This window comes from Primulina tabacum, chromosome 13 (assembly GCF_025594145.1).
Source record: "Primulina tabacum isolate GXHZ01 chromosome 13, ASM2559414v2, whole genome shotgun sequence".
In the NCBI taxonomy this organism is placed as follows: Eukaryota; Viridiplantae; Streptophyta; class Magnoliopsida; order Lamiales; family Gesneriaceae; genus Primulina; species Primulina tabacum.
This window is the reverse complement of record NC_134562.1, coordinates 21,488,962-21,561,050: the sequence shown is the minus strand read 5'-3', so window position 1 is coordinate 21,561,050 and position 72,089 is coordinate 21,488,962. Positions and strand designations below refer to the sequence as shown.

At 35.9% G+C, this 72,089-nt stretch overlaps 3 protein-coding genes across 3 annotated transcripts; all 3 read left to right on the top strand.

The window, feature by feature from the left end:
- Positions 1 to 13,244: 13,244 nt before the first annotated feature.
- On the top strand, positions 13,245 to 13,778 carry LOC142521910 (uncharacterized). The gene has a single exon (XM_075625082.1). The coding sequence runs from the start codon at positions 13,245 to 13,247 to the stop codon at positions 13,776 to 13,778; it is 534 nt and encodes a 177-aa protein (XP_075481197.1).
- A 136-nt stretch (positions 13,779 to 13,914) lies between these two features.
- Positions 13,915 to 16,202, top strand: LOC142521908 (uncharacterized). Its single transcript, XM_075625081.1, has 4 exons — positions 13,915 to 13,991; positions 14,250 to 14,559; positions 14,607 to 14,831; positions 16,161 to 16,202. The coding sequence occupies exons 1-4, from the start codon at positions 13,915 to 13,917 to the stop codon at positions 16,200 to 16,202; spliced, it is 654 nt and encodes a 217-aa protein (XP_075481196.1).
- Positions 16,203 to 42,428: 26,226 nt separating this feature from the next.
- Positions 42,429 to 43,255, top strand: LOC142521907 (uncharacterized). The gene is made up of 2 exons (XM_075625080.1): positions 42,429 to 42,678; positions 42,918 to 43,255. Exons 1-2 carry the CDS (start codon positions 42,429 to 42,431, stop codon positions 43,253 to 43,255), a joined length of 588 nt encoding a protein of 195 aa, XP_075481195.1.
- The last annotated feature ends 28,834 nt before the right edge of the window (positions 43,256 to 72,089 follow it).

The following is a 72,089-nucleotide window of genomic DNA, read 5'->3' as shown; positions in this document are numbered from 1 at the left end:
ACAAAAATACAACCGTATTGGCAATCTGGCTAATAATTTCACAAATTTATTTAAATAAAATTATTTTTATATCTTAATGAAGCACTAATGGGCCTAATTTACCTACTTAGTGGGCTTAAGCCTTATTAGTAACTTAATTAAGTATTTAATGTGTTAAACCCCACCCCAAACCCTCATACCTCACGGCCACGCACCCACAATAAGTTTACAAACTCTTTCAATCAATTTTACACGGCACACACAAGTGAGAATTGAGAGAAAAATTCGAAAAGCCTTGAAGGAAAATCAAGCAAAGTTGTCGTCACCGTTCTTCGAAATCGTCAAAGAATATTCGTGCGTTAAATACGCGAAGGACACACATATTTCTTTCCTTCAACATCTATCACACCATATTAATCATATAAACTTATATTGAAGGAAAAACATGGCACACAAGTTGAATTTTCGAAACTTCATGCATATTTGTTCTAAACTTGGGTTATTTGATTCCAAATTCGTGTTTTATTTGTGTTAAAGGGCTGACATGGCTAGGGTAGTGATCAAGGACGTTTTACACGAAGGTTAGAGTCCTAAGATACAACAAAAAAATGTTGCACATGCAAACAAATACAAGTCAGAATCACTTTTCTGTCTTGTGTGTCTTAGGGGCCCGACCATTGGGTTAGGGGCTTGGCTTGGTCATGGTACTTGAGTCCAGGGGTTATCAGGGTCTGTAAAGGGTCAAGGGAAGAGTCCTAGCCTTGCTAGGACTCGATTCATGGGTTGGGGAAGGAGTCCTAGCTTGCTAGGACGCCCACCCGAGAAACATTTGCAACATGCGCAGGCTGCGCAGACTTCCACGGGTAAGAGGCTCGGCCAAGGGGCTGAAGGCTGGGCTAGGGTGACTCTTTGGGGTCGTAGGTGAGTGCACAACAGGCTGGTTCAAGGGTGGCTCGGTCGGCTAGAGTCCTAGGTGCGAAACAAGAGCCCTTGCCATAGTGGAGTTCTCGGCCAGTTGGTGTGCAATGTTTGGGGATTCGGTTTTGGGTTTGGGTTGGATCCTAAGGGTTTCAAGGGTCCAGTATGGTTTACACAAGGGTTGGCTCAGGTTTGGCTCATGGGGGTTCGAGCTGGGCTCGAGAAAAATTAAAGATGGCTCGTGGGTTCCAAGTATGGGTCAAGCTAGGGCATTTAATGAACAAATTAATCTAACACGGCTCACGAGGGATCGGGTCGTGGTTCACGAGGGCTAAAATAATATAAAAAGTCTAAGTTTTAAATATGAGAATTTTATATTAAAGTTTGGAATTTTTCGGGATTAAAACACCTTCAAAATGACTAATTAAGAATTAATTAAAAAGCCAAGTATCTATGCTAAATAAAATTATGATAATTTTAATTTAGGCTTAAATAATTATTTGGGACATGTAAGAGTCAACAAAATTAAGAAAATGTCAAAAACGTGAAATTTTACGTCTAGGGTTAAAACGGTAATTTTACACCCGAAAATTAGTAAACTTCATGATAGTGTCCTGAATGCTGTTATATATGCTATTATGATTATGTAAAATGTTTATGAATTTTTATATGTTAAATTATGATATTTAAATGTTCATTGAATTTGTATGATTTAATATTAGACATTTAAAAGATATGTTGCATGCTTGATTAAAAGAAAAATGATATTATATGCATGTTTTTATTAAGTAATGAAAATACGAAATGTTGAATGACGTGAAGATATTGTGACTAATACGATGATATGTTGGAGATATCGTGAGGTTATGGTCCCAGTGGGAGACCGACGATCGTATTTCCTTGAATACAGATACGAATACGTTAATATGTTAATACGTGGCTAAGGCCCAGTAGACTGCTGAGAGTGTTGCTGGTGTTCCCGCCGTCCAGTACTGTGGTTTTTATACATGGATCCATCACCCAATACGAATACGACTTCGAGGCACAATCACGATCTGAATTCAACAAACACGAATATGAATATGAATATGTTAATACGAATATGTTAATATGAAAATATTTAGGTTTAAAGTTATGCATTATTATGAAAATGTTATTTTAAGTACAAATATTTTTCACTGTTGTATGTGGTCTGTATACGTATTATGTTGTTATCAAGAATATGATGTGTAGAGTTTTTAGACTCACTAGGTTTGATTGATGCAGATGATTATGATAATAATGTTGAGGGAGGCTTGGATGCCTGATTTGACTGGACTGGAGGTGCACATGACCCGAGGACCAGCGCTTCTATTTTCCGCATTTACGTTTATGATTATGTTAAAGATTTTTTAAAGACTATTTATTTATGCTTTTTGAGATATTTTTGAGAGGTAGGCTACACTTTTCAAATTTATTGCTTTTTAAGTTTAGGTAAAACGTTTGAAGATTTTATGTTTTGACTATTTCCTTGGATTTTCAAATACTAGTTGGTTGTTTTATTTTTAAAAATGGTTACAAAATATTTATATATTTTGTAAGCGTTCGGCCGAAATCAAGAGAGCTTTAAAATAAAAATTTCTAGTACTTTTTAAGCAAAACGAATAGCAGACGTTTCAAAATCTCTTCCTTAATATCACTATTAAGAAAGGCTGTCTTGACATCCATCTGCCATATCTCATAGTCATACCATGCAGCTATGGCTAGCAATATCCTTATTGACTTGAACATTTCAACTGGAGAAAAGGTTTCCTCAAAGTCAACTCCTTGTCTTTGAGTATATCCTTTTGTCACCAATCGCGCCTTGAAGGTGAATACCTTCCCATCCGCCCCAAGTTTCCTCTTGTAAATCCATTTACACCCTATGGAAACAGTTCCTTCAGGTGGATCCACAAGATTCCACACTTGGTTCGAATGCATGGAATTCATCTCAGATTCCATAGTTCAAGACACTTGGATTAATCGGCATCAGATAACGCTTCCTTGAAGGTCAATGGTTCACATCCATGGTTAGGCTCATCATGGCCCTCTTCAAGAATCAGACCATACCTCATAGGAGATCTCGAGACTCTCTCAAATCTTCTAGGAGCTTGTATCTCCTCTATTGGCTCTTCGGGTGTGGGTTCTACAATTGTGGATGTCTCTCGAACCTCTTCGAGTTCTATCAACTCCCCTTTTCTATCCAATAGAAATTCTTTTTCCAAAAAGGTTGCATTCCTAGAAACAAAACAGAATCGTAGTAGTTCTTCTAGTTCCGGCAGTCAGCGTGGAAGTTCAGTTGGGTCACCAGGTGGAGTATTTTGTGATCGTTGTGGTGGTAAGCATTTCAGCACTCAGTGTACGGGAGTTCATGGATCTTGTAATATCTGTGGGCAAGTTGGACATCATGCTATAGTATGTCCGAATGCAGTAAGACAACAATTTCAGCAACCTCAGTTTGGTCAGGGTTTTAGAGGACAAGCAACTAGAATCTTTTGTTGCGACTCAGTCTTTTCAGTAGTCTAGCTATCCTCAGCCTAGAGGTTCTGCACAACTAGCGTTTTCCAGGGCCACAGCAGGCTTGAGTTCATGCTCTAACTCAGGATCAGGTTCAAGACGCACCGGGCGGAGTTATTGCAGGTATCTGCCTTATTTTTAATCATCATGTTCGTATACTGATAGACACAGGAGCATCTCATTCATTTGTATCTGCTATATTTGTTGATGAGCATGAGATTGCTGCTACTCCGTTGATAGATACTGTGTCAGTCTCTACACCTGCCGGTGTGTAACGTCCCCGAAAATTTGAAGGTCGATGCGAACCACATGCATGAAATTATTAAATTCTTTGTGTATATTTGCATAAATTAATTATGTGTGCATATTTGCAAGTTTAAAATATATCTTTCTACATGATTGCATTAAAATATATTTTTAACGGTTCTTTAAGTTGCGATCAAGGAACGGAGATCTAGGGCTGAAAAATAGAAAATGTTTTTATTAAATAATTATTTTTAATTATTTAAAATATAGGTTGATGGTTTTTCATATTTTTAAAAATTAAGGGTTTTGAATTGATTTTATACGTCGGGACGTAAATTTTATCGGTGTTGGTTTTCAACTAAAATATGAGCTTTTTGGCAACCAGGCTAATAAATTCACAAATTTAATTAAAAAAAACCTTGGTAATATTTTATTAAATCCTAATTAAGATTAATAGGCCTAATTTAGTGGCTTAATAGGCCTAAAGCCTTGTTAGTGACTTAATTAGTATAAAATATACAAATCCCACTCCAAAACCCTACCATTGTACACGCCTCCCTCTCATTAAAATATTCAGAAACTCTCCCCACCCTAGACACGGCACACACGAAATTTGGGAGGAGAAATCAAGCAAGGTTTGGAAGAAAAGCATCCTAAGGTCTCCTACGTCAAAGTTCCTAGCATCGTCAACGTTTAATCGTGCGTTTAAAATACAAAGGCACGCCATTCATCTCCTTTTCTCATCCATCATATCATAATATTGTTTAAATGTTATATGCATGAAGAACATGAAGCCACTTTTCTATATTTTCGAAATACTGCACTTGCATGTATTAACTTCATGAGGTTTGATCCAAAAACTTGTTCTAGGCATGTTAAGGGGCTGCCATGATGTCATATTATGTTTAAGCAAAGCTTTCATATGAACTGGAGTACTAACCAATCAACAAATCACGGCAGAAAACAAAAGAAACAAGGAAAACCGTGAGTTCCTGTCATGGGGCTAAGGGTGATCGGGTTCCTTGGTGTGAGGACGAGGAGTCACGGCTTGGGGCCAGGGCTCGGTCAAAGGTTGGTTCAGTTGAGAGGAGGGCCATAGACGGGCTAGGACCTGAGTTAAGGGCTGGGGAAAGAGTCCTAGCCATGCTAGGACTCTACCCGAGAAACGCGCACCAACTGCACGAACAAGTGCAGGCTGCCAGTGAGTGAAGGGCTCGGTCCAGGGCTTAGGGGCTGGGCTAGTTCGAGTCCTTAGGGTCCTAGGTAGGTGTGCTAGAGGGTGGTTCAGGGTCTGGAGCCCCGACTAGGGCCACAACGTCGAAACTTAGAGTCCATGCATCATGAAGCTCTCGGCCAGCTTAGGGGAGTAGGGAGGGGCTCACGTTTTGGGTTTCTAGCTTGGGTTCTTAGTGGTCTAAGGGTCCAGTAGGGAACTTTAGGATGTTGGTCAGGTTCTGGATCAACATGGTTCGGGGGTAACTCGTGAAAATCGAAAGTTAGCTCGAGGTCGAAGTTTAGGTGTCACTTTAGGGTTTTTAACTAATAAAATTTGGAAAACAGCTCACGGGGGTCGAGTCAGTAGTTCATAAGGGCTAAAATAATATAAAAAAACTAAATTTTGAATTTAGGAATTTTATATTAAAGTTTGGGATTTGTCGGGATTAAATCACCGTCAAAACAATTAATTAAAGATAAATGAAAAATTTTAATATTTAAGCTAAATAAAAATGTGAGAAAATTCATGTAGGCTTAAATAATTATTTGAGACATGTTAGAGTCAATGAAATTAAGAAAATGTCAAAAATGGGGAATTTTACGTCCAGGGATAAAACGGTCCTTTTACACCTAAAAATTAGCAAACGTCATGGAGTGCCCTGAATGCTGTTTTATTTGCTAATATGATTACTTTCTATAGTTATGGATGTCTATGGAATTTTTATGTTAAAATGATAATTTAAATGTTTATGGGATTTTATATGTTAAAATGATATTTTAAATGTTTAGGGAATTTTATATATTTATGATTTAATATGTCAAAATGTTAATTTAAATATTTTGAGGTTAAACTGTCATTTTAAATGTTTATGAAATGTTCATGATTAAATTATGATTTTTAAATGTCTATGGGATTTTTATGATTTAAGGAAGACATTTAAAAGACGTGTTGCATGCTTGTTTTCAAAACAAAATTATATGTTATGCATGATTTTTATTAAGAAATGAGAATGAAAACGTTGAAGGAAGTGAAGTAATTGTGACTAATTCGATAATGTTGGAGATATTGTGAGGGTGACGGTCTCAATGGGAGCCCGACGATCGTATTTCCATTATTACGAAAATGAGGTAACGGTATGTGGTAACGGTAAGAATGGAATATCATGAGGGGAAAAGGCCCCAGAGAGAGCCCATTTATGGGAAAAGGCCCCAGAGGGAGCCCAGACGATTGTATTCTATTCGAAAGTGGATAGGCTTGGGCCCAGTTGGCCGATGAGAGTGTTGCTGGTGTCCCCCGCCGCCCAGTACTGCGGTTTCATGTAGATGGATCCATCAACTTTTGAGGTTTAAGGAAAGTCACAATTAACGACCTGAATTCAACAAAGGAAAAGGAAAAATGTTTATGATCATGAAAAAGGTTTTATGTTATGTCATGTTGAGGAAAAAGAAAGGAAAAGGTTAAGGTTTATGTGATGCATGTCATGAAAATGTTTATGCTTAAAGTTGATGCATCATTATGAAAATATTTCTATTTAAAGTTCATGCATCATAAAAAAGTTTAAGAAAATGTTCATGTTTGAAGTTTATGCATCTTCATGAAATTTTAAGTACAAGTATTTTTCACTGTTATATATTGACTGTATTACGTATTACTTGTTACCAAGATTATGGTGTGTTGAGTCTTTAGACTCACTAGGTATGCAGATGAGGTTGATGGTGGGCTTGACTGATGATTTGACTAGACTGAAGGCGCACACAACCCGAGGACCAGCGCTTCTCCTTTTTCCGCATTTACGATTTATGAATCATGATTTATATTAAAGATTTTAAGACTATTTATTTATGCTTTTGAGAGATTTTTGAGAGGTTTAGTATGGGCTATACTTTTCAAACTTATTGATTTTTAGGCTTGGTAAAACAGTTGACGATTTCATTTTTATGATTATTGCACTTGATTTTTAAAAATGTTAGATGGATGATGTTTTTATTAAAAGGATAAAATATTTTATAAAAATATTTTCATGTGGTAAATGTAAATGGTCGAAAATTGAGTGTTTTAAAAAAATAAAATTTCTAGTACTTTTAAAGCAATAAAAAGGACAGAAGTTTCAGTTGGTATCAGAGCAAAGGTCCTGTAAAGGGTTGTGCCTCCATCAGCGCCGGAAGGATCAATCGTCAAGCCTCAGTCTGTAAGCTTACACGCTTTATATGATTTATATGTTGTTACCATGCATGACTACATGAATTATATGTTCACGTCACATGTTTAATAGCTTCATGATACTGTATGTTTTATATGCTTTAGAATTTTTTTACGTGATACGATATGAAATAAGAAATTATTTGATTTCAACGCATGTTGGTTTTGTGGTGGAATTGGACTATGTTGACTTTTTGGGTTTTAGTATGGACTTTTTACTTTTTTGGGCTATAAGTTAATCATGAATATTATGAATGCTTTGGAACACGTAGATTTTCTAAGAAAATATTATGATCCATAGTTACTAGTCGAATTAATTTTTGGGAATTAGACGTGAGGAATAATGATACGAGGATTTGCAACGACTTGGGAGTAAGAAAATGTATAAATTTGGATTTTAAGTTTGGATGAAAGGTAAGATTAATTATGAGAATTGATTTTTGGGTAAATAAGTTTAAAATTATCGATTTATGTTATGGGAAACCTATAGAAGGGAATAAGAATGCCAAAAACTTGTGGGTTAATAGTAGGATTTTCGAAATTAAGGACTAATTAAGATAATTTTTGAGGAAATTAAGAATTTGTTTTGCAATTATTACGGAATTTGGGGACTAGTTTATCAATAAGTGAGGATTGAATGTGTTAATTGATAAGAGTTTTGATGATTTAGACTTTTAAGAATATTTGGAACCTTGAGATATCTTGGTTATAGTGTTATAAGGAATGTTGATCATGGGTTTTTAAGGATCAATCAATAATAAGCTTGAAAAATCTAAGCGTTAGCGGATGCGTTTGGATTTTAAGGTTGAAATATGATAAGTTGATGAATATTTTGGGTATAAAATAAGAAAAATAATATGCGATAGGTATGGTTATCCATCTTTTAATATTGGGAATTGTAAGAAAAATTGAAATTCGAGTTTATAATAGTAATAGCACTAAGTCATTAGGGACTTTTTAAGTTGCGATTTGAAAATAAGGATTTAGAAGGTAAAATTAATTGGGATCAAGGAGACATAAGAACATTCTAGAACTTAAGTTTGATCAGAGTAGCGCAGCGGAAGCGTGGATTTTTGGGATACTAGAACTGAATCTAAACTTTGGGTTATTAAGGATAAGCGAATTTCGAGGACGAAATTCAATTTAAGGTGGGAAGATTGTAACGCCCCGAAAATTTGAAGGTCCACTCGAACCACATGCATGCAATTATTAAATTCTTTGTGTATTTTAATTAAATGTTTTAATTGCATAAATTAATTATGTGTGCATATTTACATGTTTAAATATATCTTTCTACATGATTGCATTAAAATATTTTTTTAACGGTTATTCGAGTTGCGATCGAGGATCGGAGACCGAGGGCTGAAAATAAAAAATGTTTTTATTAAATAAATATTTTTAATTATTTAAAATATGGTTGATGGTTTTTCATATTTTTGAAAATTAGGGGTTTTGAGGTGATTTTATACGTCGGGACGTAAATTTTATCGGTGTTGGTTTTTCAACTAAAACATTAGCTTTTTGGCAACCAGGCTAATAAATTCACAAATATAATTAAACAAAAACCTTGGTAATATTTAATTAAATCCTAATTAAGATTAACGGGCCTAATTTAGTGCCTTAATAGGCCTAAAGCCTTGTTAGTGACTTAATTAGTATAAAATATACAAATCCCACCCCAAAACCCTACCATTGTACACGCCTCCCTCTCATTAAAATATTCAAAAACTCTCCCCACCCTAGACACGGCACACACGAAATTTGGGAGGAGAAATCAAGCAAGGTTTGGAAGAAAAACATCCTAAGGTATCCTACGTCAAAGTTCCTAGCATCGTCAACGTTTAATCGTGCGTTTAAAACACAAAGGCAGGCCATACATCTCTTTTTCTCATCCATCATATCATAATATTGTTTAAATATTGTATGCATGAAGAACATGAAGCAAATTTTCTGTATTTTCAAAATACTGCACTTGCATGTATTAACTTCATGAGGTTTGATCCAAAAACTTGTTCTAGGCATGTTAAGGGGCTGCCATGATGTCATATTATGTTTAAGCAAAGCTTTCATATGAACTGGAGTACTAACCAATCAACAAATCATGGCAGAAAACAAAAGAAACATGAAAACCGTGAGTTGCTGTCATGGGGCTAATGGTGATCGGGTTCCTTGGTGTGAGGGAAGGGGAGTCACGGCTTGGGGCCAGGGCTTGGTCAGGGGTTGGTTCAGTCAGGGGGAGGGTCATATACAGGCAAGGACCCGAGTTAAGGGCTGGGGAAAGAGTCCTAGCCATGCTAGGACTCTACCCGAGAAACGTGCACCAACTGCACGAACAAGTGCAGGCTGCCAGCGAGTGAAGGGCTCGGTCCAGGGCTCAAGGGCAGGGCTAAGTCGAGTCCTTAGGGTCCTAGGTAGGTGTGCTAGAGGGTAGTTCAGGGTCTGGAGCCCCGACTAGGGCCACAACGTCGAAACTTAGAGTCCATGCATCATGAAGCTCTCGGCCAGCTTAGGGGAGTAGTGAGGGGCGCACGTTTTGGGTTTTTGGCTTGGGTTCTTAGTGGTCTAAGGGTCAAGTAGGGAACTTTAGGATGTTGGTCAGGTTATGGATCAACATGGTTCGGGGGTAACTCGTAAAAATCGAAAGTTGGCTCGGGGTCGAAGTTTAGGTGTCACTTTAGGGTTTTTAACTAATAAAATTTGGAAAACAGCTCACGGGGCTCGAGTCGTAGTTCATAAGGGCTAAAATAATAAAAAAAACTAAATTTTGAATTTAGGAATTTTATATTAAAGTTTGGGATTTTTCGGGATTAAATCACCGTTAAAACAATTAATTAAAGATAAATAAAAAATTTTAATATTTAAGCTAAATAAAAATGTGAGAAAATTCATGTAGCCTTAAATAATTATTTGGGACATGTTAGAGTCAATGAAATTAAGAAAATGTCAAAAACGGGGAATTTTACATCCAGGGGTAAAACAGTCTTTTTACACCTAAAAATTAGTAAACGTCATGGAGTGCCCTGAATGCTGTTTTATGTGCTAATATTATTAATTTCTATAGTTATGGATGTTTATGGAATTTTTATGTTAAAATAATAATTTAAATGTTTATGGAATTTTATATGTTAAAATGATATTTTAAATGTTTAGGGAATTTTATATGTTTATGATTTAATATGTCAAAATGTTATTTTAAATGTTTTGAGGTTAAAATTTGATTTTAAATATTTATGAAATGTTCATGATTAAATTATGATTTTTAAATGTCTATGGGATTTTTATGATTTAAGGAAGACATTTAAAAGACATGTTGCATGCCTGGTTTCAAAACAAAATTATATGTTATGCATGATTTTTTATAAAGTAATGAGAATGTAAATGTTGAAGGAAGTGAAGTAATTGTGACTAATTCGATAATGTTGGAGATATCGTGAGGGTGACTGGTCCCAGTGGGAGCCCGACGATCGTATTTCCATTATTACGAATATGAGGTAACGGTATGAGGTAACGATATGTGGTAACGGTAAGAATGGAATATCGTGAGGGAAAAAGGCCCCAGAGGGAGCCCATTTATGGGAAAAGGTCCCAGAGAGAGCCCCGACGATCGTATTCTATTTGAAAGAGGATAGGCCAGGGCCCAGTTGACCGGTGAGAGTGTTACTGGTGTCCCTAGCCATCGAGTACTGCGGTTTTATGTAGATGGATCCATCGACTTTTGAGGTTTAAGGAAAGTCACAATTAACGATCTGAATTCAACAAAGGAAAAAGGAAAAGGAAAAATGTTTATGATCATGAAAAAGGTTTTATGTTATGTCATGTTGAGGAAAAAGAAAGGAAAAGATTAAGGTTTATGTGATGCATATCATGAAAATGTTTATGCTTAAAGTTGATGCATAATTATGAAAATGTTTCTATTTAAAGTTCATGCATCATAAAAATGTTTACGAAAATGTTCATGTTTGAAGTTTATGCATCTTCATGAAAACGATATTTTAAGTACAAGTATTTTTCACTGTTATATGTTGACTGTATTACGTATTACTTGTTATCAAGATTATGGTGTGTTGAGTCTTTAGACTCACTAGGTGTGATGGATGCAGGTGAGGTTGATGGTGGGCTTGACGGATGATTTGACTGGACTGAAGGCGCACACAACCCGAGGACCTAGCGCTTCTACTTTTTCCGCATTTACGATTTATGAATCATAATTTATGCTAAAGATTTTAAGACTATTTATTTATGCTTTTGAGAGATTTTTGAGAGGTTTAGTATGGGCTTATACTTTTCAAACTTATTGATTTTTAGGCTTGGTAAAACAGTTGACGATTTCATTTTTATGATTATTGCACTTGATTTTTAAAAATGCTAGATGGATGATGTTTTTATTAAAACGAGAAAATATTTTATATTTTCATGTGGTAAATGTACATGGCCGAAAATTGAGTGTTTTAAAAAAAATTTCTAGTACTTTTAAAGAATAAAAAGGACAGACGTTTCATGGTGTGTGTTTGATGTCTCATGAGATAATTCTGAATTGTGTGAGTAGATTCGATGATAATATTATGATATCTAATCTCATCAAGCTAGATATGTCTGACTTCGACTGTATTTTGGGAATGGATACTCTATCTAATTATCGATCTACTGTTGATTGTTTCCATGGAGTTGTCAGATTCAGACCGTATTATGGCAGTAAATGGAATTTTTACGGTAGTGATTCGCAATCACGTATTCCATTAGTGTCAGCAATGGAAATGTTTAGAATCTTGTCGACAGGAAATGAATGATTCATGATCTATGCAGTTGATGCGACACAGGGAAAAATATTTAAAGTTTCTGATATTCCTGTTGTCAAGGAATTCCCTGATGTATTTCCCGATGAAATTCCTTGATTTCCACCCCAGAGAGAAATAGATTTTAGCATTGAGTTGGTGTCCGGGACAAATCTTATTTCTAGAGCACCATACTGGTTGGCTTCAGCGGAATTGAAAGAACTCAAAGAGAAATTACAGGACATAATAGAAAAAGGCTATATTAGACCAAGTATGTCACCTTGGGGAGCTCCGGTATTGTTTGTAAAAAAGAAAGACGAAACGATGAGAATATGCATTGATTACAGGCAGTTGAACGAAGATATAGTGAAGAATAAGTATCCTCTGCCGCGTATCGATGACTTGTTTGATCAGTTGCAGGGTACATCAGTGTATTCAAAGATCGATCTCCGTTCTGGCTACCATCAGCTTAGAGTTCGAGAGGAAGATGTTTCGATGACAGCATTTCAAACACGTTATGGACATTATGAATTTCTAGTAATGCATTTTGGATTTACTAATGCTCCGGTAGTTTTTATAGATTTGATGAATCGTGTTTTTCAAGAATTTATTAACAAATTTGTTATTGTCTTCATAGATGATATTCTGATTTATTTAAAAACAAAGAAGGAGCATCGAGAACATTTAAGGTTGGTCTTCCAGACGCTCAGAGCAGCGCAGTTGTATGAAAAATTTTCTAAATGTAAATTCTGGCTGGACCGAGTAGTATTTCTGGGTCATGTTATATCAGGTCAAGGAGTATCAGTGGATCCTAGTAAAGTGGAAGCTGTTATCAATTGGCCAATATCGACGAATATTTCTGATATTCGCATTTTGTTGGGTTTGGCAAGATATTATATGCGTTTTATTGAATGATTTTCTATTATAGCAAGGCCTATGACTCAATTAACACAAAAAGATCGACGTTTTGTGTGGATTGATGAATGTGAGTCGAGTTTTCAGACTTTGAATGAAAATTTGACAACAGCTCCAGTGCTGGCTTTGCCATCAGGCTCAGGTGGATATGTCGTTTGTTCAGATGCATCTCTAAATGGACTTGGTTGTGTTCTAATGCAAAATGGGCAAGTGATTGCATATGATTTCTCGTCAGTTGAAGCCGCATGAGACCCGATATCCAGTCCATGACTCAGAGTTGGCTGCCATTGTGTTTGCATTGAAGTTATGGCGTCATTATCTGTACGGTGAGCAGTTTGTGATTTATTCGGATCACAAGAGCCTTAAATATCTTTTCACACAGCCTGACTTGAAGATGAGACAACGTCGATGGATGGAGTTACTTTAAGACTTTGATTGTGAGATTCAGTATTCAACCAGGTCGAATGAATCTTGTTGCAGATGCTCTCAGCAGGAAAGTTCAGAATGCTATGCTGGCATCTTTGACTATCTCTAAAGTTCACGAGCACTTGGAAACTTCAGGATGGACTTATCAGATTAGTGAAGACTACTTTATAGTGTCATATATTCAAGTCGAGCCACAGATTTTATCCAGCATCAAAGCAGCACAAAAGAACGATCCACACATTCATAGATTAAAGGAATTGTCTCAAACAGGTCAGACAGAAAAGTTTAGTGTTGCTTCAGATGGTAGTCTGCGCTTTAATGGTAGACTTGTGGTTCCTAATTTGATAGATATGAAAGAAGCCATACTAAGGGAAGCACATTGTAGTCGACACAGTATTCATCCAGGAATTCGAAAGATGTATCATACCTTGAGAGCTCATTATTGGTGGGATGGTATGAAGAAAGATATTTCTCATTTTGTGGCTAAATATTTAACATGTCAACAGGTTAAAGCCGAGAAAATGAGAACTGGTGGAATGTTACATAGTCTTGAAGTATCGCAGTGGAACTGAGAGCACATTTCTATGGATTTTGTGACTCATTTGCCTCGTTCTAATCGTGGTTGTGATGCGATTTGGGTGATTGGTTGATAGATTGTCTAAATCAATTCATTTTATTCCGTATGATCGTACTTGTACTTATTTGAAAATGGCAAAATTGTACATTTATCATATAGTAAGATTGCATGGTGTGCCAGTAACCATAGTATCCGATCGTGATCCAAGGTTTGCTTCGAAGTTTTGAGGAAGTTTGCAATCAGCTTTGGGTTCAAAGTTGGCTATGAGCACTGCCTATCACCCACAGACAGATGGTCAGTCAGAAAGAACCATTCAAACGCTTGAAGACGGGTAACGGGCAGTAGTGATGGATTTCAAAGGTGGTTGGCAAGAATCATTGTCTTTGGTTGAATTCTCTTACAATAATAGTTTTCAGGCAAAAATCGGTATGGCACCATTTGAAGCTTTGTATGGATGAAAGTGCAGATCGCTGATATGTTGGGAAGATTTAGGAGAAAGACAGATGTCACAACCAGAATTTATTCAAGAAATGAAAGATAAAGTTGAATTGATCAGGAAAAGGATGAAAGCAGCCCAGAATCGTCAAGCCAGTTATGCTAATAAAAGGCGTAGACCTTTAGAATTCCAAGTGGGAGATTATGTTTTCTTGGAAGTATCACCATTCCGGGGTACTATGAGATTTGGACATAAAGGGAAGTTAGCTCCGTGTTATATTGGTCCGTATATGATTGTTGAGAGGATTGGCACATTGGCTTATCGTTTGATTTGCCGCCGAGTTTGTCTTTGATACATAATGTGTTTCATGTATCTATGTTGCGGAAGTATGAGCCAGATCCGTCTCATATCTTGAATGTAGAGAATGTGGAGTTAGACAGTTCCCATAGCTATGTTAAACATCCAGTGCAAATTTTGGACCGCAAGGAAAAACAACTTAGGAGCAAGACGATTCCATTGGTTTTTGTACAGTGGAGTAGACATGGAAGAGAAGAATCTACATGGGAATTAGAGGCAAAGAAGCGACAAGAATGGCCTCATTTGTTTGAGAATGTAATGAATTACACGATGTATTCTGAATTTCCTATGTATTATCAGTTGTAATGTTGTGGATATCTGTATTGTTTTTGTTAGATTTCGAGGACGAAATATTTTATTATTGGAGGAGAATGTGAGGCCCAATAACATTGGCCCAGCTCATTTCCTTTTAAATAACATACCCAAACCCATTTGATACAAGAAATCAGAATCGCTCATTTCCAGAAAGCTCTTCCCCTAGCCTTGCAACCCGTCGCTTCTCTCCACTTTCTGCTTCAATCGTGCAGCGTCCCAGCGGCCAGAATTTTTGTGCAGTAGGTTATCACTTTTCTTCATCCATTCTATTAGCTTCTTTCTTGCTATGAATTGGAAGGTATCGAGTTCGATCGCTTGATTTTCCAGCAACAGTACGTGTAAGCTTCGATTCGGTTTAGGTAAGGTTTTGGCTTCGATTATTGGTTGTTAGTGGTGGATTAGTTTGTAAAGTAAAGTATTAAGCTTTTTCCCTAATTTCCAGCTAGGTTTCCGGCATGAACAGTGTTTCCGGTGACATTTTCCGGCAAGCCATCTTCGCGAGATTACCATTATGTGTTTAAGCTTCATTTCTTGAGGTATTAAGCTTGGAATTTCAGAATTTGTATGGGTTTAATAGGCTGTCCCGGATATTGAATTTTAACCGCTTCGATTTAAATTATTTTAGTCTGTTGGAATGCATTATATTGAAGTGTATTGCGAATTTATATTGTTGGTTATATCGTTGGACTAGTTCATCAGATATTCTTTAAGATTTTCTGTGGTATTATAAGTTGAATTGAGGTACGCTCAAACCAATATCATTATGATGCTTATATTGGCGTGTAAGAATATTCGGTGAATGTTGTTTGCTATTATGTGCTTTGAATGTTTATTACTGATATATTCATGCATAAATTGTGTTGGCATAACATATTGAGCCTTGACTCCTTTGACGGCGATTTATGTTGATTCTGTTGAGATATTGAGTCATCAGAGGGACGAGTGGGTTAGGATTAGCCACATTCCTAGATGACAGCTAGGGACGAGCGACTTAGCTACTCGCATTCCCGATGGTACGTGCATGGACGAGCGACGATTTGTTGCTGCATTCCTGGCACGGGTGGCCACTGTTACTGTTGATGATGCTATTCGTTTGGACTCCATTTGGTATCTGTTATTCCATTGTTATCATTCATGCATCGCATAGCATTGCATTTACTTGATATTACTACATGTCTTTTATATACGTCGTGATTTTACTGGTTTGTCGTACTGGGGTCCGACCCCTGTTTTCTTTTGATGTTGTGGTTTTTTTTGATGCAATAACAGGTCATTCCAGAGGTTTTGACGCGTCTGATGGAGCATCAGTGAGTGATACCCACTAGTCAGTCTGTTTGTGTCAGAGTTCCCAGATATTTACATATATTATGTTGGTTTGATACATTTGTCAGGGAGATGCCCTGTGTAGCTGTATGGTTATGTTTTAATGTTGTTTGGATTTTATTTGTGGTATGTTGTGTCTAGTCCTGGCCAGTGCGGCTGTAGGATATTTGTTTGGTTGATTGTGAACTTGATGTTATTTTCGAGCGTATATTGTTGTTGTTATGTTTTGAAATTTTTAGGATGTCCTACTTACTGAGAGGTCATGCCGAAATTAATGTAGGCCCTAATGAACGTTTTAAACTCGTTTCCGTTGTTTACACCAATTAATCCTTGTTGTTTGGTAATTAAATATTAATTAAGAGCACGGGCCCTGACACATACCATACCTCGAAAGGTCATCGGTAAAGGTAATGAAGTAGGCATGTTCATGCTTAGTGGTGATGCTAAGCGGACCGCACACATCGGTATGGATCAAATCCAATAACCCTTTGGCTCGCACCACATGGCCCTTAAAGGGAAGTTTGGTCATCTTTCTTTTCAGACAGAATTCACAAGTTGTGATAGAATTAATATCCCTACTCCCACTAGCTTGTTCATCCTTCTTAGGGAAATATGTCCTAATCTAGCATGCCATAATTATGCCGAATTTAGAGTATCTTGTTTTCCGTTTGTTTGTTGTTGTTATTGCTTGGACATTGTTTAGTGGAACATCTTTCAATTTTAAGTTATTGAAATCGTTTTCAAGTTCTCCAGTACAATTAAACATTCATTCTTGTAAATTTTGCAAACACCTTTGCTAAATAAATAAGAATATCCATCTTTATCAAGCATAGAAATGGAAACAATGTTTTTCACCAACTCAGGTACAAACAAAACATCTCTTAAAATAAATTTAAAATCATTGTTCAAAAGCAAGTAAACATCTCCAATGGCCTTGATAGCAACTCTTGCCCCATTTCCCATCCTCAAGAAAGTCTCACATTCCCTAAGTCTTCTACTTCTTCCCATCACCTGTAAATCATTAGAGAGATGTTAGCCACAGCCGGTATCTAATACCTAAGAAGTAGAGTTAATTGAAATGTTTACTTCAATGTAGAACATATCATTTCCAGAACCTTTCAGGGAAAGATATTTTCTCTGCAGTTATGCCTCCAATGTCTAGGCTTCTTGTAGCGATGACATACATCAACAGTCTTGTCAGCCTTCACTGGTATGGATACCACAGCGGGACTCGGAGATTGCCTCTTAAAGGGCACGTTCTTCTTGGGACGTTGGAAAGAATGCTTCTTTCCCTTCCCATGTGGACTAGTCTTCATGCCAGATGAAGGACCCACAAAGAATCGACTTCTCCGTTTTTGATGGAGGACTCAAATGTAACAAGCATATTCACCAACTCCTCAAGGGTAGGCTCCAGCTTGTTCATATTGAAATTGACCACAAAAGGATCAAATGAGCTCGGCAGTGACAAGAGCAACACGTCAGTGGTAAACTTCGATGGCAACATAAGACCCATGCCAACGAGCTTATCCACAAGCCCAATCAACTTTAGGCCATGCTCATGGACCGATGCCCCATCTCGCATGCGTAAATTGATCAGCTCCTTGACAGTAGCATGCCTAAGGGGTCGATTCTGCTCACCAAAGAGCTCCTTGAGATGCAAATGAATGTCAGCAGCACTCTTTGCATCCTCAAAATGCCTCTGTAGCTCATCAATCATAGAAGCCTGCATATAACACTTTGCTCGCAAGTCATGGTCACACCAATCCTTGTAATTTTGCAATTCTTCAGGAGTGCAGCTAGTCAGAGCCTCAACAGGGGGCGACTCAGTAAGTGTATATGCTATCATTTTCGAATGCAAGACGATTTTCAGATTTCTTAGCCAATTGAGGTAATTAGGTCCAGTTAAAACGTGTTTGCCGAGTATAGCAGATAATGGATTGCGAATCGAAGACATTGTCAAAATTTGTACTGAAAAGTAAAACTGATAAATGTTAATGACTGTTTTAAAATATTTAGTAAGATATAAAGTATGGAATTTTACTTCATAAATTTTTGCTCCCACTGTTTTGACATTTTTCATTACCCTCTAGTGAAATGGGAAACTCCTTTCCTCAGTAGGTACGTAAGATGGAATTAGCAAATTATGATCCCGAACAATATCAGCCAATCATAATTTCTAAAAGGTAGTTTCAATTGCATCTTCATGCAACCATCTACGTAAACTTTTGTCTCACGTTTGATTAGGTTCCAATAACATGACGTCATTTATCTTTACGTGTCAAGCCTTACCCATCGATGTTGAACCTTAATGGGCGATCGCCATGACTTCCTCAATAATATGAGCCAAAATCATGGGAGTTCCACGTAGTTCACATCACCATGTCAATGGATGTCACAGTTTTCCGTTGTCCGGGCTCCCCCAATAATATTAGCCAAGCCCCGAGTAAGGGTAGCGTTCATCATGCACCAATTGTCGATGGAAGACAGGAAATTATAAATAACTTTATAATTCTCCTTTTCGGGCTTGATATTAATTTTGAATATTATTCAAAATGAGAGTTTTTTAATTTTGAAAGGTCTCATCATTAATTTTGTTTAAAAACTCGCCATGTTTGATCGTATGTTTTTCCGGATTCATGCAACTTTGTTATTATCATAATAATAACCGTATATACTCATTATTTATAATAAATCATGCATATATCATAAACAGTAAATTTAACAAGGATGATCAATCACCCCAAAAACTAATGACATGTGTGAGCCAAACACGGGCCTAGGTCCAATCCTAGGGAATGCATGAGATGCAAATGCAGAATTACATAAGCCTCCAATATTTACATGTCTTCGATCTTCATAATCATCAAGGCCCACCATCTTCCAATCTTGATCTTCCACTAAACTAATATTTACAAATAAATATCCATGGCAAATAGAGGTACATCTCATGGGGTGGGAATAGGCCATAAACCAAGCCCACTTATAAATTGATAATTATTACAATCATTCAACACAAAATATCCTAGCATACACCTAGCAAATTGGGCTTGAGCTTTTGATCATCCTTCATGCATAATATCACATATCATACACCCTCAATTAATTATCACAATAATCAATTGATCCAATATTGTATATCTTGATCCAATAACTAACCGCCACGATTATAAACTAAATAAACAAAGTAAACAAACTCCTTTGTCTACTTTCTAATTAATTTATTTATAATCGAATTTCTTGTAAATCACCATTTACTGTAAATAATTAAAGTCCAACTTCAATTATTTATTTTTTGAGAAAAAATCTACAAATTTTGTAGATTTAAACTTAAAGGACCCAATAAGACATTTTTCACCAAAAATAATTTGGCCCATTTAAATTTCACAAATTATGTTATCCATCTAATGGCCCAAAAACTCAAGGCCCATGACACTTTGATATTCCAAAACACTTTTGAAACCTTAGTCGTCATCGCCATTACCGGAGCTCCGTTGCGGGATTCCGGCCAACAATTTTTTTTTATTATTTTAAAAAGAGGGGGTTCGGGCAGCCCCAAGGGCTGCCCTTGCTGTCCGAAATGGGGGTCAACAAGCTGCCCGAAATGCCTCCCCAAAATTGCCTCGATTTAGTTGTAACGATTATCTCATGCGATTAGAAATTGACCTCAATGTAATATCATGTATCTGCTACACAAAATAGTAACCTTAGCTCTGATACCACTTGAAAGAGGATCGGTTACGAAGCCCGGATGCGCAACAGAATTTTCAAAAAATCATACTTTTCAAGCAAGAAAAACCGAGCACCCGCTAGTGTGTGTAGCAAATATCAAAAACACAAAAATATCGTACATAGATTGTTTTAGAATTTTACCTATCAATCACAAAGGATTGATGATGGCTCCAACTAAGATGATAAACAACTTAGCTCTTCAATGGGTAGACAATCTACAAGCTTCCCTTGAGCAATCCTTACTCAAAATCAAGCCCACCACCAACAAGCTAGAACCACCTTACACTTGCACTAGAAAATGCAAGGCATTTTTCTTTGAGAAGTTTGCTATCAAATCATCAAAAAAAAAAGAAGCAATTTTTGAAAAAATTAGGAGAAAATTTGGCCAAGGTGTAGAGAGATAAAAGGGAAGCCTTTCCTTGGTTGTGTAAAAAGTGTTGTGTATTCCAAAGGCATGCTAGCCTTTATTTTGAAAAAGTTGACTCCCAACCTTTCACTTTCCAAGCATTGCAATTTATTTGGGCTTGTAACAATTACAAAGCACATGTACAATCATTTAAATATCTCAAACACATTTGAGATAAATTAAACTTTGCTTGAATTTACTCAAGCCCATTATTTGAATAATTATTTCCAATTGGGCTCTACAAGACCCAATGTTATTTAATAAATTCAACACTTGAATTAATTTAATTATTTGAACTCTACTAGGTCTACTAGTGTTTAATTAATTCAACACTTGAATTAATTTAATTTAGTCTATAATAAAGTTTATGAAAATCACAATTTTCAAATACATTATTTATTTGGCCAACTTTTAATTTAGGAACACTTCCACAAATTAAAAGTTACATTCCCCATATAGAAGTCATACTTCTAATTTTTTCTTGTGCTTATAAACTCCTTTATAAGCCGTTCAATATATTGAACTAATTTCCATCTCAACAAGACCTAGAAAGCTAGTACTTTTTGGGCCCTCAATGGTTCAATGATACAACTAGCAGTGGGTTCACATCACAATCTGATTCAGGACTAAATATGTCCTTATATGAGCATACTCCAATTACTTCATTCTTACTTATCAACTCCTTGATAACAAGAACGTCAGAATTCAAGTCTGATAGTACCCAATCAATCACGTCAAACGCCTAGCAGCATCGCTTACATGATTTCCTAGGTATCAAATGATAGTGTCTGCAAGAACCATTCCATATGGTTAGCGTACAGTACAGTCCTTTCATCTCATATATCTCGACCGATTCGACAACCATTGGTATATCGAGAGTTGTCAAAGAATCGATACTATGTGTCATGTCGTAGTTGCATCGATGGTGTAATCTATGAAACCCCTTTCGTAATTACCACCAACACTCTCATAAGAGATTTCAAACTACATACACATAGAATATCCATACCCGAAGGTAAGCAGTGAATCCCCGACTACAATGCATCGACTCATACCCAACCTTGCCACCTGATGACCCCATGAGAGTCGGTAAACAATTCAAAGTGCAATGCTAGCATATAGAGTCTCAATGTTGTCCCGGATCGTAAGGACTAATGGTGTATAACCATAAACTAGGACGTTTCCACTCGATAAGTGAGAACCACTTGGAAAGTCCTTTATGGAGTGTTGTTCAGTTTACTCTACAAGGAGCATCTATCTGCATGCTCGGACATCACAATGTCCCCTACCAATGAAACATGGTACTCACATCGCAGATAATAGTCTCAAACACGAGCGGCCTTTATCCTTCTTAGCGGCGGCTGAATCGACTAGGAACTGTTTAGAATATACACTATTCCAAATATGAGTTCCATGATATTCATCATATGTACATCTCATATTCTTTCTACTATTTGTATATTCAAGGACTTTATCAATAAAACAAGCATGAGTATACAGATAAAGATATGCCAAAACATAATTTCAAATTTTACTAAAACAAAGATTGTTTATACATAGAGTTTCAATGTGAACCCTCGGCCAACACTTGGCTCGACGGGCACCTACTCTAACAAAATCCTCATGAAAATAAACACATATCAGCAAGTATATATCTTGAATGATGCAAAAATAAAGGTACATGGCGTGCCTTATTGTGATAATGCTCACAAACTCGAAGAAATGCGCGTCGGGGAATAATCAAAGGAGCGGGGATAAGGCTTGATATAAGATTAATGGAGCACCAAAATTCCCCAGCAAGTTGCTGCGGAACCCAAAGGGGAATGCTGCTGAAATGAGGGTGTGGGCGGATGCTAAAGGGATTTTAGGTTTATGGTAGGTTTAAGTGGTAATTAAATAGAAAACAAACCACTAACGAGCCCTTAATTATAATTTAAAAAAGACTAAAATTATTTTGAGCCCATTTAGCAATAAAACAAACCCAACAAGCCAAAAAATGTTCCTGAAATATATTTCGTTTAGGTAAGTTTTTGAAAAAATTGCCCGAGAAATCAAAATGTCCCCTGAATCAATAAAATTTGCGTACCGGCTAAAAATATAACCCGGCGGGTAAAAATACCCAACCAAGGCCCATTTTCAAAAATCATATTTAAAAACGCCTCATATTAAATAACTAAAAATAATTATTCCATAAAAATATTTTTCTTGAATATTCACGGTCTCCGTTCCTCGTTCTAGAGTGAAATAAAACTTAAAATCATAATTCATGAAACTTTAAATAAACCATGAATTAATACAAAAATTCATGAATACATGCATTTAATTCATTAAAAAAATTAATAAAGTACAAAAGAAATTTAATAACTTGCATGCATGTGGTTTACGTGGACCTTCAAATTTTCGGGACGTTACAATCTATCCCTCTTAAATTGAATTTCGTCCCCGAAATTCGCTTATCCTCGATAATCAAAAGTTTAGACTCTTAATTCTAGTATCTCAATAATCCACGCTTCCGCTGCGCTACTCTGATAAAATAAATGTTAAACTGTCCTTACGTCTCCTCAATCCCGATTACATTTACCTTCAAAATCCTCGATGGCGGATCGCAACTTAAAACGACCTATGGTGACTTAGTTCTATCCTACTATGACCTCGAATTTTGACTTACCTTGCAATTCCTCATACTAGAGTTGGATGTCCTAACTTATCGCACATTACTTTTCTTATAGTATATCCAAATGTTCATCGACTTATAATATTTCTATATTAAAAGCCCAAAAGCATCTCTTCTTAAATTTATTGAATTCGAAGTATGCTAAGGCTTTAAATACAAATATTAGCATTGATGCAGCTCAACTCAAGAGATCTTAGCACCAAAAGTTACTAATAGACTTCTATCCCCAATAATACACGTAAAAGTTAGTCCTTATCTCAACCCCATAAAACTTACGTAACTTAAATATTTTACAAGTGCATCCCACATATTAAATTGTTGCAAATCTTAAAACTCGAGTAACGTTAATCCATAAAACCTAAATATACAATATCGATCTTATACCTATATAATAAAGCCTTTCTAGCCTCAATTAATGCTTAAACTATATCCTTCCCAATTACATTATAGTTGAGGCCTAAGACCTTTGGACCTTCCTCATTGCACAAATGGCGCATTCTTACGTATCCTTAATGCTTAATTAATACTAGCATATAAATTTAATAAGTTCTCCTCTGATAATGATGGGCTGACTAGAATAAATCAACTTCACTTATAACCCATAGAGTTCTAGAATCCATATATCAATGTTTTATTTTTATTACTCGATAAAAATCTTAATATTCGTTCATTGGTAACATATATTGAACACAACTAACTCCCTTTTGTTTTTATTTCACCGAAAATTTCCGTACGAACAACTATTTCATAAACTTGCAGTTCAAGTTTACACAACCCAAGTAGTCTTAGATTACCTAATTCCAAGACTCATATCAACTTAATTCTAAGTTTCTTAATGAACTTCAAAAATTTCTCAAGACAAGGTGTCTAACTCACTTCTTACTTGCTTATATTAAATAACCTAACCCTAAGTCATGCCCAACATTCTAGAAAAATTTAACCCTAGCAAAAGTATAATTTCACCTCTTAAGATCATGATTAAAACATATGCTACAACAAACCTTAAGTTCCCAAAAATAAGCTAATTTAATGTCTAATCTTATAACTTAACTAATTGATCCTCTTTACCTCAAATTGTTATAACTCTAAATTCTTAGTTTGCCGGAGGACTATTCCATTAACACTTAGATTTTCCAGTCTAATATTGTTTCATCCTACAATCCTTCGATTACCATTCCTTATAACATTATAACCCAAATGTTTCAAGGTTCTAAATATCCCTTCAAGCCTAAATCATCGAAAATTCATATCCTGTAAAACATTCGATTCTCACTTACTGCTAAACTAGTCCCCAAATTTCTTAAAAATTGCAAAATTTAATCTTAATTTCCTCGAAAATTATCCAAATTGTCCTTAATCTCAAAAATTACACAATTATCCATAAGTTTTTGGCGTTCCTAATTCCATTTTATATGTTTCTCGTAACATAAAATTCGATAATTTTAAGCTTGTTAAACCCAAAATCAATTCTCATAACCAATCTTACATTTTCATAAATACTTAAAATCTCAAATTATATGTTTTTATACTTCTAAAGATAGTCGTAGCCTTCGATTCATTATTCTTATATGAATTTCTCGAAAATTAACTCAATCAGTAACCTTGAACCATCAATATTTTCTTAGAAAATCTACAAGTCACAGAAGCATTCATAATCTTAATGACTAACTTATGATTCAAATAATAGAACATCAATGATTACTAACCAAAAATCAATACAGTCACATCATTTTCAACCTTTCCTAACACTCAATAGCCAAATTCTTAATCATGTCAAATTCTACCACAAAGCCAGCATGGATGAAAATCAAATAATTTCTCATTTCATGTCATAACATGCATAAAAACTTTAAAGCATCTAATCTCAAAACATAACGACAGATAAACCTATAGTGTAAAACGTATATCATGTAAACATGCAGATGATAGCAGTAAATCATTTAAAACATAAAAGCTTATAGATTTTAGGCGTGAAGACTGAGCTGCAGTAGCTGACGGTGGCACAACCCTATACAGGACCCTTGCTCTGATACCAACTAAAAACGTCTGCTCATTTTAAAATTCTACAGAAATTTTTTTTAAATGCAATGGCCATGCCTACATAAATACATAATTCAAAACATACATTTTGAAAAATCAACCCACTGCTAAATAAAATAACCACGGTTAAAATTATGAAAAGAACAACCAACCTAAACATTTGCCATTTAGAGAATAAAACAATAAGCATATTAAAATATGTCAAAAACCTCAACAGAATAACATCGTCAACCATTTAAAAATTTTCTTATATGTTTTCTACAATCGTATATTTGTTGAAAAATACAAGGTCCTCGGCTTCGCGTGCGCACAGCCAACTCCGCCTACTCAGTCCTCGGCACCTCCAGTCTCCTCATCAATGTGTTCAACTATATCATTCACACCTAGTGAGTCTAAAGATTCAACACACCTGTGTACCGTGATATCAAATACATATACATATCATGCAGCAGTGAAAAATACCGTATTCAACATAAATTTCACGATCTGAGAAAACTCGAATGAATAATCATAATCTGTCAAAAGATAATAATAATCATAGCGCTTATCATCATATCAACATATATGAGTTCGTTTTCTTAATTTGAATTTCGTTCGTCAGCTAAGATTTTCGTATTATCATGTATTTCAATGAATCCATCTATGTGTAACCAAGGTACACGGCGATGGGAACATCTGCGACAGCATTACCCGCCCACTGAACCTTGGCCTTACATATACATAAACTTTTCTTAAAATTAAGCACGCAACGTAATTTTTGTAATTACATAAAAATCATATTAATGATGCAAAAACATTTAAAAGCATGATAAAATTATGCTCAGGGCGCTGCCAGGACCAAAAACTCACCCCGAGTGCAAAATGAATATTTTGCCCCTAGAAACCCGAATTGACCGTTTTACCCTTGGACCTCTAAATTTCGACCCTGAAACTTACAAAACTCCTTAAAAAATCCTAAAAAATATTTATAAGCATTCTTTAGACGTAAACTCGAGCCCGTTTCAAAATTTAATCTATTCGTTTTAAAACTTTGACGGGGCCCGGTTTTAACCCGAATCAACCCGAAACGAAACCAAAATTTTCCCAACTGTAACAATGACTTAAAACTACGTGAACAGCCTCTAAACCACCTATTTCAGCCTCTTTATGACCCTCGAAACTAGCTCAATGGTTGCTCGAATTATTCTGCACCCTACATTTTCGTACCCCATGGACCAATCTCGCAAATTATCGACCCTAGGCCCTACCGACTCGGACCAGCCCTGAACCTGTCCCTCCTAGCTCACCTTAGGACCCTACTGGACTGAACTAACCATGACTTTCAGCCCCACAAACGCCCCAACATCCGTGCTCCCGAAGGACGTTCAACACACCAAAGTTGCGGCCAAGGCTACCCTTCGATCGGTTGGCTTCGAGACCACCTCCAACCGTGTTCAAGCCATCTTAGACCATGAATTCGGCCCACCAGGGTGTGGTTTATGGCTAAAAATGGTCCTGGTACAGGCGGCTCATCCTCTAACTCCAACCCTAAAGAAACTGAGCCAACCCTACAACACTACCCCTCGGCTCTAACATGGCATGCTTACCCTCTATTCCAACATTATGAAAACCATTTACCATCTTACACAGCCTCTTTAATTCAACAAAATAGCAGCCCCTTGAACGAAATACATGAAAGCGTGAGTTGTCATCAAAAGATTGCATGAAATAATGTAAAAACTGAAAAAGCTCCATGCTCCATGCTAGATCGAAAAACCCTCATGCAAATAAACACATATCAGCAAGTATATAGCGTGAATGATGAAAAAATAAAGGTACATGGCGTGCCTTATTGTGATAATGCCCACAAACTCGAATGAAATGCGCGTCGGGGAATAATCAAAGGAGCGGGGATAAGGCTTGATATAAGATTAATGGAGCACCAAAATTCCCCAGCAAGTTGCTGCGGAACCCAAAGGGGAATGCTGCTGAAATGAGGGTGTGGGCGGATGCTAAAGGGATTTTAGGTTTATGGTAGGTTTAAGTGGTAATTAAATAGAAAACAAACCACTAATGGGCCCTTAAATATAATTTAAAAAGGTTTAAAATTATTTTGAGCCCAATTAGCAATAAAACAAACCCAACAAGCCCAAAAATGTTCCCGAAAAATATTTCATTTAAATATTTTTTGAAAATATTGTCCGAGCTCTCAAAAAGTCCTCCGAATCAATAAAACTTGCGTACAAGCCAAAAATTTAACCCGACGGGTAAAAATACCCAACCAAGGACCCATTTTAAAAAATCATATTTAAAAACACCTCATATTAAATAATTAAAAATAATTATTTCAAAAAATTATTTTTCCTAAATATCCCCGATCTTCGTTCCTCGTTCGAGCGCGAAACGCAACTTAAAATCCTAATGCATGAAACTTTAAATAAACCATGAATTAAAATACAAATTCATGAAATAAACATGCATTAAAACACATTAATAAAGTACAAAAGATATTTAATAACTTGCATGCATGTGGTTTACGTGGACCTTCAAGTTTTCGGAACGTTATAAAGCTTGCATCATACAGACCTAAACATTCAAAATCATCATCATTTTTCGTAGAGATATGTTACAAAACAAGTGACCCATAACATAATGCGCCTGATCAGACTATATCACAGTACTGGGCTGGCAAGGACCATCACATCCTTTCGACCCCTGGTCATGCTTTACCGGGTGGATTAATACCTGGTCATGCTTTACCGATTCTCAATCCTGATCAAAACCAGGTCATGCTTTACCGAGTTGGAAAGGTCCCCAGACACTTTCTCCGGCTTCCAAACCCATAACATAATTGGTCACAAGACAATTCGTATAACTCAAATACATAAAACATTTTATTTTTTCACGTCGAACATACTTACATAGCGTCGAGGGCTTCGTTGGATCTCGCTTGGGCTACTGCTGCACGTACTAACACATTATTCATGCAACAAAAATTCCAAAACATAACCGTACCACTTGTACTCACTACCGAAGTAATTAAATAACTTATGACTTCTTAGACCACTCGGGACTTGACCAAGTTTAATCATCATACTAAACCATGACATCGACCCCGAAACTAGTCTTGATATGGAGTATGAACATTTCCCAAGAAATGTAAGACATGGACCCCGTGTACACAATCGGGTCTGGGTCCCTGTAGACTCTATAATTTCACACTTCGAAAGAAACAAGGGCATGAACCCTGTGTTAGGGTCCGGCTCCGGGTCTGTATACCTACGAAAATGGTAAATCAGCAGAATTCACCACACTTGTGGCTTAATCCTCCTAACTCGATCATACGGACCAGTGAACCAACACATCGAGACCCATCCTAGGAAGCTATGGCATTGGCTCAAACCCATACAAACGCTCCAAACGTCCCCAAGCAATGACACGCAACCACAACACGTCACAATCCCATAAACCCGAAATTCGACATCATTCGCTTCCCTACGACTTCTATTGTAACCAAACCCTTTCCAACCCGAAACTGTAATGCCCAAGATTTTTATTCTGTTAATCTGAGATTATTGATTGATGAATTGATGTAATTATAGAAGGACCACTCCGAGACCAGAATTGGAAGTGCATGAGTTTGGCATATGTGGGATACAGTAGGTATCGCGCACAGGCGCGGCAAAGAGGCGCGCATATGCGCGAAGGGCCATTGCCGAGGCAGAAGACCTCGCGCATATGAGCGAGCAAGATGTTTGGCCAAGCGCAGAGACAATAGGTCTCCCGCATATGCGCGAAGATGGGGCGCGCATATGCGCGAGCAGAAGAACTCTTGAATGCCGAGACCAGTAGGTCTTGCGCATATGCGTCGGTGAAGGTCGCGCATATGCGCGAGACGTGCAGAATGTATATGAAGCCACATGTTCTTGCCATGCAATTAAAGGATAAATTACTTTCATTTCCCTTCAAACCTACAGAAAGAACCGAGACTCCTAGAGAGAATTTACAAGTTATTATATTTTATAATTTGAATCTTGTGCAAGATCCGACCGTCTGATTTTCAATCCAGAATAGTACCGTGCTCCTCTCGACAAAGGCTTCAACGGGACGTAAGTTTTACTACTTTCTTTTATGATTTCAAAAGATGATGTTGAAGGGAACATGATATGATTGATATTATATGTTCCTGAGATTGTGGCTAATTGTATAATCAAAATCGGATCGCAGAACGGATACCGTATGAAATTGTTATCATTTTCAGATTTGATTTGATTGAGAATATACAGATTTGGTATCATATTATGTTGTTGATTGATTGTGTGTGTTGAGATTGATATCTGCTGAGATTGTGTTGCTGGGTATATCGAGATTTTGCTGTTATGCCGTCGAAACATAATTAGATTGAGTTCTGATTATATCCGGTATTGGTTGGGTTGTATGTTGATATTGTACTTCTCAATAATGTCATTTCTAGATTGAGTATTGACAGCTTCGAATTCAAGACTTCTACTTCGTTAGATCGACAAAAGAAAGGTATAAATTAATATTAAACCGGGAAGATACGACTCGAGTTAGATTCGACTTGAGTTTCCCAAAACCACATACTTTGTCGTATTACATTGATGTTTGTAATTCATGAAATTGATATGCTTAGTCTATTGATTTATAGCAAAGCATGTATTGAGTCTATGGCAGATGTGCCATGTCATTGGCAGAGGTGCCAAGTCATTGGACATTAGGTGATATCGATGTTGCTTAGGAGTAGATCGACTCCTATTGTAGAGTTTAGATATAGAATGCCAAAGTCTGGGAATAAGAACGTATGACCATCGAGCTGGGAGAGTAGGTGGGAGACTGTTGCGTTCTTATTCAAACGGGATCCCTAGACTAGAGAAGAGTCGAGTAAGAGATTATGAGTCAAAGAGTTTGATTTACAGTTTTATATCGATTCATGTTTTTCAGATTATGATCCATGTTATTGATAACTGTTCCATGCTATTATATCTGCCTATATGATTGCATGTATACATTGTTTATACTGGGAATATATTTCTCACCGGAGTTATCCGACTGTTGTTGTGTTTGTATGTGTGCATGACAACAGGTCGGACAAGATCAGGGTCAAGAAGAGGATGAGAGATTGAGTTTAGAGTGGAGATTCAGACCCAGAAGTAGAGTTGTTTTCATTACCTGATATTTAGTGAATGAACAGTAGTTTGTTATGAATTACTTTTGTACAAGACTTGTACTTATGGATCATGTTGTAGATATTTAACTTGACCTTGTGATTTGAATAAGATGGGCCTACTTTGTACAGTGGTTTATATAGTGTTCAACATTTTAAAAAAAATAATAATATTATGACCCAAATTTAATTAATTGATCTTAATGATAATTAAGAAGATGAGTTAGCGTCCGGGTCCCCACAACAGGTGGTATCAGAGCAGTAGGTTCCTTAGACTGACTTAGAAGAGAGTGAGCGTGGTAGATTGAGTTTTCTTTCCTTGATTTTATGATGTTCACATGTTTTACTGCTTTAATACATGTTTACCTGAATATCTGATTTGATTGGAAACATGTATGACTTGAGAATGAATAAGAACCGATTCTTGATCAGCAGTAAGATGATCAGAGGAGGACTGAAACAAATTTGTTATATTTTGTTGCTAACCATTTTGATAATCAGATATGCCTCCTCGAAAGAATCCCATAACAGGGTAGTACTTCTACTAATCCAATGGATGTTACAGCGACACCTATGGAAACACTGCTGAAGAGATTTCAGTCATTCAAATCGCCGACTCTGAAGGGCACTGAGACTTCAGTTGACTGTGAGAGTTGGCTAGATGATATTGAGATGTTGTTTGATTCCTTGGATTACACAGATAAACGAAGAGTTAGACTGATTGGGCATCAATTGCATGACATTGCAAAGAATTGGTGGCTCACGACTAAGAGAGCGTTGGACCATCGAGGTACAGTCATTACTTGGAAAATCTTTAAGACTGAATTTTATCAAATATTTTTCCCAGTATCGTACAGGAAAGACAATGGAGCAGAGTTTGCTAATCTGAGACAGGGTCAGTTGAACATAGAAGAATATGTGGCCAAGTTCTCTACCTTGTTATGATTTGCTCCGCATGTTGCTGAAAATGATGAAGCAGTAGCTGATTAGTTCATTTATGGGCTGAATCCCGAGATCTTTACATTGGTAAATGCCAGGCGAACAAATAACTTTGCTGATGCTTTGAACAGAGCCAAAGGAGCAGAAGCGGGTTTGATTAGACAGAAGGGAGCTTCGTATGTCGCTCCAGCACCAAAACTGTAAAAGGGCCAAGAACTCCTTGCTTGAAAATTTGCGGAAAATTAAAAATTTTTCTTTTTAAAAGAACTTAAATGGCCTCATTCATAAAATCGACTGATGAATCAAGTTTAATGTTTAAAATAATAGCAGCGGAAGAAAATAAAGTTTTGCCAACAATAACAATTTAAAAATTATCCAACGACTGATAAAAATTGTTTGCGGAATAAAATAACAACTGCTGCACTGAGGTCCTCGGGTGCCACTACTGCCGACCCAAGCTGGCTCACTGGTCCCCGCCCTCGGCCCTGGCCTCATCAGTACCTACAACAATCAAGTCTAGTGAGCCTAAAGACTCAGCATGCAAATATCACAGGTAACGAGTAAAAATCTGAATTAAAATATGCATGAGTTAACATATCCTGTCCTGAGGCATGCTGAAAATAATCTGTACTGAGCAATTATAATACGTGCATAACTGAACTGATAATCACAGTAAAAAAATGTTTGCTCCTTGGAGCCTGTACTGAAATAACTGATAAAATTTTCTGTTGAGATTATGTTTTACGCCTGTGGCCACTGCACTAAGCTGAACTGATCGGTAACTGGCTACCGGGGAGGCTGAAACTGAACTGAGCTGGCCGGTCACTGGCGACCGGGTGGTACCATACTGAACTGATCGGTCACTGGCGACCGTATAAAATAACACTCCCACATAGTAAATGAACCACAAGCCATATCGCATAAATCTCAAAAATAATCATTTTCTGTTTAATGCACGTAATATAATTAACTGACGTAATGAAAAATCCTGTAATTTTACCAACTGGATTGGATTGGATCGTCCCCAGGCTCGCTGCATCTTAACTGTGCCATGAAAAACATGCAAATGCTAAAACTTGACCAACTATGCAATTTACGTTCAAAAGATGCGACTATGACGCCTAATGACTTCGCATTTAATCATGACTCCGAGCCAACCTGAACCGACACCGAACCGACGTATAGTCATGATTAAAATACGCTAAAAAATCATAAAATAATGCTCCTAAAATGATAGGGTCGAAATCTAGGTGAAATGGAGGCCAAAACACGAAACGCTCTTTCGATAGTCAATTTGGCACATTGCACCGTAAATTCTCGTACGACCTCAAAAATGATCCAAATGACAAACGGTAAAAAACATGACCTTCCTAACTCAATGAGGCACTGTCCAGTCCAAGGCCATGGGCTAAAAGCCAACCAAGAACTCAAACGAGCCTTCTAAACGACACAGCAACTTGCTGTAATTTCCAGCAGCTGCGCAACTACAAGACTTGCGTTGGTTTCGAGACTATCGGCCATTAGGGGAGTGAACCACCAACCAGAGACTCTTAACAGCATCCCAAGGAATGATTTGAACCATGGCTAAGGGCCCTAGGCCAGCCACAATCCGCATCACACCATAACTCAACCGAAGGGTCCAACCGAAAGCAACGTGCATGCGTGTGTAGTGTTTATGCTATGATCGATGTCTCGTGTCGTTCCAATGGCCATTTGATTGACCATGGCACGATCTAGACATCTAGGAGCATGATATGAACCGTGGCTAAGGGCCATAGGCCAACCAAGATCCACACCAAGCAAACACAAACCGAAACCAAAAGCTGTCCAACCGAAGTAGCCGAAGGGGTATAGGGGCTGTTGTGATGTTTTTATTAAAAACCAATGAACCATGGACCAAGCCACCAAAAGTGCAACTTAGTCACGTCTTAGACATGCTAGGGAAGTGATCCAACCATGGCTATAGGACCTTGGGGCAGCCAAGATCAGATCCTTCCTCCATGACAACAAACTGAATTTTTCGAACAACATTTCTGAACCTATGGGGACTTGCTGTCATTCTGAATTTCCAGCAAGCATGGGGCTGGTTTGAATGGACCAACATGGTCCTAATGCATCCTACTACATGTATACAAGCCGCCTTGGGAGCCTGGAGTCGATCCAATACCTGAAACTCACAAACCAAAAGAAATCGTGAAGCTTGCCAAGGAAATCGAAAATTCTGCATGTGTGGTTTCAAAATGTTTTGACTTGGATCTCGATTTTTTTTACTTGAATAAACATGATCATGTACTGAAAAATAAATGATAATATGACTTGATTGAGGTTTTAAAGAAATCTAGACATGCCTGGTTTTGTTTCGAAAGAAAACGAACGAAACGACGACGACGCGGCACGGAGGAGGTGGAGCGCTTCTCTTTTCTACCTTACCTTGCTCTCGATTTTTCTCTCTTCTTTTTGGCTAGGTACCTCACGATTTTTCTACTGAAAATGAGTGTGGATTCACTCTGAATTTTCGAAAAGGAGAGGGGGGGAAAAATGGTTATGAGGGGTGAGGAGAAGGGTGCACAATATAAGGAAAAATCAAGACCAAGTCCACTCCCCTTTGAATTTTAAATTTTGAATTGATATCAAATGAGTTGGTGGATGCTTCTAGGAGGTAGTGGCCGAAATTTTGCTTATTTTCTAGTCTAGGATATGTCCATTAATTAATTAAATTGTGCTCCCAAAAATCCTAGAATTATCCTACTAATTACATGCAAAGAATTGGTCAAAGTTGATGACTTGGAAAATGAATCTTCTAGCACTAAGGGTGGCCGAAAAATGCAAAACAAAATAAAGGGGAATGTTGATTATCTAGTCAACTAATAATCCTTGAAAGCCTTACTAATCCTTTAAATAATTTAGTGAGCTAACCCCTTAATTTAATAACTTAAATGAGTTCATTTCTTAATCACCTCAAATAATTAAATTAAATCCTCAAACCTCCCTTTCTAACTTAAATGAACTTGGTTGCTAGCTAAATTAACTTCTGGAAATATTTCTCGAAATCTTAAATTCTATCTCAAAACTCCAACTCCGGTCCGGCCTCACTGAAAATACTGAAATGCTAAAAATCAATCTACTGAACTGAAATAATGAAATAATTAACTTCAAACAAATGCATTTAAAATAATCATGCAATGAAGTCAATTAAATTTAAAAATCTAGAATTATGCACGGCTTATACGTCTACTGACTTACGGGTTCTACAAAAACAGCAACAACCTTCCACTCAGTTCCACCAACCCGCTCCGAGATTTGATAGTGGCAGTGGTAACAGTAGTGGGAAGAAAGATCATTTGAAAGCCCGAGGTAAACAGTTTAAGAAGTCTGATAATAGTTCATCTAGCTCCAGTGGTTCATGACAGAGCCAGAGTTATACAGGGGTCTATTGCAGAACTTGTGGGGGAAGACATCCTACCGAGCAATGCCAAGGAGTATTTGGTAGTTGCAACATCTGCAGACAGCAGAGACATTTTGACAGAGTTTGTCCACAACGAGGTTCTCATCGATCCCAGAGCAGAATCATCTGGATCAGTGGCTCAGACTGATAGACGATCATCTGCTGTTCACTCCTTCCAGCCACCATCTACTACTCAGCCACAGCCGAGGCCAGGAAGAAGCCAGACTGTTAGCCAGCCTCCGAGACATCAGGCCAGAGTATTTGCTTTGACTGAAGAACAGGCACAGGAAGCACAAGATGATGTCGTTCCAGGTAACTGTTCTCATTGTGGTTATCCTGCTTATGTATTGATTGATACGGGTGCATATCGTACTTTTATATCTGAGCGATTTGCATTGATGCATGATTTGCCTGTTGAGTCATTATCTGCTGTAGTATCTATCTCTTCACCTTTGGGGAGAGGTCTTATATAAGCGAAATATGTTAAACGTTGTATACTGCAGTATGATGAGAATGAAATTGAGTTAGATTGCATTGTACTCGGTTTGTCTGATTTTGACTGCATTATCGGTATTGATATGCTGACCAAGTACATAGCTACCGTAGATTGTTTCCAGAAAATTGTGAGATTCAGACCTGAGATGGCTGATGAATGGAAATTTTACGGTAAGGGTTCCAAATCGCGAATTCCTTTGATATCTGCATTATCTATGACTCGATTATTACAGAAAAGAGCAGAGGGATTCCTTATGTATTCAGTAGACGTACTGAAATCGAGCCCGTCATTGGCAGATCTGCCAGTGGTATGTGAGTTCGCTGATGTCTTTCCAGATAAGATTCTGGGTTTACCTCCAATCCGAGAAATAGACTTCAGTATTGAATTGGTACCAGGAACAGTTCCTATTTCGAAAACTCCATATAGAATGGCACCAATGGAATTGAAAGAATTGAAAGAGCAGTTAGAAGATTTACTGGCCAAGGGGTACATCAGACCGAGTGTTTCTCCTTGGGGTGCTCCAGTATTGTTTGTCAGAAAGAAGAACGGTTCAATGAGACTCTGAATTGACTATCGGCAACTGAACAAGGCTACGATAAAGAATAAATATCCTTTGCCTCGTATCGATGATTTATTTGATCAATTACAGGGTTCTTCTGTTTATTCCAAGATCGATATGAGATCTGGATATTATCATTTGAGAGTCAGAGATTCTGATATATCGAAGACAGCTTTCAAAACCAGGTATGGCCATTATGAGTTTATAGTCATGCCGTTTGGTTTATTGAATGCTCTAGCTGTATTTATATGGTTGATGAACCGTATATTTCAGAAGTATCTTGATGACTTTGTGATTATCTTTATTGATGAAATTCTGATTTATTCAAAGAATATGATTGATCATGCTGAGCATCTGAGAACTGTATTGAAGATTTTGAGAAATGAGAAATTGTATGCAAAGCTGTCTAAATGTGAGTTCTGGTTGAGACAAGTTGTATTTTTGGGACACATTATATCTGGAGACGGTATTTCTGTTGATCCTAGCAAAGTTGAGGCTGTGATCAGTTGGCCTAGACCGACATCAGTCCCAGAGATACGCAGTTTTATGGGTTTAGCAGGATACTATCATCGATTTATTAAAGATTTTTCCAGCATTGCTGAGCCGATTACTCAGATGACTCAGAAGAATGCACATTTTGTTTGGTCAGAGGAGTGTGAATCTAGTTTTCTAGAGTTGAAGAAGAGATTGACCAGTGCTCCTGTGTTGATTATTCCGTCAGGTACTGGTGATTTTGTTGTTTATTTTGATGCTTCTCACAGAGGAATATGTTGTGTTTTGATGCAGCCAGGACATGTTATTGCCTATGCCTCGAGACAATTGAAGCCACATGAGACTAGCTATCCGATTCATGATCTTGAATTGGCTGCCATCGTATTTGCATTGAAGATTTTACGGCACTATCCATACGGTGAGAAATTTGAGATCTATTCTGATCATAAGAGCCTGAAGTATCTATTTTCACATTCAGAACTGAATATGAGGCAACGTAGATGGCTTGATTTATTGAAAGATTTTGATTGTGAAATCAAATATTATCCGGGAAAATCGAATGCAGCAGCTGATGCACTGAGTCGAAAGGTATGTTCTTTATCCTTATCGACGATTGGAGTTTCAAATTTGATTCAAGATTGCTGTCTTTCTGGATTAGTATTTGAGACAGATTCTCAACCTCTGAGATTGTATGTCATTCAAGTTGAACCAGAGTTGATTCTACGAATCAAAGAAGAACAGAAAATTGATCAGAATGTTCAGAACTCTATTTTGATGGTCAGATCAAGACATCAATCAGAATATCAGGTTCGTGATGATATATTATATGTGAATAATCGACTTGTTGTGCCAGATGTTTCAAACTTGAAATAGCAGATTTTGACAGAAGCGCACTGTAGTCGTTTGAGTATTCATCCTGGTGGCAGAAATATGTACAATGATCTGAAAAAACAGTTTTGGTGGAAACAGATGAAATCAGACATTGCAGAATTTGTATCTAGATGTTTGAATTGCCAACAGGTGAAAGCAGAAAGAAAGAAACTAGGAGGTTTGTTACATAGCTTACCTATTCCTGAATGGAAATGGGATAACATTTCCATGGATTTTGTGACGAAGTTACCACGATCCTCCCGAGGTTGCGATGCGAGTTGGGTCATTATTGACAGATTAACCAAATCAGCATGCTTTATTCCGTACAGAATGACGTACAGACATGACCAGATGGCCGAGATCTATGTCAGAGAAGTGGTCAGATTGCATTGTGTGCCGAAGTCCATTGTATCAGGTCGTGATCCTCGATTTACTTCACACTTCTGGCACAGTTTGCAACAAGCTCTAGGTACGAAATTACATTTGAGTACTGCATATCATCCTCAGACAGACGGACAGTCAGAGCGGACTATCCAGAGATTGGAGGATATGTTGAGAGCTATAGTGCTAGATTTTGGCACTAGTTGGCAAGATTCACTGCCACTTTGCGAGTTTTCGTACAACAACAGCTATCAGACGAGTATAAAAATGGCTCCGTTTGAAGCGTTGTACGGCAAGAAGTGTAGATCCCCTCTCTATTGGGATGAGATGTCTGAGGCACCTGAACTTGGACCTGATATGATTCGAGAGATGACTGGGAAAGTAAAGCTGATTTAGAAGAGAATGAAGACAGCTCAAGATAGACAGGCCAAATATACGAATATTCGACGTAGACCGTTAGAATTTGAGCAAGGAGGCAGAGTTTTTTTGAAGATTTCTCCTTTCAGAGGCATTGTCAGATTTGGCAAGAAAGGGAAATTATCTCCTCGCTATAATGGGCCGTATGAGATTCTGGAGAAGATAGGTACTCGTGCCTATTGACTCGCTATTCCGCCTTCTTTATCTGGTATACATGACGTCTTTCATGTATCTATGCTGCAAAAATATCTACCTGATGCTTCTCATGTTCTTCAACCAGACGATGCAGAACTTGATGAAACGCTGAGTTATTTTGAAAAACCGATCCAGATTCTTGATCGTAAAGAAAAACAGCTCAAAACGAAGACTATTCTGCTTGTGAAAGTTCAGTGGAGTCGTCATGGCATTGAAGAAGCTACTTGGGAAACTGAATCAGATATGAGACAGAAGTTTCTAGAGTTATTTCATTGATGTGAGTTTTCTTATTTAGCTTCTGTATATCTCCTTCTTGTATGTGATTTGATTGCCTGTGATTTCGGGGACGAAATCAGATCTTAGAGGGGGAAAATTGTAATGCCTGAGATTTTTATTCTGTTAATCTGAGATTATTGATTGATGAATGGATGTGATTATAGACGGACCCCTCCGAGACCAGAATTGGAAGTGCATGAGTTTGGCATATGTGGGATACAGTAAGTATCGCGCACATGCGCGGCAGAGAGGCGCGCATATGCGCGAAGGGCCATTGCCGAGGTAGAAGACCTCGCGCATATGCGCGAGCAAGATGTTTGGCCAAGCTGCAGAGACAGTAAGTCACGCGCATATGCGCGAGCAGAAAACTCTTGAATGCCGAGACCAGTAGGTCTCGCGCATATGCGCCGGTGAAGGTCGCGCATATGCGCGAGACGTGCAGAATGTATATGAAGCCACATGTTCTTGCATGCAATTAAAGGATAAATTACTTTCATTTCCCTTCAAATCTACAGAAAGAACCGAGGCTCCTAGAGAGTTTACAAGTTTTTATATTTTAGAATTTGAATCTTGTGCAAGATCCGACCGTCTGATTTTCAATCCAAGAATAGTACCGTGCTCCTCTCGACAAAGGCTTCAACGGGACTGTAAGTTTTACTACTTTCTTTTATGAATTGAAAAGATGATGTTGAAGGAATCATGATATGATTAATATTATGTGTTCCTGAGATTGTGGTAATTGTATAATTGAAATCGGATCACAGAACGGATACCGTATGAAATTGTTATCATTTTCAGATTTGATTACATTGAGAATATACAGATTTGGTATCAGATTATGTTGTTGATTGATTATGAGTGTTGAGATTGATATCTGCTGAGATTTTATTGCTGGGTATATCCAGATTGTGCTCTTATGCTGTCGAAAAAAAATTAATTGAGTTCTGATTATATCCAGTATTGGTTGGGTTGTGTATTGATATTGTACTTCTCAATAATGTCATTTCCAGATTGAGTATTGATAGCTTTGAATTCAATACTTCGACTTCGTCAGATCGACAAAAGAAAGGTATAAATTAATGTTAAATCGGGAAGATACGACTCGAGTTAGATTCGACTTGAGTTTCCCAAAACCACATACTTTGTAGTATTGCATTGCTGTTTGCAATTCATGAAATTGATATGCTTAGTTTATTGATTTATAGCAAAGCATGTATTGAGTCCATGGCAGATGTGCCATGTCATTGGCAGAGGTGCCAAGTCATTTGACATTTGGTGATATCGATGTTGCTTAGGAGTAGATCGACTCCTATTGTAGAGTTTAGATATAGAATGCCAAAGTCTGGGAATAAGAACTTTCGACCATCTAGCTGGGAGAGTAGGTGGGAGACTGTTGCGTTTTTATTCGAACGGGATCCCTAGACTAGAGAAGAGTCGAGTCAGAGATTATGAGTCAAAGAGTTTGATTTACAGTTTTATATCGATTCATGTTTTTCATATTATGATGCAGGTTATTGATAACCTGTTCCATGCTTTTATATCTGCTTATATGATTGCATGTATACATTGTTTATACTGGGAATATATTTCTTACAGGAGTTATCCGGCAGTTGTTGTGTTTGTATGTGTATGACAACAGGTGGGACATGATCATGGTCAAGAAGAGCATGAGAGATTGAGTTTAGAGTGGAGATTCGGACCCAGAAGTAGAGTTGTTTTGATTACCTGATATGTAGTGAATGAACAGTAGTTTGTTATGAATTACTTTTGTACAAGACTTGTACTTATGGATCATGTTGTAGATATTTAACTTGATCTTGTGATTTGAATAAGATGAGCCGCTTTGTTATAGACTTTGTACATTGGTTTATATAGTGTTCAACATTCAAAAAAAAAAAAATTTATGACCCAAATTTCATTAATTGATCCTAATGATAATTAAGAAGATGAGTTAGCGTCCGGGTTCCCCACAGAAACGAAACACCAAATAGCTTCTGATCAAAACACACGACATACCTAAACAAATCAGTGACCACCCGGTGGTTCCCAGCGAAGCCTACAACCAATAAACCTCTAGAATACATGAATAACACATTTTGATAGCATCATAGTTTGAGCAGTCACTCGAGAATGATCTTAACCCACTCGTCTCTTCTCTAGTAATTACGAATTTACTATCAAATCGAAGATATAAAAAAGTACTGCACTTCATAGGTTGAAAGTTTTTCCAGAAAATCGATTTAAAATTCGCAGGATTCGAAATGACAGCAGATTCGGGGTTTTTTTTTTGAGATCTAAAAGTTGTTCCAAAATCATTCTAAACATCATCTCTCAAACTTTGCATAACATATATGGATTTTTACACACAATATGCATCAAAATATGACAAGATCGAAGCGGAAAAATGAAAGATTATACATGCCTTGATGATCTATACTCACGATATGACGAATATCGAAGCGGGGAGATGCGAAAAACCGATCCGAGACGACTCATGGTACGTTTCTTGCTACTAATCAAACTTGAGTCTACTGAAAAATCATAGGGGAAAGGGGCTTGGCTGCTGGAGGAAACTTAAGAACCCTAGTTTTCCTTCCAAAAAGATCGAAGATAGATCTTTGTTCCTGCTATCATAAGTTGAAATTCAAAGAATTAGATGTTCATTACACGGCTTTCAGTAATCGTTATGGATCGTACAAACTTCTTGTGATACTATTTTGGTTGACAAATTCCCCAGCGATTTTCATGGACATCATGAATCGCGTATTTCAGCCGTATTTGGATCAGTTCATTAACGTGTTCATAGACGAAATTCTGATCTATTCGAGAAATCATGAAGAGCACAGTCAGCATCAGAGGACGGCACTACAAGTGCTTTGAGATCAAAAGTAGTTTGCCAAATTCAGTAAGTGTGAGTTCTGACTGGAAGGTATCGTTCTTAGGCCACATTATTTTGAAGCATGGAATAGAAATCGACCCGTCTAAGGTCAAAGCTATGAAGAAGTGGTCAGTGCCTAGGAATGTATTCAAAATTCGTAGTTTCTTAGGACTGACTGGTTATTATCGCAAGTTATCAATGGTTTTTTGTCTATTGTAGTACCCTTGACAGCCCTGACGAAGAAAAATGTCAAATTTGTGTGGAGTGCCGAGTTTCAGAGTAGTTTTGAGAAGTTGAAGCAAGCACTTACTGTAGCACCCATTCTATCGATGCCTTCCGGTCAAGGGGATTATGTGCTAAACACTGATGTTTCCAAGCTCGGTTAGGGCATCGTGCTGATGTAGAATGATAAGGTGATTGCCTATGCGTCAAAACAGATGAAGGTTCATTAGAAGAACTATCCGACGCACCGGCTTGAATTAGCGGTAGTTGTTTTTGGATTGAGGATATGGAGACATTAATTGTACAGTGAGAAATGCAAGATTTTCACCGACCACAAGACATTCTATTACTTCTTTACTCAGAAGGAGCTGAACATGAGGCAGAGGTGGTGGTTGGAGTCGGTTAAGGACTATGATTGTGACATTAGATACCACCCGAGAAAAGCTAATATGGTGGCCGATGCATTGAGCAGAAAGACAACAGTAGTAGGCCATCTTGTAGTACATAATCCTCTCCTGATAGAGAGTTCAGAGGTTCGACCAGGAGATTTATGCTAGTGTCCATGCACTGAGATTATCTACTTTGGCGGTGCAGTCCACTCTGAGGACTGCATTCGTAATGAGCAGTATACTGATGAGCAGTTGCAGAAGTGGAAGACGAGGGAAGACTCTAATGGCAGTACGTTGTATTCAGTGGAGGACGGCATGCTCAGTTATAAGGGCCGTTTATGGGTGCCTATTGGTGATTCGTTAAGAGTCGATATTATGATAGAGGAACATGCTATGCTGTACTCTATCCACCCAGGAAGTACAAAGATGTACAAAGACCTACAGTTACTCTATTAATGGCCGGGTATGTAGAGGGAAATTTGGAAGTTTATGTCGGAATGCCTCACTTGTTAGTAGGTGAAGGCAGAGCATCAGAGACCAGCAGGGCTGATGAGGCCACTCCCTAAAAAAATGAAGGGCTAAAATGTTATTTGGGTGATCGTGGATCGTCTGACTAAATCAGCGCCTTTTCTGCTAGTAAAGATGACTTACTCTATGTTACTGTATGTCGAGCTGTATATTCAAGAGATAGTCAGACTACATAGGATTCCATTGTCTATTGTATATGACAGAGATCCGCGCTTTACTTCATCATTCTGGAAGAGTCTTCATTCCGCTATGGTGACCAAGTTGTTGTTTAATATAGCCTTTCATCCGCAGACTGATGGCCAATCAGAGAGAGTGATCCAGATTTTTGAGGACTTGCTACGAGCTTGCGTGATCGAATTCCAGGGTAGTTGGGAGCCGAAGCTGCCACTATGGAGTTTACCTATAACAATAGCTATCAATCATCTATAGGGATGGCTCCCTACGAGGCTCTATATGGAAGGAAGTGTAGGTCACCGATTCATTGAGATAAGGTCGGAGAGAGAGCCAAGATTGGACCGGATATTGTACAATAGACTACGAATTTTGTAGTCAAGATCTTGGATAGGATGAAGACGGCATAGAGTAGACATAAGAGTTATGCAGACAAGAAGAGGAGAGATCTCGATTTTTCAGATGGTGATCACGTCTTTGTCAAGATAGATCCCATGAAGGGAGTTATGCTATTCGGGAAGAATGACAAGCTCAGTCCGAGGTTTATTGCACCATTCGAGATCTTGGAAAGTGTGGGAGCATTGTCATACAAGGTGGCCTTACTCCCTAATCTAGCTGGAGTTCACAATGTCTTTCACATTTCGATGCTCTGGAAGTACATGTCAAATTCATCACATGTAATGAATTATGAGGCATTGCAGCTTACTCCAAACTTGAACTACGAGGAGAAACCGACGCAGATCTTAGGCAGGAAGGAGAGGAGGCTGTGAAATAAGGTGATCAAGATGGTCATGGTCAAGTGGCTGAATCATTCAGAAGAGGAAGCTACTTTGGAGCCTGAGACCGACATGAGGAATCGCTACGCCGATCTTTTCAGGGAATACTGATTTCGAGGACAAAATTATTTTAAGCGTGGAAGAATTGCAACGTCCGAAATCCGAACACACTAACCACATGCATGCATGAAAATTAATTATATTTTATTTAAATAAGTTTTCTAAAGGAATGTTTAAGTATCAGTATGATTGAATAAATGTTTAACCAATTTTTATGAATTTGAACTTTCTGCAGTCGAATACACGATGTAAGACAAAGTCGAGAGAACCGGGGACGATTTTGATATGATTTATATTTTTAGAAATTTAGAAATGGGAAACTTGGGAATTAGTAGTCCGTAGTAAGGGACGAATCTATTTGGTAACAAACTTTTGCTAGGAAATAAGAAGTTTCGGGTTTACGGTACTAGATATGAGTGGCACCAAATGTTTTTTTCATATTTTTGAGAATTTTAGTGGACTAAATATGTATTTAATTAATTTTAGCAACCTAATGATTTATTTAAATAAACCCTAGTCACCCCTACACCCCTCACACAAATCAGCACACAAAACACACGCACTCATTCAAACCCTAGGGAGGCCGAACACTAGAGGAGAGGAAGGAAAGAAGTTTTGCGTCCTGTTCGTCCCTCGTCGTGCCAGTCGCTTGTATTTCGTAAGCATAAAAGAACAAGGCATGTTTTCAAACCCTTCTTTATGCACCATTCAATCCATAATATTGTATGTATTTGATTTTCTGTGAAAATTTTATAAAATGATGTTTTCCAATTTCATACATGTGCATCTCATGTTTTCATAAAGGATTCTTGACGTTTTATGAATTGTTGAAGTAGGGATGTAAACCTAAAGATTTATGAGTCGAGATAAATGTTAAGAGTATTTTTTGAAGTGGCAATAGCCGCAAGGGGACGTCCCAAGGGTAGCACCACCCTTGATTCAATTTGCGTGCAGGCTGAGAAGGGAAGGGGCAGGTTTGGGGGTTCTATCGGCAATGGAGGCTGCATGAGACCCTAGCCATGGTCTTGATGGAAGGATAAGGGTCCTAGGAAGGTCTAGGAAGGGTTCAGTCAGGGCTTGGACTGGCTGGTTTAGCACTGGAACCGAAACTCCAAAATATGCATTTGTTTGGCTATTTTGGTGTGTCACGGTCCTAGGGCTAAAGGGTTAGGGGAAAGGGCTGGACCAAGGGATGGAGACATGCCTTATGGTCCTGGTGAGGGGCGTATGGAACGATATAAGAAATTTTTGGAAATTTTAAAGAATATGGAATGTTATACATGTTTTTATGAAATGATAGAGTAAAGAAAAATATTTGTTAGGAAGTGAACGGTGGAGTTATTTTATTTTATATTCGGAGGGATCGTCGAAGAAGTGGACGTTAAATCCGGTGGCCTAGTACTATGGTTTATTGATTGATAAATCGACTGAATGTTGTCACTATCAAGTATCAAACTCCACTTAAAAATGTTATTTTAAATGGAAAAGTTCATGTTTAAGCACGATTTTAAAATGTTGCATATTTTGAAGGTTTCGAGGTTGAATGACAATACTATTTTTAGTAAACGTAAAATTGATGCATGTGATTGTATAAATATGTACTTGATTATCAGGTTTGAGCATGCTGAGTCATTAGACTTACTAAGTTTGAATGGTTGCAGGTGATGATGATGTTGAGTCGTGAGGTGCGGATTTTCGAGTCATTCGGGAGGAGCATGGCATACCCGATGACGTAGAAATTCCGCATTTGTTAAAGATTTTGATGACTTTATGGATTATTTCTTTTATTTACAGACTGATATGGTGCTAGAATTTATTGAGTTGAATTTTAGACCTTTATTGCTTTATTTACCTATTCTGCATGAATGATTATGAATATTATGGAATTCATTTATTTGATTATTTATGCTAGTTTATTTATGGTCAATTAATTATGCATGGTTTAGGGAAAAAACTAGTGTAAATTAAATTACTTTAGAAGCAGATCGTTTCACTTTGATATTTACAGCTTCTGTAAACATTCACTTTAGTAAAAATTAAATACAGCCTAATGAAACTCTATCAACTTCTCAAGACTTTATGAAAACTTCCTAAGAAAAAGACTATTTCGATCAGTTACAATAACTTACTTAAATGATAAAATGAATAAAAAGATAACAGTGAGTATGTATCAGCATCGTATGATCTCTGAAAAAATCTGATAAAAATTTGTGTATGTGCTTCGAAATATATTCAAAAAATATCTAGTCAATAGAAGATGATATATTGTGTAAGTGTGCCGAGAGTGTTTGCTGAATTCTGATAGCGTCTATTTATAGGTAAAATCAAACATTAAAAATAGAACAACTATAAACCAGTCATATTATGACAATAATTTAGATCATACCAGATGCCACATGTCATTCGTTGTGTTCCAAAAGTTAGTGCAATCAATGCTTATGACATGGACTGTCAAGCGGTCATAATATATATTCCTTAACTGGTATACTGCACATTTGATTTTCTGAATTCATTTTTCATTTATTAAGGAATGAAATTGAGCTCATAAATTATCGTTGATAAAATTAGTAGAGTCTGATCAATCATTGAAGGGTTATCCATTCAGTTTGGCAGACCTTAGATATTCCCATAATACTTAAGTGAGATGTTTTCTGAACTCATCATCTATTAAATTTGCTCGGAATGCTTATTTTCAGTGTTTTTGATGTTCACGTACTTAGAGCACAACATCAAGCCTATATTTTCTTATCACGATCTATAAGAATCAAACACATAACATTTAACTCTTATATCATTTATAGGATCAAATATTTGCCGAGTTACCAAAATTTATATATTTTCCATTAGAAATATACATGACTGGACAATAAATCAAGAATCGAAACATAATCTAAATAAATGAAGAACGTATGTGGTGCAATTGTTAGAGTAGATGCCCTGTAAGCCAACTGTTGGCTATGGAATTTATTGACTCGGTTGTAATAAACAATCTTTATTTTAATATATTCATAATTTCATGGTATGTTATTTCTTTATTTGTATACCCATGTGAACAACATAGATAAAGACCTTGATTATACTTTAATACGAATGAATCGTAATTTGATGTTGAAACTCATTTGTAAACACTGTATGATCTAAATTAGTTCCTAGTCGATTCAGCCGCCTAAAACGTGGATAAAGGTCGCTTGAGCTCGAGACTAACAACTGTGATGTTGTGTACAGCGTTTTTTTGTAATGGCATAGAGATGTCCAAACATGGAAATGGGTAGTCATATGATGATTATACCGAACTGCCCTCCCTAGAACCTTCCAAGTGGTTATCATTCATCGAGAGAATAAGTCTGTGGTTGTGATTGTATACCATTAGTCCTTACTACTCGGGACAACACTGAGGCTCTATATGCTAGGTCTTTGCTTTGACTCATTTACCGACTCCAGGAGGGTCATTAGGTCGCGAGATTGGGTACAGTTGTGACACATGTAGGAGCCAGTACATTGTTGTTGGGAAATCACCACTCACCCACGGGTGTGGATATCCTGTGTGATCTGTTGAAATAATACTGCATGGAATCTCTGGCCAGAGTATGAAATGTACGTTAGAGAATGAGTTATCCACTTGTACATGCGATGCCACTATTTATTCTCAAATATGTGTCACATAGTTATCGAATTCTTCTGCAACCCTTGATGAACCAGTGGTTGCAGATTTGATCGGGATATATGAGATAAGGAACCTTACTGTACGTTAATCATAACCTACTGGTTCTTGCAGGCATTATCAATGATACCTAGGGAATCATGAAGCGATGTTACTAGACGCTCTTAACATGGTTCGATGGGTTTAATGAGAAATATGATTTCTGACATTCTAATGATTAATTGTTGAAACATAGAATGGGGCAAATTACGGGTAAGCCCGAATAAAGGATTATGCCTTGAATTACAAAGAGTTGTGAACCTACAGCTAGATGTATCCCTGAACCATTGAGAGTCTTACAAACACTAGATCATTTTGTTCTCTTTGAGAGAATAAATTCCAGAAGTTGAATTTATATAAAATTATGATATAGTAAATTAAAGGAGTAAATTTTATGATAATTAAATTTTGAGAAAATAAATTCAAGGAGATGAATTTATGAGATAGTAAATTCAAGAAGTTGAATTTATGAATTTATAAAATTTAGAGAGAATAAATTCAAGTAGTTGAATTTATAAAATTTGAGGATTTAATTTATTAAGCTCAAAAGTTGAGTTTATTAAATATTAAATTAAACATAGTGAGAAGTATATTTAATGGCTTGTAAGAGTACAAGTCCAACATACAAAATAATTAAAGTTCTTAATGGACTTTGATTGATTAATTAAACTAGTTGGACTAGTCCAATTAATTAATCAAACCCATTAATGGTAATTAAGAGGCCCAAATGTTGTATTATGATAATTAGGTCATGAGGGTTTTATTTAAGTAGGAGACTTAAACCCTAGCCTCCATGAGACACCACAATTTTCGAAAAAGCCTCCCTTTTCTCTCCAAAAATTTCGGCCATTCTCCTTGAAAAGGAGATTGAGCCTCTCTCAATTTTAATCTCCAAAGTTGAAACTTCTTCCAAATGTTCTAGTTCTATTTCAAAGAGGAATAAATTTTCTTGTCGTGGATCTGATTCGAAGATTATAGAAAGGAGTTCTCGAAGAAAGTTCGTAGGAAATACATCAAGAGCTATCTTCGCTAATCCCGGAATAATTGGAGCCTAGTGAATCTTTCACCAAAGGTTAGAGTTTGAACATCATATGTATGTTTAATTATTAGAACCATACTAGTGCTCAAACAAATATATCTTGAATGTCAAGATCTAAATTTTTTTAAACTTTTCGCTGCATTTGGGCAATAGAAAACCGAGATCCAACAGTGGTATTAGAGTCAGGTTCTCTATATCTTATGGTTTTAAATCTTATTGAAGAATTTATTTGTGACCACACAAGAAATTTTTTCAGAAAATTGATGCACCATAAAATTTTATTTTTGCATAAATAAAAAAATAATAATTCGGATATGCCCTGAATTGTTCCGGGCAGATCGCATGCGTAGGGCTGCGCGAACGCCTGTCCAGCGAGCGGCGCAGCTTGCAGAGCGTCCGCACGCTGCGCGCACAGGGATTCTGCTTCTGCCCGAGATGTTCGGGCAGCGCGGGCGGTTGCCCGAGGACGTCTCAGGCACTGTGCTGATTATTGGGCTTGAATTGTTTTGGTCTAGGGTGCGATTTTCTTATTTTTAAAAACTTTGGACAAAATTGATATTTTATGAAAATGAGTTCAATTTATCTTTCGAAAAATTAATAATTTTCTTGTAAAATAAATAATTAGATATGATTTTAAATATTTATGGTAAAAGTGAGTTTTACAAGAAATCAATTATTATTGAATTAATTGGATTTAATTTATTAAATTCTTTAATAAATTTCGTGGTTAGTAATAAAATTATTAGATACATGATTTATTAACTAATTAAATTGATGTTAATATTTGATATTAAATGCATGAAGAGTGATCGAGAGCCTTGACCAATGTGTTAGTTTGTGTTAGGATATTTTACTATTTTATTCATTTTATTAATATTTGATATTATTAAAGTGGACCTGGTTTATGGCTCGTTCCATCCCATGAGATGTATCCCTTATGTGCCATGACTATTTAAATGTAATTATTAGAAATAGTGGGTGATCAAGACTGGAATATGGTGGGCCCGATGTAAAAGATGAAGACATGTAAAATATTGGAAGCTTTTGTAATAAGTTGCATTTGCATCCCTGCATTCACCTTGGTTTTGGGCCTGGATCCATGTTTGGCTCACATGGATCTAATACTGTTGGCGATCGATCATCCTTATTTATTGTTAAATATTATATTATGATATATATGCGATATATAGTAGTATGCATGTATGTATATTATTAAATAATATTGTTGCATGGATCCGACAAACATACAAATTCGTGGCACGCGATTTTCAATTAAAATGATGAGACAATTTTAAAATTAAAATCTCTCATTTTGAATAAGATTCAAAATTTATATCGAACTGCAAAAGTAAAAATTAAAATAGTTTAATTAATCTTGCCTTCCATCAACCGTAGTTGCATGTTGAATGCTACCCGCGGATAGTGTCTGGCTCATATTATTGGGAAGGTCTTAACGCCGGAAAGTTGTGACTTCCACCGGACATATGATGTGAATTGAGTGGAACTCCCATGACTTCGGCTCATATTATTGGGGAAACTCATGGCGACCGTCCACTACAATTCAATATTGATGGGTCGGTTTGACACGTGAAAATAAACGGCGTCATTTTATTAGGTCCTTATTAAAGGTGAGGCGAAACACGTGGAGGTTGCACAGGGATGCAATTGGATTCTACCTTTGAAAATTATAATTGACTGATATTATTCGTGATCATAATTGGCTAATTGGACTCTACGTGCCCACTAAGGAAATACGATTTCCTTTTTTCATTAGAGGGTGGTGGAAATGTCAAAATATTGGGAGTGAAATTTATAAAATAAAAATCCATATTTTAAATCTTATAATTAATTTTAAAATTATCAGTAATCATTAACTGTTTTCATTTTCAGTATATTTATGATGACGGCTCGTAACCCGCTTTCAATCATTCTCGGTCAAAACAAGTTGACTGGCCCTAACTATAACGACTGGTTTCGAAATTTAAAGATTGTTCTGAACTCGGAAAAGATTGTGTATGTGCTTGATAAGAAGCCACCGAAGAAACAGCTTTGAACGTTAGTGAGACTGAACTAGATAAGCTTGAGAAATGATGGGACCATGATCTCCAAGCTAAAAGATATATGTTGGCTTCTATGTCGAATGAACTGCAGAAACGGTTCGAAGAGGCTGCAAATGCTGCTGACATTCACTTTCATCTGAAAGAGTTGTATGGAATACAGACTCGCTCAAAGAGACATGCTACTGTGAGACTGCACGTCTGCGAGATGAGACTTCTGTCCATGAGCATGGTGTTAGTGTCACACCCTGTGTCCGAAGCGTCGGTGACATCCGGCATTGTTTAACAATTACTTGAAAACAATTAAGCCTCGTATCGAAATGCCAAAAACCAGCCTTTTTCTTATAAAATATTGTATTTACAATGACAATCGAATAACAATTACATCAGAGTTTTGCGGAAATGAAACAGAAGAATAACAATCTCGATTCTTGAACTTGTCTTTTGATCACCATCCCCAAAACGCTTCATGCTCCTCTTCATTCAGTTGTTCTTTATTTTTATCTGAAATTTGTAAGGGGTAAGTGTTTTGTGAAACACTCAGCAAGTGGGGGTCGATCGATTTCCATTGATACATATAGAACTTAATCTTTAAAGCATTTCTTTAACAAACTTTCAAAACTTATTACCTTTAACTTATCATAACAAAAACAAATCGAATATGAAACAGAGGTTATCAGATGATTCAGAGCAGTTCAGAAGCAAATCAGATCATTTCAGAACAATTCAAAAACAGACACAACACTGTTACAATCTCATTTCCATGGTCAAATTGTCCCTAATATGTTAGTTCTCTAAGGGGTGAGGCCAGAACATGGTTATATACCCACCGATAGGGGCCAGGCAGAACATGGTTTTATACCCACCAATTGGGGCCAGACAGAATTACAATTCTCATCCCATTTCAAATCAATTTGTAACAGTGCAACACAGAATTCAGACTTGTATAGAACCGAACTTATCAGAATTTCAGACGAATACAGCGGAAGCAAAGAATTTCGAATAACATACAAAGAAACATATCATCGATCAAAAATTTAAAAGAACAGACTGTGATTCTCGAAAATATGGACACATACAAGCATGTCATATTATTTATATACAAAGTTTAAAATAAAAAAATATACGTAACAAAAACCCACTTACCGTCTTTTGGAGGTATGCTTCGAAACTCTCGATTCTTGAGCGAGGTTTTCTTCCGAAAATCCGGCAGCACTTCGCCTTAATACTTGAGCAGATTACGCCTTTATTTCAGCAGCACATTGATGCAACTTCTAAGAATTCGGACAGCACGAAGATTCTCCTTGCCTTGACCAAAATTTTGAGAGGTTTGGTGAAGGGTGAGGGCCGAAACTTTGAGAGGTTGTGAGGGATTATTTTTAAGTGCATTTTGAGTGAGGTTTGGGGAGGTACTTATAAGAAAATTTGTGTCCCTTCCACTAGCCTTGGCCGAATTCTTGGGCTCCAAGGAAGCCATAATTGTGGTCAAAGAATCTCAAGCAGCAAAGGTCATTTCCTGCACCATAAATGTGTCATAGCCTCTTAGCTCCTCCCTTAGATCCTTCATTGGTTAACTCAATGGTCATTTCTTGCATACTAAGTTTGTCCAAACCCTTAGCTCTTCCCTTAGCTCCTTCATTGGTTATCTCAATGGTCACTTCTTGCATAATAAGTTTGCAAATTCCTTGGCTCCTCTTTTAGCTCCCTTTTTGGTCTTGTTAGGACAAGCTTGGTTGAGCTTCTTTGAGCTGAAAGATCGAGTCCTTGAGCTAGGGTTTTACTCTAGTGACGACTCTTCGATGGATGTGGTTACTTGCAGCTTGGCCTCTCGTTGAGCTAATCCCCGAGCTTTGGAGCTACTTCCTCGAGCCGTGTTAGCTGAGAGTTTTAAGTTTATATTCGAATTGTATAGTTAGGATGACAGTTTTGAGCTTAGTTTAAGCTAAATTTCGAATTTGTATTTCTTACGTGATTCAATTCGGATCGGAAATTCCGGGTTCTCACAGTTAGAACGATTGGGATCATTGAGAAATTGGTGGGGCTCGACGTGGTTATTCCTGGTGAGCTCGCGACTGATATTCTCCTGTTGTCACTGCCCCCATAGTTCGATGGATTTGTGGTTAATTTTAATATGAACAAGCTTGAGGCCACCCTTGAAGAGTTGGTCAATATGCTTACTACTTGTGAGGCCACAATCAAAAAGGAGAAGCATGTTCTTCTAGTGGGTTATTCGTCCGGTACGTAAAAGGGAGCCCCAAATAAGGGCAAAAAAGCGTTCTGCCCCTCTGAAGAAGAACAAGCCCAACAAAAAGCCATACAAGAAACCAACTCCAGGGCCCGCAAAGCCTAACAAGTCAGAACAATTCTGTTTCCACTGCAACAAGCCTAGACATTGGTGGCTTAATTTCACGGAGTATCTTGCTCAGAACCGTTCTGGCCATGGTATGTTTTGCATTGAAGTTAATGTTTCTATTAATTCCTCTTCTTAGGTATTGGATACCGGATATGGTTTTCATCTTTGCAATGATTTGCAGGTGATGGGAAGAAGCAAGAGGCTTAGAGATGGTGAGACGTTTCTAAGACTATGAATGTTGAAAGTTTTTCCAGAAAACCGACCGAAAATTCGCAGGATACGAAATGACAGCAGATTCGATTTTTGAGATCTAAAAAAATCGTTTAAACATCACAGTTTGAGCAGTCACACGAAAATGATGACTTTGCGTCTAAACGCTTGAAGATGACGAATACTGACGCGGTGCATTGCGGGAGATGATCGGGAGACGATTGCTGCACGTTTTCATGCTCGAAAATGAGTAGAAAATCTTCAAAAGTTTGCAAGGAAAAAAGGGTTGAGATGGTGGCTGTAGAAATGACTCAAGAACCCTAGGTATTCCCTTCAAAACCAACGTGTGTGTGTGCTATGTGTGCGCGTGAGTGGGTAATAATTTAAGTGAATTTTTTTTTAATTAATTAATTAAGGGATAAAGACAAGCTTAGTTAAATAATTAGGGATAAAAATAATACTAATCTAAATATTTAACCCCGAACAAAGTTTTAATAAAAAAAATCATTTCAAGACTTAAAATTCTCCACCACTAAACTTAGAAATGTTGAAAAGCTTAAAACCTTAAAATCATCTAATAAATTAAATTAGATTTTAAAATGCTTAAAATTCAAAAAATCACTTAAAATAACAATTTTCTTGACATGAAATAAATACAACATTTTCTCAACGTTGTCTAAATCATCGTCGATCTCTTTTTCCCGATCCCGTATAGAATATTCACCAGAAACATACAACTCAAGAAAATATTTTAACGTGCCTCAATAAAACAAATAATAATTTAAAATAATGCTAATCATAAATCATGCATCACTAAAATCATTTTAAAATTAAATAAATAATTTTAACTATTTAATAAATGCAAGGGTTTACGTGTACTGATTTTGGACTCTACAATTACTCCCCACTGAAATAAATTTCGTCCTGAAAATTAAATCTTACCAAACAACTCCGGGTACCGACTTCTCATATCTGCTTCGGCCTCCCAAGTGGTCTCCTCCACTGATTGATTCAGTAACTGAACTTTGACCAACTTGGTCACTTTGTTCCGGAGTTTCCGCTCCTATCTGTCTAGAATTCGGACCGGCCTTTTCCTCATATGACAGATCTGGAGCAAGCTACAATGGCTCTAAAACTCAGAACATGCGAAGGATTTGCCATATACTTCCTCAGCATTGAGACGTGGAACACATTGTGTACTCCTGCCAGATTGAACGGTAGAGCTACACGATAAGCAAGTATTCCAACTCTGTCAAGAATTTCGAACGGTCCAATGAATCTCGGACTCAGCTTGCCTCTCTTCCCAAACCTCGTAACACCCTTCATAAGTGCTATCGTCACGAATAGGTGATCTCTTACGGCAAATTAGAGATTTCTCCTTCTCTTATCAGCATAAGCGACTCTGGGCGGTCTTCATCCTTTCTTGGATCTTGATCACCACGTCTGCAGTATGCTAAACAATCTCTGGACCAAGTTCTGATCTCTCACAGACTTCATCCCAATGAATCGGCGATCTGCACTTCCTCTGGCCGTATAGTGCATCGTAGGGATCCATACCTATGGACGATTGAAAACTGTTGTTATATGTAAACTCCACTAGAGGTAGTTTCGATTCCCAATTCCCATAGACTCTATCACATAGGCTCGCAACAAAACCTCTATTATCTGAATCACTCGCTCAGACTGGCCACCTCTCTGAGGGTGGAACACCGTACTTAATAACAACTTCTTCCCCATAGTTGCATTGTAAACTCTTCCAATAGGACGATGTGAATCTCGGGTCCCTGTCGGACACGATAGAAATTGGGACCCCGTGCAATCGAACTATCTCCCTGATATAGAGCTCTGCATACTGAGTCATGGAGAAAGTCATCTTCACGGTAAGAAATGTGCCGATTTAGTAAGTCGATCCACTATAACTCAAATAACATTGGATCCTCTTACTGACCTTGGCAAACCAACAACAAAATCAATGGTGATATTATCCCATTTCCACTCGGGAATATGGAGCGGCTTAAGCATTCTTGCTTGCCTCTGATGCTCTGCTTTCACTTGCTGACAAGTGACACATTTAGATACAAATCGGCGGATGTGTCGCTTCATACCTGGCCACCAATACAGTATTTTAAAGTCCTTGTACATCTTAGTACCTCCGGGATGGATGGAATATGGAGATGTATGTGCCTCTGACAAGATATCCTCTCTGATTGAATCGACATTATACCCACATCCTTCCTTTGTATCTCACAATACCATCAGACACTGTGTAGAGTACACTATCCTTTAGCTTCATCCTTCAGTCTCCATTTCTGTAACTGCTCATCCGAAGGCTGACTGCTACGGATTCAGTCTAGCAAAGAAGACTAGACTGTCAAAATAGAAAATTTGGGAGCTCTACCCTTAGGATAAACTTTCAGGCCAAATTTCTGAATCTCTGACTGAAGAGATCTCTACGCTGATAGCTGTGCTACCACTGCTACTTTCCTGCTCAAAGCATCTGCCACAACATTAGCTTTCCCTGGGTGGTAGCTAATTTCACAATTGTAGTCTTTTACTAACTCCAACCACCGTCTTTGTCTCATATTCAGCTCTTTCAGCATGAAGAAGTACTTGAGACTCTTGTGATCAGTGAATATCTAGCATTTCTCGCCGTACAAATAATGTCTCCATATCTTCAATGCAAAGACAACGGCAGCTAACTCAAGATCATGAGTCGGGTAGTTCTTCTCGTGCATCTTTAACTGTCTGAAGGCATAAGCTATAACCCGCCCATTGCTGCATCAATACTGCTCCTAAACCGAGCTTAGAAGCATCGGTGTATAGAATAAAATTGCCTTCCCCTGATGGCATGGCTAAAACTGGCGCTGTGATAAGATCTTTCTTGAGAGTATCGAAGCTCTTCTGACAATCTTCACTCCAAAAAAATTTAGAATTTTTAATGGTCAGTGAAGTGAGTGGCACTACAATCGAGGAAAACCCATGAATAAATTTTCTGTAGTAGCCTGCCAAGCCTAGAAAACTACAGATCTCTGACGCATTCTTCGGCTCAACCCATTTTTTAACTGCTGCCACCTTACCTGGATCCACCTCAATGCCACTGCTAGATATTATATGACCCAAAAACGTTACTTTCTCCAATCAGAATTCACACTTACTGAATTTTGCAAACAACTTACGACTCTGCAAGACCTGAAAAACTGTACCCAAGTGCTGGCTGTGCTCTTCATGGCTCTTCGAGTAGATAAGAATGTCGTCGATGAACACAATGATGAACAGATCTAAGTAGGGCTGAAATACTCGATTCATGAGGTTCATAAAAATCGATGGAGCATTTGTCAGTCCAAATGGCATCAATAAGAACTCATAATGCCCATATCTGGTTTTGAAGGACTGTCTTTTGAACATCTGCATATTTTACCTTCAGTTGATGATACCCAGATCGTAGATCTCTCTTAGAGAATACTGTAGCTCCCTGCAACTGATCGAACAAGTCCTCGATCCTTGGTAGTGGGTATTTGTTCTTGATCGTTACCTTGTTCAGTTCTCGGTAATCGGTACACAACCTCATTCTCTCATCGTTCTTCTTTACAAAGAGCACTGGTGTACCCCATGGTGAGAAACTAGGGCGGATGAATTCTTTGTCTAGGAGCACCTGAATTGTTGTTTGAGTTCTAACATTTGTGCTGGAGCAAACCTGTACGGTGTCTTAGAGATTGGCACAGTGCCTCTGATGAAACTTAAAATTAATAATTTATTATAAGTTAAAACCTGTATTTTAAAATTTAAGTTTCACTAAAATTATAAAATTATCTTATTTTAGTATTGTTTGTTTATATTTTAATGTCTTTGACTAAATATCTTTTATTTTCAGGATTTCTACGTGTTGGTAAAATAATGATAACTCAAGCTACAAAATTCAAATGGAGGTGATTCAAACATGTTTGGAATCCTTGAAAATTTATCTACAACTTTGCAGAAGACATGAATGCCTAAAAAGTAAATTAAGATGATCAAATTGTGCAACTATCAAAATGATGACATATTTACTTTTACTATGACCAGCTTATAGCAAAAAAATATAAATAATTCAATATTTAGCATTGAAAGAAGGGCCATGGAATTGAAGTTGGAGGAGACAAAAACTACTATTACAACTACATGGCATTAATAAAAATTTTTGACCATTTCTCTCATTTGGCCTATAAATAGAGGCCTTGTGCTAGCTTGACAATCATTATATTCCATTGTAAAATATAGTGTGTGTGTGTGTGTGTGTAAAAGTTCTAAGTTCCAATATATTTTTCATTTTCCAAATTATGAGTGATGATTTTAGTGTTGATCAAAGTAAGCTCATGGCAAGCTAAATCTATTATGTCAAGGTGAAAAGGATGAATTCTTGGTGAAGTAAGATTGTTTATATTTTGAATATTCTTTCTATATTTTTTTTCATTTAGCTAACATCTTTTTATTAGTAGGTATAAAAATGAATTATTTGTTGTTATATATCAATTTACATCAAATGCTTGATATCATTGAAGTGGTTATCTTGATTTGTTGTTTAATTTTGATACGATAAATATTTCATCAATTATTATTATTGTTATATTATATTATATATAAATATAATTATATCACATATTTCATTTAGACGATGCGTAGTTCTGTCGATTGTTCTAAATGCAATATTATGATTTAATACTACATCTAACAATCTAACTTTTACTTACATGCAACTAACTTTTATTTTTCGCATCTAACTTTTACTTTCTCGCAACTAACTTTTACTTTACCACAAGTAACTTATTAAATCATATATTTCATTTAGACAATAGTGTAGCTCTGCCGGTTGTTCTAAATGAAATATAATGATTTAATTTAATATTTACTTTATGCAATTATATATTTATACAGTTATATATATAATCATAGGTACCATATATAAAATATCGGTTAATTCAGGTATTTTTTATATAGTGGGAACTATATTATATTATGTATGTGTTTAAATATTTAATTTTCTTGGAACCATTATTTATGGTGGGTTCCTTTGTTTTTTTTTATTTAGTTAAACAATATTACTTAAACCAAGAATAAATCTTTGAGCCTTGAAAAATTTATAAATTGCAAATTTCATTCTTGCATTTGGTAATTTATAAATTAATAAATTTAAATTTAAAATAATATCTCTGTGGATCGATCTCGCACTTATGAAATATATTACTTGCAGACAACCTACACTTGGGTGAATTATAATTTAAGTAGTAGCAAGTTTTTGGCACCGTTGCCGGGAGGTATAAATTAAGTTTAAATTTGTTATTTATATTTTATTTATAAGTATTGTGTTGTTTTTACTTGTATGAGTGTTTGGAGTCGTAAAAAAGTGGTAGACTTAGTCGAGTATCTGAAAATAATTTAAACATGGATGATAATTCTAATAATCAAGTTAATAATAATAATAATAATCAAGAACATGATCAATTAAGAACACTTCGACATCATATGAACCCTATTAGAATTAGTGCCCCATCTTGTTTAGTTTTTCCTCCTGATGCATCTAATTTGAATTTTAAACCTCAAATTATTCAAATTTTACCAAATTTTCATGGCTTAGATTCTGAAAATCCATATTTACATCTGAGAGAATTTGAGTAAGTTTGTAACACTTATAATGATCAAAATTGTAGCATGGATATAGTTCGATTAAAGCTTTTCCCTTTTTCTTTAAAAGATAAAGCTAAAACATGACTACAAAATTTAAGATCAAGTTCAATAAGATCATGGGAAGAAATGCAACAACAATTTCCCAAAAAAATTTTCCCCTTCCCATAGAACAAACTCTTTTAAAAGACAAATTACAACTTTATCTCAAAAACAAGGAGAAACATTTTATCAATGTTGGGATATATATAAAGAATTACTTAATACATTCCCACTTCATGGTTTTGAAACACAGAGAATAGTTTCTCACGTTATGAAGGTCTACTACCTAAAGATAGGCAAATGATAGAATTTATGTGTAATGGAACTTTTGAAGATAAAAACCCAAATGAAGCTATGGAGTATTCGAATTCAATAGCAGAAAATGCTCAAAATTGGGATAATATAGGAACAATAGAACCACCAACAACTAAAATCAATAATTCAACAAATGGGGTTGGTATCTATAATCTTAAAGCAATACAGATATTCAATCTAAACTTGCATCTTTAGCAAAAAAAATTGAGTCATTAGAAATGAAAAAGAGTGGTCAATTAAAAAGTATTCAAGAAATTATTTGTCATATATGTGATACACATGATCATTCTACAAAAGATTGTCCAACATTACCTTCATTAAAGAATGTCTCCATGAACAAGCAAATTATGTTAACAATTATAAAAAAATATTATATCCTTTTTCACAATCATATAATCTTGGATGGAAAGATCATCCTAATTTTAGTTGGAGGAATGATAATAATGCACAACCTTCACGAAAACATTTTCAAAATAACCAAAATCATCAAAGTTATATTCCATATGTTACACCTCCAAGAAAAAATTTTGAAGATGTAATTCATCCATTTATCCAAAAGTAAGAGTCTATCAATATTCAAAACAGTCAATCTATGAGTGATTTGAAAGAAACTCTTGCAAAATTTGCATCTGCACTTAATATTCATGAAAAAGAAAATTTCCATCTCAACCTCAACATAATCCTAAAAATCAAAATCAAGAATTAAATAATGATAAAATTTATCAAATAAAATCTGTTAATACTCTTAGAAGTGGTAAAATAGTTAATGATCCATATAGTAATGAAAACAAGGATCATTTAAATTCAAAGAATAAGGATGATATCCTAATACTTTTGAGAATGATGATACCTTCAATTTTAAGAATAATATGGTGAATGATTTAATCATCTGGAATAGTAAATGAGTAAAATAAACCTCCCTCGTTTTCTCATGCATTAACAAGTCATAAAAAACAAAATAATGATTCTGATATCTATGAAGTTTTTAAACAAATAAAGATAAATATTCCCTTATTAGATGCTAGTAAACAAGTATTTTCATATGCAAAATTTTTAAAAGACTTGTGTACTGTGAAGAGAAAATTGCATGTGAAGTAGAAAGCATTCTTGGCTGAACAAGTAAGTTCTATTCAACAAAATAATTCCAGTTTAAAATATAAAGATTCCAGGTTGTCCACAATTTCATGTATTATTGGAGAAAATAAAATTAAAAAAACATTGTTAGATTTGGGAGCAAGTGTGAATTTACTTCCTTATTCAGTTTATGAGAAACTTAATATAGGATAATTAAAACCCACCTCTTTTACTCTATTACTGACGGATAGGTCAATCAAAATACATATAGGTATTGCAGAAGATGTGTTGGTTCAAGTTGATAAATTCATATATCCTGTATATTTTATTGTTTTGGATACACAACCAATAGAAGTACATAATGAAATTCCAGTAATATTGAGATGACCATTTCTAACAACTTCAAATGCTTTAATTAATTTTCGAAATGGAATAATGAAAATATCTTTTGGAAATATGACTCTAAAACTTAATGTGTTCAATTTATGTAAACAACCAATTATTAATGAAAATGAATACGATTATGAAATAGAAACAATTGTGAAAAAAAAAATATACAAGAACAAAATCAACAATCTGAAGTTTTTTCACTGGAAAGTTTTGACTCTGAAAATAATTTTAAAGAAGATGATAATACAAAATTTGAATTAAAAGTTTTACCATTAGAATTGAAATATGTATTTCTTGGTGAAAATAAAACATTCCCTGTTGTAATTTCTTCCACTCTTCTACCAAATCAAGAAGAAGATTTAATTAAATTACTTAAAAAATATAAAAATTCAATTGGATGGACTTTAAAAGATATAAAAGGTATAAATCATTTAATTTGCACACATAGAATTGACTTGGAAGAAAATTCTAAAACATATCAACAACCACAAAGAAGGTTAAATCCACATATGAAGGAGGTTATTAAGAATGAAGTATTAAAATTATTAGATGCTGGAATTATTTATCCAATCTCAGATAGTAAATGGGTAAGTCCAACACATGTAGTACTTAAAAAGTCAGGCATCACTGTTATAAAAAATGAAAAGGGAGAGTTATTACAAGGTAGGATTCCATCTAGTTGGCGTATGTGTATTGATCATAGAAAATTAAATGATGCAACTAGAAAATATGCATTTCCCACTACCATTTTTAGATCAAATTCTAGAAAAAATAGCAGGTAATTCTTATTACTGTTTTCTTGATGGTTATTCGGGGTATTATCAAATACCTATATCATTAGAAGATCAGGAAAAAAACTACTTTCACTTGCACTTTTGGAACTTTTGCAATTTAAAAGAATGCCATTTCGTTTATGTAATGCTCCGGCTACTTTTCAAAGAAGTATATTAAGTATTTTCAGTGATATGATTGAAGAATTTGTAGAAATTTTTATGGATAATATAACTGTCTTTGGAAACTCATTTGATAATTGTCTTAAAAAACCTAGAAGAAGTATTAAAAAAACGTGAAAAACAAAATCTTTTTTTAAATTGGGAAAATTGTCATTATATGGTTAAATCTGGGATTGTTTTAGGACATGTGATATCTAAAAAATGAATTAAAGTTGATAAAGCCAAAGTTGATATTATTGCTAATTTAACATCACCAAAAACGAACAAAGAAGTTCGATCATTCTTGGGCCATGCAGGATTTTATAGAAGGTTTATAAAAAATTTCAGCATAATATCTAAACCAATTTCAAATCCTTTAACAAAAGATACACAATTTGAATGGACTCGAAATGTGAAAATGCTTTTAAAAGAATAATTAATCTTTTAATTACATCACCTATTTTACAACCTCCAGATTGGTCCTTACCATTTGAATTAATGTGTGATGCAAATGATTATGCTATAGGAGCTGTGTTAGGACAAAGAAAAGAAGGAAAATCTTATGCAATTTATTATTCTAGTATAACATTAAATAGTGCTCAAATAAATTATTCAACTACTGAAAAAGAATTACTTTAATAGTATTTACATTAGATAAGTTTCGATCTTATTTAATTGGTTCTACTACTACTGTTTACACTGATCATTCTGCCGTAAAATATTTATCAAATAAACAAGATGCTAAGCCAAGATTAATACCGTGGATTTTATTGTTACAAAAATTTGATATTATAATTAAAGATAAAAAAAGAAAAGAAAATGTCGTAGCCGATCATTTATCTAGAATAATGACTGAATCATCTCATAATGAAATATCAATAAATGAAAATTTTCTAGATGATCAGTTGTTTTATGCTACTATTATTACATGGTTTGCTAACATTGTAAATTTCTTGTGACAAATAAAATGCATTCTCATTGGAATTCACATGATAAGAATAAATTCTTGATAGAAGTAAAAAAAATTTATTGGGATGATCCTTACTTGTTTAAGTATTGTCCATGACCAAATATTTCGACGATGCATACACGACAATGAAGTAAGTAATGTTATTAGATTTTGTCATTCTAAACATGTGGAGATCATTTTTCATCCAATAAAACAGCTACAAAAATCTTATAATGTGGATTTTATTGGCCGTATTTATTCAAAGATACGCATTTATTTTGCAAATCTTGTGAAAACCCTCAGAAGATGAGATCAATTTCAAAACGAAATATGGTGCCTTTAAATCCAATCATAATTATTGAAATATTTGATAGTTGGGGGATAGATTTCATGGGTCCATTTCCATTATCTTTTGGATTTACCTACATTTTAGTCGCTGTTGATTATGTTTCAAAATGGATTGAAGCAATTGCATGTAGAACTAATGATCATAAAATTTTTAAAAGAAAATATTTTTACCCGATTTGGAATACCTAGAGCAATAATTAGTGACAGGGGAAGTCATTTTATAAATAAAACATTTTCTTCTTTGATAAGAAAATATGGACATTACACATAAAGTTTCTACTCCACATCATCCTTAAAGTAATGGTCAAGTTGAACTTGTAAATAAAGAAATAAAACAAATTTTAGAAAAAACAGTTAATCCAACTCGAAAAGATTGGTCTTTAAGATTAACTGATGCATTATGGGCATATAGAACTGCATTTAAAACATCATTAGGAATGTCACCATATAGGTTAGTTTTTGGTAAGCATTGTCATTTACCAGTTGAACTTGAACATAAATCTTATTGGGCAATTAAAGCATTTAATATTAATCTAGATGATGCATCTAAAATAAGAAAATTGCAATTAAATGAACTCGAAGAATTAAGAAATGATGCATATGCAAATTCAAAGATTTATAAAGATAGAACTAAAGCCTCATGATAAAAATATTATGAGAAAGTCATTTGAAATTGGACAAAAAGTTTTACTTTATAATTCTCGTTTGCATTTATTTCCAGGAAAACTAAGATCGAGTTGGTCATGACCATTTATAGTTAAATTTATTTATCCTCATGGTGCTGTTGATATTGAAAATCCCAAAAATAATGATGTGTTTAAAGTTAATGGGCAAAGACTTAAGCCTTTTATAGAAAACGAAATTCTTAATGATGAGTTTATGCCTTTATATGATCAACAATAGTTGTTTGATATTTTTATTCTGTTTTTGCAGATTCTAGTTCATTTCCCGGTTAAGTGGCGGACAACAGTACTTCGTGACTTTCTAAGTCGGTTTCTTTAGTTTTCCCAAAATAATTGAAATATAATAATAATAATAATAATATGGATGCGTATATTATGAATCTTCGTAAATATTTTGCTTGTTTACCTGATAATGCGTTGAAAAAAATTTATAAAGCTAGATGTGAGGGACTAAGGTTGATGATGTCATATGTCATACCGAATGATGTCCGTTTGATAATTGAAGAAAAAGTCCAATTGGTTGGGGAAGCAAGTGAAATAATAATAAGACATATACCAGGATTGGGTAAAAGCACATATGCCAAAAAACGAAGAGCTAAACCTATAGGTGAATGTTATAAATGTGCAAGGTGGACTTGTAAAGGGAAATGTAAAAATGTTAGAATGACATCAATGAATAGAGAAGATAAAATTTTATTCATTAAGAATGTTCTGAGTAAAGAACATTTGGATAATTTTCTAGAGGTTCTTGATACGGATTCTAGTGGATATGTGCAAAATGAATGAAATGTCTCCTTATTCGTTTTGCTTAAAATGTACTAGAAATTTTTTATTTTTTTTCCTCTTACATATATATATAAATAGTTTGAAAATACCTTGTACCCTTTTAAAAATAAACAATCAACTAACATTTCAAAATCAAAGGAAAATATTTTAAATCGTAAAATCGTCAATGTTTTACCACACCTAAAAAAATAAATATGAAAAGTATAGCTCATATAAATCTGTCAAAAATCCCTCAAAAGTATAAATAAATAGTTGCAAAATCTTTAACGTAAGTCATAAACTTAAATGCGGAAAGTAGAAGCGCTGGTCCTCGGGTTGTGTGCACCTTCAGTCCATTCATGTCAACCCTCAAGGCCTCCCATATCATAATTATTTATATCACTTGCATCAATCAAACCTAGTGATTCTAAAAACTCAACGTATCATATTCTTGATAACGAATAATACGTATAAAACCACAAGCAACAGTGAAAAATATTCGTACTTAAAATAACATTTTCATGATAAGGCTTAACTTTAAACATAAACATTTTCATAACAACATATTCATATTCATATTAACATATTCATATTCGTATCAACATATTCATATTCATGTCAACATATTCATATTCGTGTCAACATATTCATATTCATATTCTTGTTTGTTGAATTCAGATCGTGATTATGACTCGTATTCTTAATCGTATTGGGCGATGGATCCATCTACATAAAACCACAGTACTGGGCGACGGAGACATCAGCAATACTCTCACCTGTCAACTGAGTCCATGGCCAACATATCAACATATCAACGTATTCATATTTGTATCACGTAATCGTATCCGTATCAATGAAAACACGATCGTCGGGCTCCCACTGGGACCATAACCCTCACGATATTTCCAACATGTCATCGTATTAGTCACAATCCTCTGCTGCAGCCAAAGAGTCAGTTTGGATGAGGAATTTTGTCCAAGAGTTGGGCGTTATTCCTAATGGAGTTGATCCAGTCCCGGTGTAGTGCGACAACATTGGTACCATTGCTCAAGTAAAAGAACCAAGGTCTCATTAGCGATCCAAACATGTACTGAGAAAATTCCACATCATTAGGGAGATTGTGGGGAGAGATGATATATCAGTCGAAAGATTCCCCTCTGCAGAAAATTTTGATGATCCACTTACAAAGTCCTTGCCAGGACCATTGTTTGAGAACTATCGCGAATCAATGAGATTAAAGTTTATGGGTAGTTGGCTCTAGGGCAAATGGGAAGATTGTTAGAGTAGATGCCCTGTAAGCCAACTGTTGGCTAGGAAATTTATTGACTCGGTTGTAATAAACAATCTTTATTTTAATATAATTCATTATTTCATGATATGTTATTTCTTTATCTGTATACCTATGTGAACAATATAGATAAAGACCTTGATTATACTTTAATACAAATGAATCGTAATTCGATGTTTAAACTCATTTGTAAACACTATATGATCTAAATTCGTTCCTATTCGATTAAGCTGCCTAAAACATGGATAAAGGTTCTTTGAGCTCGAGACTAGCATCTATGATGTTGTTTACCGCGTTTCTTGGTAAGGGCATAGAGATGTCCAAACATGAATATGGGTAGTCATATGATGATTATACCGAACTACCCTCCCTATAACCTCCCAAGTGGTTATCATTCATTGAGAGGATAAGTCCGTGGTTGTGATTGTACACCATTAGTCCTTACGATCCGGGACAACACTGTGGCTTTATATGCTTTGGCTGTACTTTGACTCGTTTACCACTCCAGCAGAGTCATCAGGTGCCGAGATTGGGTACAGTTGCGACACATGTAGGAGCCAGTGCATTGTAGTCTGGAATTCACCGGTCACCTATGGATGTGGACATTCTATGTGATATGATGAAATAAAAGTCCATGGAATCTCTGGCCAGAGTATGAAATGTACGTTAGAGAAATAGTTCTCCAGTTGTACATGCGATGCCACTATTTATTCTTAAATATGTGTCACATAGTTATCAAATTATTATGCAACCCTCGATGAATCAATGGTTGCAGATTCGATCAGGATATATGAGATGAAGGGACCGTACTATACGTTTATCATAATCGACTGGTTTTTGTAGGCACTACCAGTGATACCTAGGGAATCATGAGGTGATGTTACTAGACGCTCTTACCATAATTTGATGGGTTTAATCAGAAATATTATTTCTAACATTCTCATGATCAATTTTTTATACATAGAATGTGGCAAATTAAGAATAAGCCTGAATAAATGATTATGTCCTGAATCACAAAGAGTTGTGAACCCATGGCTAGCTGTATCCCTGAACCATTGAGAGTCACACAAGCACTGAATCATTTTCTTCCCGTTGAGAGAATAAATTCAAGTAGTTGAATTTATATAAAATTATGATGTAGTAAATTCAAGGAGTTGAATTTATGATAATTAAATTTTGAGAAAAATAAATTCAAAGAGTTGAATTTATGAGATAGTAAATTCAAGAAGTTGAATTATGAATTTATAAAATTTGGAGAGAAAAAATTCAAGGAGTTGAATTTATAAAATTTGAGAATTTAATTTATTAAATTCAAAAGTTGAGTTTATTAAATATTAAATTAAGCATAGTGGGAAGTATGTCTAATGGGCTTGTAGGAGTACAAGTCCAGCATACTAAATAATTAAATTTCTTAATGGACTTTGATTAATTAATCAAACTAGTTGGACTAGTCCAATTAATTAATCATGCACATTAATGTTAATTAAAAGGCTCAAATGTTGTATTATAATAATTAGGTCATGAGGGTTTTATTTAAGTAGGAGACTTAAACCCTAGCCTCCATGAGACACCACAAATTTTGAAAAAACCTCCCATTTCTCTCCAAAAATTTCGGCCATTCTCTTTGAAAAGGAGATTGAGCCGTCTCTCGATTTTAATCTCTATTGTTGAAACTGCTTTCAAATATTCTAGTGCTATTTGGAAGATGAACAAATTTTTCTAGTCGTGGACCTGATTCGAAGATTAAAAGAAGGAGTTCTCAAAAAAAGTTCGTAGGAAATACATCAAAAGCTATCTCCGCTAATCCAGTAATAGTTGGAGCCTAGTGAATCTTTCACTAAAGGTAAAAGTTTTGAACATCCTATGTATGTTTAATTATTAGAACCATACAAGTGCTCAAACAAATATATCTTGAATGTCAGGATCTAAAAATTTTTAAAACTTCCGTTGCGTTTGGGCACGAGAAAAGCGACATCAACAGTAATGACATAAACATTTCCGACTGTTATGAAAGAGACTTGGATTCGGTCCAAATGATTAAAAATAAAAATAAAAACCTTCCCCCAGCATGTAATAAAATGGGGGAAAATCTCCTTTTTCAAATAAATAAAATTAAAACCAATTATAGCTGATATTTCATTGCTAAGGTAGTGAATTCAGCCAGAATAATAAAAGTCGCTCTCTCATTAATAATAATAATAATAATTCTCAAATTTTATTTGTTGTTACAAAAGAACACGAGTAAAGGAAAAGCACAAATAAACAAATTCGAATTTCTACTACACTATCGTAAGCAACAATTATCCCTGCAATCATAGTGTGGGGATTTATTTATTATATGATTTTAATAAAAGCAAAATAAATTGGGTCGCATCTTATACTATCTCTTATTATTTGGGGTAAAAGTGTAAAACCAATGAGTATTGGATCCTAGAAACACTTTAATATTAAATAAAAAGAAAATTTATTTTATTAATCATAGTTAATAATAACATGATCGCTAGATTTTCAAAATACGAAAGAAATATATAAAAACGAAAATAGCCAATTTATTTATGTACATTAGTTGTCAGTTTTGGGTTTTTGTTATCTAACTTATCAAAATTGGGTTTCAGTGCACTAAATCTACTTTTTTATTCTTATGTCATTTAACCGTCGTATACCGTACCATATTATATCGAAAGTTATATACCGTATATCTTATTGAAAATTACGGTATTAGAAAATTTATACCGATACCGTATCGAAAATTTCGGAATAAGTATACCGAAATTAGGTACGGTATCGGTATAAACTGTTTTATACCGAAAAAATCTTATATTTATAAAATTTTATAATTTTTTTAATAATATATATTTTAAAATTTTATATATTTTTTCGTTATTTCAGTATTCTGGTATATACCGAAATTTTCAAATCGCATATCATTATCGTACCGAAAAATTCGTTATTATTACCGTACCATACCGAAATCTTCGGTATACCGTCCAAGTGTGAAAGGAATTGTTGCTCATAAACGTACAGGAAATTAAAATATTATAATGTGTGTATCAAAAGTTAGTATTGTGCTCTAGGTGTAGTTAACACGAGCACACAACATGCAACGAAAATTAAGTATTAACACACAAATATAACTTTAATAAATTAATATCAATATAAATTATGCACAAGTACGAATACTTGTGCGATGCCTCATGGCAAAAAATTCACTAGAAAAATTATGTAAATCGTTTACACCAAAACAATACTAATGAGAAAACAAAACAAAATTCCTTGACACTCCAAGGAATTAAAAATGCATCAAAACAAACCATATAAAAACTAGATGCATAAAATAAAAAACGTATTGCTTAAAACCAAAGAAACCACTCTTCGAACAACAGTCTGCGTCAGTGTTGTTCTTGAGTGTTGGCAACACCAATCAGCAACACGGTATATGTGAATCAATCACACAAAATCTTCAATATCTGAATTCTCTGTGTGTTCAAAAAATTCCAGCAGCTCTTATACGCTATAAAGTGATCACCCGATCACACAAAAACATAGAACAAATATATGTTGGACTCTTCTAATTTCTTCTATGTGAAAATCTCCCTAGTCCAACACACCAAACGCCTCTCTCCACAAAAAGTCTCTTCTCTCTCTAAAGCCCTTCTTCTCTCTCTCTCTCTAAAAGCCCCCAAGTACGGCTGTAAGACTATTCATACTTATATCTATGGCTTGACCTAAAAGTTATTCAATAGAAGAGTCCAACAAAATATAGAAACAAGATTTTCATTAGATATAAAACACTTTCAAACAAAGATAAAATATATTGGAGATAAAAATAATATTAAAAACAAATCCTATAATATCTAGATATAAATCAACCAAGATCTTATCATTTAGAAATAAATCAATCAAGATTTCATAATCTAGAAAGTCAAAATATTAAATTGATGATATCAATTTATCAAAATAATAAAGAAATAAAATATTCCTTTTAATCTCCCCCTTTTTGCTTTTCTGGACAAAACATCCAAAAATGATAATCTTGGTAAACATCACAGTCAGTTAAGCTCCCCCTGCGTTAGAGAGTATCTCCCCCTGAGTTAAAGTTCATCTCCCCCTGAATTAAACATGTTAGAGCACTGGTGTTGTTGATAGTGTTGTCAACACCATCATTAGAACACCTGAAAACATAAGAAGACATACGAATGAGAAATTCATTAATAACGCAAATAGATATAAGAGCAACCCAAAAACAACATTAAAGACAGAGTATAAGTATTCATAAATATTCATTCAATATCAGGAACTCCATATGATTCAGCATCATTCATTCATTCAATCTCAGCAACTCCAGATGCTTCAGCACCATCCATCACACCATCCATAGTCTGTGTCATTTTTGGTTCTCCTACTCCCCCTTTTTGGCCAGAATGTAAGCCAACTTTCAAAAGTGCCCTCTACGCAGCCACTTGTTCTTCTTAGTAAGCAATGAATTCTTTGGCCTTTTGAATCTGCTGTAGATCAAACTCAATTTGTACCCTTGAAATAAGGCGAAGCGATCTTAAGGGTTTTGCTCACATCATGAAAGTCTCATCATCTTCTTAGAGAAACCCCTATAACTCAAGTATCCCAAAGATCAGGGAGGAAAAAGGGTAGCCTCGTAAATTTCATCTTCTTCATTTGCGGGGGTATTGTAAAATTCATTGATCACATTCGGGGAGAACTTGACAATCATAGCAAATAGTCATCGATCTTTCAAGAACATCATAATCAAAAAGAGTCAATGTTGTCCACAGTGTTGACAACATCGGACTTAACATCAGCAGTATCTTCAGCCATCTGTAGAACGTGAGAGAAAGTTATAAAGGTATATCAGGAGTTATACACAAAGACGCACAAGAGAAATCACGAGAGTAAAAAAAAGATTGCAAGGGTAAATGAGAACAAGCAAGAGTAATTACCAAAATCAAAAAGTAAAATTGATTCAAACTCGTGTTACGACGATTTCAAAAGAATATCCAGTAAAACTCACATCGATTATAACTCACTGACACAAGTATACACATAAATTCAAAATCTAGGTAATCAAGGTTTTTATCAACTGTCATAGGTCAACACTGATATGTCACTGCACATGATGAATTCACGAAACAAAAATCAATATGCATATATCCTAAATATGCCTCCAATAAGATAAATTATCAAAATGTCAGGCAGTGTATAAACTGTGTTGAGTCAGAACTTGGTGTTGGCAACACCTCCTGGCAACACCACTGAGTTTTATTCAAATTTCCATAAAATTTTATTTTGATTCAGAAATGGTAGCTCCCACACTAGAAGAACGATCTTCAATGGACTCCCCTAGGTAGCTTTTTCCATTACTAATTTTATTTAGAAGTGGTAGCTCCCACATTAGAAGAACGGTCTTCAATGGACTCCTCTAGGTAGCTTTTTCCATTTTCTTCTAAACAATTTTTTTTATTTACCTCTTTTCTGTTTTTCTCCTTGTGCTCACATTTTCCAAGTCACTTTTTCACATTAGACAAGATCACGATTTTCATGAATATCCTCAACTACTCGATGCCTTGGATTGAGCATAATTCACTCTTCAATATTTCGATTTGAAGTATGAATACTCAGAGAGTACCTTTCAGAAATTGCCTTCACTGTTCAGACATTACACAAATAAATAGGATGGTTATGATTATGCAGTATGTCTAGCATCCTAAAAATATACATGCAAAAATGGTGTTGTTACCGGTGTTGGAAACACAAATGAAAACATGTGTGTATGATTATTGTACGCACATGCTGAGAGACTTCCGAAGATTGGAAAATCTCTCAAAGTCCAAAGATTTCGTGAATATATCAGCCAGTTGATTCTCAGCCCTAACAAATTCCAGTCGAATTATGCTTTTTTCAACCAAATCTCGAATAAAGTGACGTCTTATGTCTATGTGTTTTGTTCGAGAGTGTTGAAAAGGATTCTTAGAAATGTCTATAACACTTGAGTTGTCACAATATACCATCATGAAATTACTTAACTTGTAATTCAAGAAAGAAATTTAGTTCTCCTACCATGCTCATTTTGAACTGTGATGACATGCAATCCACAAAGTTATTCACAAGTATTTGAGATAAAGAACCGAAAATAATATCATCTACATATACTTTTCAGATCAAAATATCAGATTTCAGTTATTGAATGAAAATGATTTTGTCAACCTCACCTCGTTTGAAGCCCAGGTTTATCAAGTATTCGGCCAACCTACCATATCATGCCCGTGGAGCCTGTTTCAGTCCATACAGGGCCTTCTTCAGTTTGTAGACATGGTGCATGTGGTGAGGATCTTCAAATCCCTTAGGTTGACAGACATATACTTCCTTATTCAAGATTCCATTCAAAAAAGCACCCTTTACATTCATTTGATACAATTTGTTGTGCATATGACATGCTATGCCAAGCATCAGTCGGATTGACTCAATTCGGGCTACAGGAGCGAAGGTTTCATCAAAATCTTCCCCCTCAACCTGTGTATACCCTTGAGCTACCAACCGAGCTTTGTTCCAAACAATGTTACCAGATTCATCTTTTTTATTCTTGAAAATCCATTTTGTTACATTGGTATTTAAAGGTCTAGGCACTAAATCCCATAAATCATTGCGCACAAATTGTTCAAGTTTTTCATGCATTGCATTGACCCAGAATTCATCTTTTAGTGCATCATTAATATTCTTGGGTTCAATTTGAGACACAAAACACGAGTGACTTACCTGGGAAAACATGGAGCTCATGCAGATTAGTCCAATCATCTTTTGGTAGTCAACCTTATCTTTTTTTCTAGTTTGCACACCTTCATGTAGTTCACCAATGATTTGTGATGATGGATGATTCTTCTGAATTTTGCTGGAAATTTCTTTTCCACCATTGATTACCACATCATCATCATCATCGTTATCATTATCCACAGTTT

Coding starts and splice junctions, on each gene's coding strand:
- LOC142521910 (XM_075625082.1), top strand. CDS start 13,245: ATGAATCTTGTTGCAGATGCTCTCAGCAGGAAAGTTCAGAATGCTATG.
- LOC142521908 (XM_075625081.1), top strand. CDS start 13,915: ATGGCAAAATTGTACATTTATCATATAGTAAGATTGCATGGTGTGCCA. Junction 13,992..14,249: donor GTATCCGATCGTGATCCAAG/GTTTGCTTCGAA, acceptor ATGAAAGTGCAG/ATCGCTGATATGTTGGGAAG. Junction 14,560..14,606: donor ATCGTTTGATTTGCCGCCGA/GTTTGTCTTTGA, acceptor ATGTTGCGGAAG/TATGAGCCAGATCCGTCTCA.
- LOC142521907 (XM_075625080.1), top strand. CDS start 42,429: ATGACTTACTCTATGTTACTGTATGTCGAGCTGTATATTCAAGAGATA. Junction 42,679..42,917: donor TTGCGTGATCGAATTCCAGG/GTAGTTGGGAGC, acceptor AGAGTTATGCAG/ACAAGAAGAGGAGAGATCTC.